This window comes from Opisthorchis viverrini (assembly GCF_000715545.1).
Source record: "Opisthorchis viverrini unplaced genomic scaffold opera_v5_154, whole genome shotgun sequence".
Classification (NCBI taxonomy): Eukaryota; Metazoa; Platyhelminthes; class Trematoda; order Opisthorchiida; family Opisthorchiidae; genus Opisthorchis; species Opisthorchis viverrini.
The window spans coordinates 1,115,801-1,174,361 of record NW_008751809.1 but is presented as its reverse complement, the minus strand read 5'-3'; the positions used below and the strand labels follow the sequence as shown (position 1 = coordinate 1,174,361).

At 41.8% G+C, this 58,561-nt stretch overlaps 1 protein-coding gene across 1 annotated transcript; it reads left to right on the top strand.

The window, feature by feature from the left end:
- Positions 1-10,384: 10,384 nt before the first annotated feature.
- On the top strand, positions 10,385-43,388 carry T265_06973 (hypothetical protein; the record flags this gene model as incomplete). The annotated part of the gene is made up of 2 exons (XM_009172379.1): positions 10,385-10,599; positions 43,322-43,388. 2 exons carry the CDS (start codon positions 10,385-10,387, stop codon positions 43,386-43,388), a joined length of 282 nt encoding a protein of 93 aa, XP_009170643.1.
- Between the last annotated feature and the right edge of the window lie 15,173 nt (positions 43,389-58,561).

Sequence of the window (58,561 nt, the reverse complement as noted above, 5' to 3'; positions counted from 1 at the left end):
AACGGCAGTCTGGTTTGTAGAAGGTGCCAACGGGTGAGTGAGTATGCCTAATGACTTTTGAATGTTGATATGCAAGGCAAGCTTTTGCCCATGAACAGATGTCTTTGTTCATATATGGCCGTACGAAGCGTTGGGAGGTGAGTTTAGGCGTTGAATGTATACTTGGATGTGAACCGTTATGTAGCGACTCAAAAACTTGTCAGTGCATAGAAGGTGGCACCAGGAGTCTTGAGTGAGTTGTTCCAGTATCACAACCTATAGTTCTTGGTGCGGTTTGCAGCGGCATAGGCTATACATTCAGGGATGACTTAGAACTTAGTGATGTCGCGAATGGTGCCATTTTTGTGGTTCTGCCATGCGATTGAGATCAATGCCGGGCGTAGGATGTAGTGAGTCTATTGCCTGCCTTCACAAGGTATCAGCAACTATGTTATCCTGCCCTGAGAAGTGTCGAATGTCCTGCGAAATGTAATCCAGATGACGCGCTTTGTGTGGAGAATATTCCTCTGGTTTTCCTCTGAGTGCGAAGTTTAGAGGCTTATGGTCACTATACACACAGAATTCTCGGCTTTCTAACAAGTATCGGAAATAGCGAATGGATAAGTAAATAGCAGGCAGGATTCGTTAGGTGACAGTTTATGAGAGAAGGATGCAAATGGCTGAAGGGTAGTGTTAATAGTTCATTGTAAAACAGCACGCATGGCGCCGTTGGAAGCGTCCACGTCAAGTGACAAGACAGCGTTGGGTTTCAAATAAAATAACCTGAAAGAGTTTGCAAGGGAAGTTTTGACATGTTCACAGGCAGAAATAACAGAGTCAGTCAACTGAAACGTTTTTGGGTGTTCGGATAAGAGGTTGATGAGTAGTACTAACAATGACGCAGCCTTGGGAATGAGTCGTTTGTAAAAATTAAGCATATCCAAAAAAGTTCAAGTTGTTTGAGTGAAGTGGGCAGAGAAAAACTTCGGATGGCATCGAACTTAACGCCAGTAGGTGACACACCGTCCTGGTAAACCGTATGGCCAAGAAACTTTAAGGTAGACACGCCAGAAATACATTTTGTGCATTGATAACAACTCCATAGTCGAGAAATCTAGTGAATAAAAGGCGTAAATGTTCCAAATGTTGCTTCAGATAGTACTGACAGCTAGAATGTCATCTTAATGAGCAAAAACAAACGACAAACCGGAAAGTGATTGGTCAATAAAAGGCTGAAATGCCTGAGCTGCATTTCTCAAACCAAAGGGCATATGTAAAACTCGAACAAAACAAATGGCGTAGTAATTGAACTTTTATGAATGTCCTCGGGGTGAATTACAATACGATGATAGGCGCAAAGGATATCGACGTGGGAAAATATGGTACGGCCCGCCAGATTAGATGCGACAACATGAATGTGCGGGATGAGGTAATGACCTGGAATAGCGATGTTATTTAGTGCGCGGTAGCCGCCACTGGGTCTCCAGTTCGTAGTTGCTTTTTTTCGGTACCATCTAGAGTGGTGATGCTCAAGTGCTACTGGAAGGGCGAATGATTTCAAGTTGTAGCAGATGTTGAGACCATTCCTAGCAATTTTTAGTCCTTCCGGATGAAGTCGTGGTGGACGTGCGTGGATTTAATTCTTCCTCTGACCTACTTATAGGTTGTTGGTATTGTAAAGAAACTATGGAATTTTGATACGAATTTTGTTTTGCAAGTGAATCCAATCTGCACAACAGCCAAGAAGTACTGTACGGTACTGTGCAGCACCGAGAAGTCGTGGCCGAAAGAACCAATCAACATGTGTGACTAGGTGATATGGATTGCGTGACTGAACCATGAGCTGCGTTAAATGCTGTCTAGCAGCGAGTTGATTAGACAGTCTATCAGCCACTCGTGACCGAAAGTTTAAGTGTCAAAACCACTATTCGGGTGGTCGTCAGCTAGAGACTTTATTATTTACCAGCCGACTGGTCGGCACCGGTCACTCGTTTACTAGACAGATACATGCAGAAAAATCCGCCTTAGGATTAGTCACAAACGTCCATCTAGACAACAGACACGACGAGCCATCCAGCCCGTACAAAACCAGCTTAATTCATGGGACAGCCGCGGCTCTTTTTATGAAAGTGCGAAAGTGCTGGCCCCCAGTTCCACTTCGTCAGAAGTGATTAGGCTAACTGAGGGTATAGTCGTTAACTCGAGCGCCGTGGTCGTGAAACGGACAACAACGTACTTCGAAACCCGACGTTCATCCAGTGTCCAAAACTGGGAACGGGAAAGCATGCAGCCTCAAGGCAAAAGTGACCATGTCTGCATAAACCAGGGATATTCATCAAATCAGAATAAAGTCATCCACGTAAACGAGGCCCTTGAGTTTGATACTTTCGGCTAATACCTTCGATTTTCAAGTGTAGCAACCAGGGTGAACGTCCTAATATCAAGCTCTAATGATTAAGTAGCGCTCGGAAGCTGGAGGAAAAAATGGAGTGTAAAACGGGAAATTTTAAGGGCCTAAAATATGGCGCTTTAAGCTCTGCAGGAGGGATAGGTCGAACGTTTTGTCTGCGAAAGTCCAATTTGTCCTCAGGGTCAAGCCACTGACGCGAGAAACGCATCAAAGTGGTACATTTACAGTAATCATTAGGGAAGGAAGTATTTGTTTGCGATGCGAAAACCCCTTCCAAACCCTGGAGTCAAACTCAGTATGCGGCTTCTAATTCTGATAATTCCTCTGTTGGCTCAACATCCTCCTACTAAAAGCTGCACCGTTCAGCAGACGTAGCTTTGAAGTGATTGTCCATAAACTGCTGTACTCGCTGTAGTAAACTGTTCAATGTTCAACAGTCAACCTCCGTGGAGGGACCCTCAGTCACCTAACTTTCTTAGGCGTGGTCAATACCAGATGTCTCTGATGCTGAAATCTCGGTTGTCCGTCAATGCTTTTTTCGTGTTGGTTCGGACCGCATTAGGGTGGACGGTATTTATTGCATGTGAAAACAACTATGCCTACTTCAGTGATCCTTCTCGACAACCCTCATGCACCGTTTTTATGGCCCGTGGTTTCAAATAGCACGCTCCTTTGCATGAGCGCTTACTCAAGTCGTGAAACAGAGCACTTGAATTTAACAATTCGGTGCACCCACCATATATCGCACATACCAATGGCCATCCGTAAGAATTTCTATTATCCATGAAAAACGCTGTTGTAAACTAGGTGATTGGGGCTACGCTGGGACAAATCTAACCACCATGCTCCAGCCTTAAACTTTGTCTACTTCTGGGTCGGAAACCATGAAATTGAAACCCTCACTCCAAATGCCTGCCATGCGGAATGCAGTGCGTTTTCTTGACAAACTGGAAATTTTATTTTACTGCACATACAATATTTTGGTTTTTATACAAATTTATTATTTCGGTAGTGTGCAGAGCTTATCTTTTTCTGCGCATAGCCTTAGCGTAACTGGCGGATATATTCGTAACTTAACCCAACGACTAAGTAGGCAATTGCTCAGTGTATGAAAGAATAAAATTGCTCAGGCATGTTATCTTAAACGGAAGTGGAATGTTGCCATTAATTGTTAATATTGAGGTTTCTGCTAGTAAGACAGAACACTATAGATGCAATTCTGATTTCCGATGCTCATCGAAGTGGATGCGAACTCGCACTGAGCCAATAAGCTAATAAGTGTAAGCCCATGGAGACCTTCACCACATATCTGTTATATTTACGCAATGCCTTACTAGAATATGCTTCCCCACTTTTGGACAAGCCCTGAGCCTTTAGATGGCTCGCGAACCGCCCAATAATGTCCAGTGAAGTCATGAGGACGTGCGGCTAGAATATAAATCCGATTTTCGCAGTTAAGCTAACTCAGAGAAAGATAGTGTTACAGTGCCAACGACTAAACTAAGAGATTGACTCACCGAAGATTTGCTAACTGCGACAGGGACTGGTATCATAACTAAAAGTGCACACACTTAGGGTGCTGTCAGGCTTAATGGTTATGCCGTAGTGTGTAACTTTTAGTTTTTCTGGGTTAGCGGCATTTGATCCATTGTCGGGCTTCCTGCCTCAGGTGGTTGTTTTGACGCTAGGTAGAGTAATCTTCACTATTCATGTGCAAGTCTGTCCACAAGCAAGGAAAGCATAAAGAGCCCACCCATGTGGTAGCCCATCTGTCCTGTGAACCTCATGTAGCCGAGTGTATCATGTGTGAGCACGTCTGTTCACGATCTGACCGTACTAGCTGAGGTCACTTCAATTTTCTGGGGAAGATACCAGCAATTGAAGTGTCTGCAGTGATAATATTGACCTGGGCTACCCCACTGAGGGTTACTCCCCCTGTCTATCATGTGGGACAGCGTAAAAGGGGCCACGTATGATTAATGATTTCTGCGTAGTGTGTAGTATTAGCGCACAGTTGATTATATTTGATGGTCATCATATAACTCAGGTTTATGTGTTAATAACAGTTTTTACTATGGTAGATAGTAGTTTACAGTTACTAGCAGGAGACACACTGGTTGGTTGAGAACAGATCCAAAGCGGGCAATCGCAATATCATCAGCACTAGAAAATGTTTCTTTGCCGGAGACTCTGACGCACCATATCAGTGGGTTCCACCATGATGCTGATTCCGGATTAACTTTCGAATCTTGGTTCCATAAACATGAAGATATGTTTCATACCGATTTGGTTAATGTGCCAAAGGAAAGAAAATTTCGCTCATTCTTCAAAAATTGGTGCTGCTGGGTACGAAAATTTTATGAGCTTTATGCCCCCGAAGAAGAGTACGTATCTAAAGCTTGGTGGAGTGTTCGCAGTGTTATCTCAGATATCTGGAGAATCCTCCTCTATTCTCAATATTCGTTACAAAGATCGCACGATGTGAAGAAAAGAAGACAAGGACTGGGTTAGCTGTTCAGGTCCTGTGAACACAGGATGTAAACGGTCAAATCTTCACAAAACGACAAGTGACCAATACAAGTGCCTCATTCACGTATGTGGTCTACAATCAGCAAATGATGCAGTTTTTGGACTACGTTGCTCAATAAAATCAAGCAGAACCCTGAAGTCCCATCGCCGCAGGTGACTGCGGAATGCCTACGAATGGTGAATCTGAGGCATGACATCGATGATTCAACGATTCTCCAACGAGGGCAGCCATAGTTTAATCTGTGCGCTCAACCGAACGAGAAACGATCCAGAGCAGGTTAGTCCTTCACGCTCTGTACCTTTCAGCATGTTGGTTTTGCAAGGAATGACATTTCGCACGGAGTTGCCCTTTTAGGAATCATATTTGTAACCAGTGTGACAGAAAGGGCCACAAGGAAATCCGCTGCTTGGCGACTACCTCAATCAGAAGAAGAAACAACCACAAGAATACGAAACCGCTCAGACGTATCACTCAGACCGGAACTATCACACCTACCTTCAAAGTTGATGTTGCCAGCTGACATAAATATATAAGGGCGAAAAGCAATGGCAGACGAATTACGTTGAAGTTGGACATGGCGTCAAACATCACTATAATCTCAAGGAGCATGTGGCACAAACTGGGCCAACGAAGCTTCCCAGATCACTCATTTGGCATGAAATGCCTCCGGAGATATTTTGGAATGGTTTGGCAAATTGGACTGTCAGGTCACTTATGGTAACCCATCAGTTCACACAAGGTGCTTCATGAAGGATCACCCTAGATTGGGTTTACTGGGGATCGATCGGATGGGGAAATTAAGTCTACTGGACGAGTCGATCAATCACATATGCAGCAAAGTGCATGTCAAGCGACTTAGTCATCTCCATCAACTACAAAGCTTCCTGATGAAATTCCAGATTGAAGACGCAATGAAGAATTGTTCAAACCAGGTGCAATATAGCCCATGCAGAATTGAATCTCAAGGCCAGTTTCCACGCCCAGACGTCCAGTTCCATACGCAACTCAGTCGGTATCAGAAGCTGAGCTCAATTGGTTACAATCCGAAGGCATAAATGGTCGTGTAAACGATTCAAAATAGGATGCACCCACGGTGGTTGTGAAGAAGATAAACGACAAGGTAGGTATTTGTGCTGATTTTTCAACAGGTCTAGAATCCATACTATAAAACCATGGGTATCCATTACCAGTGCCTGGAGATTTGTTTACAAATTTGAATGGTTGAAAGTGCTCCGCCAATCTAGATCTCGTGAATGCATATCTGCAATTTCCAGTGACTGAAAATTCCAGAGGATACCTGACAATCAATACACACCTAGGACTTTTCAAGCATAACCAGCTGCAGTTCGGAGTAGAAACTGCACCAGCCGCTTTCCAACAAATCATGGACACGCTTCTCCACGAAATTCCTGGTATCGCAGTATATTTGGATGATGCCTTAATTATGGGCTTAGACCCATCTTATTCGTTATGTATATTGGAGAACTTTTTCTTACGTCTGAAAGAAGCTGGATTTCATTTGAGGGTAGAGAAGTGCAATTTTTCAATAGAAAGTGTTGAGTTTCTTGGTTTCATCTCTAAAAACTTGACCGAAGTCCTGATCCTGACAATATTGAAGATATCAGACAGATGGTGCCTCCAAAAGTTGTTGTACAACTTCGCTTATTTCTTGGCCTCATCGGTCACCATTGGGTTTTTCTGCCAAGCCTTGATCGAACAAGAGGTCCGCTGAACCAGGTTGTTAATGAAAGAAAAAGAGTGGCAATGGACAAAAGGATGACAACAGTCATTTGGTGCAATAAAGACAGCCCTTACCTCTGATCTCTGATCTACCAAGACTAGAAATTATTGTGACACCGGACGTCTCCAATTATGGCATTAAAGATGCGATTTCCCATATTTTACTCAGAGGACAACAGAAAGCTATCGCCGACGCACCGGGGTCATTGTCAGCAGCTGAGAAAAATTATAGCCAGGTTGAAAAGGAGGTTCTGGCAATCGTTTCTGCTGTGAAACGTTTTCGGAAAATACTCAACGGAAGACACTTCGCGCTGCTTACTGATCACAAACCACCGCCATCATTGTTCTGGACAAAGAAGAGGATTACTGTTTTAACTGCTAATCGCCGCAAAGAAAGCTACCATACTGTTATCCTATGATTTCACTGTTCATTACCAGTCAGCGCAACAAATCGGCAAAGCAGATGCTTTGTCTTACCTCGACAAATCATATCCAAAGAAAATTGATAACTGTAATTCCAACCGTTAAGTTCGAGTCCGAAGTTCATCAGATCCCAAATGAATGCGTCAGAAGATCACCAGTCACTACGGAGACAATTCGTATAACTACCAGAAATGAGGAAATCTTATTGGAAGTAATGGATTATATACAGACAAAGTGGCCAAATGGTGAAATCTCCCCAAAGCCACGACCATTTCCCAATCGACGTGAATTGCTTTCAATTGTTGGTACCTGTTTAATGACCGGAGACCGAGTTGCAGTACCAACGGAGTTAAGAAAACAGGTAATGCAACAGTTTCACTGACGATATCCATGTACAGCTCGAATGAAAGCCCCAGCGAGAACCTTTGTTTATTGAACTCAGACGAACGCAGAAATAGAACAGTGTTGTCAGGAATGTGAACTTTGTCTAATGGCGGCAAAGGCATCTCCCAAATGTCCGGAACAACCATGGCCGAAAAGCGAGAAACCATGAAGAAGAATTCATTCAGATTATGTAGGCCCAACCAATGGTCAGTCTTAACTCATTTTGGTGGATGCATTCACTAAATGGCCAGATGTGTTTTTTTGGCGCATTACTACCGGACAATCTGCCATCAGTGAACTGGATAGATTATTCCAATATTTCGATGATTCGGAGCCGATTGTGACCAATAATGGGACATAATTTACCTCAACTCGTTTCAGACAGTTCTGCAGAAAATGTTATTGAGCAGAACTTTTCACCAGTGGGCAGCTTGAGCGATTCATGGACACCTTTAAACGTGCTCTGCCTAAAATGGGTGGAAGAAGGATGTCGGGCAATACTATTCAACCTTTTCTGACAATGTACCGAAATTTCCCACACCCATTCCATCCATTTTCCAGTAGGAAATCGCCCACAAAATGCATGTTTGGACAGAAATTTGGAACGAATTAGGATAATCTTTTACCCACGAGTAAGGACACAAGAAGTGCAGCAGATGATACAAACAAACAGATTGCGAAAATTTCATACCGGTGACACGGTTTACTCAACAAACTTTCCAGGTCCAGAAAAAGTGTCCAGTGACACTGTCCTGGGTGAGAAAGGAAATGTGATCTACGAGATCAACGTTGGTAATGAAAATTGGACAACGACTATCAGCCAACTACGACCAGACCACATGCAAACTCAATACCGACAAGAAGCAGAAAATTCCGGTGGGACATCTTGTTGGACACGTTCGGTTTCAACGATGAAAATGTTCAATCCCTTAAATCATCCTAGAACATGAGAGCATCACATAGTTGACAGATAAGACCAAATCGAAAACGGAAACGATCAAGATGGCTCTAAGTTAACCCAAATAGGGAGAAAGTACGATCAGATTCAAGCGGTCCGAAAACATTTTCAGAGTGGAAAGGATGGTAATATGACCGCACGTCAGCCTGCTGCGCAGCGGAGCATTCGTGTAACGAAACCGTGCCGTACGAGTACGCCCACGTGTTCGAATCATATCTGATTACGTCATGTCCCGGAGCAAGGTCAAAAAAGTACACATGCATTTCATGCCCACCTGATAACCAAGGCAACATGTGCATTCAGCACTTAAGCGCACAGACGGCCATCCATGGCTAACTGTGTCAACCGCTCGAGAACCGGCGTGGGCGCGCAGGAGGTACACTGGTTGGTTTAGAACAGATCGATCACCAACTAGGGCCACAAGTGGATGTATTTGCATTAATACACCATTACATACATACATACATACATACATACATACAAACATACATACATACATACATACATACAAACATACATACATACATACATACATACAAACATACATACATACATACATACATACAAACATACATACATACATACATACATACAAACATACATACATACATACATACATACAAACATACATACATACATACATACATACAAACATACATACATACATACATACACATACATACTTACATACATACATACATACATACATACTTACATACATACATACATACATACATACATTAATTAATTAATTAATTAATACATTATTTCTGGAGGCCTTCTTGTCTTCTGACTGTCACCTGGTGGCATAACAACACTTGTTATGGTATAGAGGATAGTACGTTCACCATAATTTTTTTTCCTTTAAGAATTTAACTAATGCGCTGATCACAAAAATGATGGCGGCCTTAAACGGACTGCAAATGAGGAAGCTGCGTCGAAGTTTGGCAGAGATTTAACGCACATGCTGGCGGATAATAGGTTTTCAAGTACACCTGTTTCCCGTTAGGCCAAATGCAAACGTAGATCCCAGCAGATGTGAAAACAAGAACGGAGACGAAATCGGTATGATGAGAACAAGTCATCAATGTACATTTCGTCCATTTTCCCCAAAAAAATACGAAGTCTAGTAAATACAGTGGCCCAAAAGCGACCTAAAGCATCGAGAATAACACACAGAACTGCCTGGAAAAAAACACGAAATGAATGGCGGATTAAACGAATTGTACAACTTTGATCTTGAGCGGTCCAACCTTCGCACCAATATTTTTTTTTACCAAATTGCGATATGACCGGTCTAGCACTTTGATGAGTCTTTGACAAGATATGAAACTCAGTTCTCCCCTGCCTCAAATGGCGGTTTGTATTTTACTTATTGGAGTCTGGGAGGCAGATATTGGACAAGGAATTTTATGCAACAAGCGACTAACATGAGCTGAGTAAAGCTAAACTTGGTGACTTTTCGCTTGATCCTCTGAAACTTATCCTTGGTCTGCCTTCAGATTTCGAATCATAACTATGCTTTCTTCTGTGAAACTCCACGGTGTTGTTCAGACGGTTCAGCTTTCTTCAATATTACTCAGGGACATCTGTACATCTCTGTGTTCTTTGATCAAGAGATTTAGACTCATCTTGAAGTAAAAACAATTAGGGCACTGTCGCCAATCCTACTAAAAGTAGCAGTTTCAACCGTAGAGTTTTAAGCACTACACAGTCAACCACACAATACCAAAGTTTGGAATGTTAGATTTAATTTCGAGAGCACCAAGCAGGGTTCCGACCAGTTAGTGGGCGTATTAAGCGCTACTGTGCCTCTACAACCTCTGGTCATGTTCGACTTTACAGTGAACCGTCTGGAAGTTCCCTAATAAATACTGCGGGTGTTAAGACAAGACTGAGCTGGTCACGCTACCAAGCCTGACGATCTTTAGCCTTTTTCACCAACTTGCCTCCAGCCTAAATGCAGTCAGGAATCGTGCCTCGCTACACACTAGCTTCTGGTCGAATTCGCGAGTTTTTATCGGCATTCAGTGTAGATGCAATCTTCGGAATTGACATCATCAGTAGACACTTGGCATGCCATGAAGACCCTATCGCCATGGGCGACCAAACTGTCTACGTGTACAAGGACTGTTTTGAGGAGTGCGATGCTAGTTACATGACTGAGAAGAGCAGGTAAACAAAAGTGCGTAGAACACACAAGACATACATGCTCAATCCAAAGTTCATTGCAATCCCAAAAACGCGGAATGGCTTATCCATTACTCTGCACGCCCTAATAGAAAACGACAATGTTCTATTTGACGAGGCGCTCAAATGGCAATTCACACAAGGCCTACTTGCGTCAGTCGATGTGCACTGTGTGGCTAGGACATTTAAACACTAAGCCGATTTCATTGTCAACCAACATTGATGTGACCAACTGACCAATGAATGCTAGCTGTATGTCAGTAGTCAGTAGTGTGTGTGATTCCGACTAACTCGCTTCTGACGAAAGCCACCCATGGGGGCTGAAACACTGAGTTGTGAAGAATCATATCCCCGGCTTTGCGCTTTAGCGTTCGACCGTCAGTGGTTTACACAATCTACTCTAATTAGAACGGTTTGAGTGTTCTCTCGTTTTGGCATACATCGTACAATTTTGGGTTGCGATTTTCTCATAAGTGGTCATTCGCCCTATTCGGAGCTTCGTAATGAGGAGAATGAGAGTGTTATTAAGGCCACTTATCTTGGCGGCCACATAAGCCGTCACTGTATTGAGTCAGATGGAGCCAGGGTACACAATAACAAAGGTCGAAGCATAATTTTTGACTTATGTCACTCGAGTGAGCATGGAAAAATATCTACAGAAAATAGCTGTAAGAGAATCCTTAATTTACGTCTGTGAAATCAGCCCACGTAAGTCTAAAATTCTTTCGTGACCCCGGAACCTTGATCACTAGTGCATTTATGTCAGATAAACCCAACTGATGAAGCATACGAGTAGCGTTTGGTCTGGTGTCCAAACACCACACACCCACCCATCTAATGGAAGGTATAGGTTATTACAGAATGTATGGAACCTTTATACAGTGTTCGTTTGTTACTGTTTAACCTTGACGTAAAGTTCAGGACGGTTTCTGAGTATGCCTGACAATGCCCATTTTTAAAAACTCTGCATATGTGATGTGTACTTTGGCGTCTAATTGCTTGAAATCGCTCAGTTCGAGTTTGTTAGTAAAAACTTTGCAGTGAAGGGCGCTAATTGAGTGAAGACGGAGAGTCATTCATTCAAAACTGCCTAATGAGCAGTTTCGCTTTTCAATACTTTAACCCAGAGGGGCGCAAGCGAGTGCTTGGCAAGGGAGTGAAATCTTCAGGGCAGCATATTAAACATGCCAAGGTAGGGTGTCTCGGACCTCTACGAAGTCTACCTAGTAAATGCCTAACACAGAAAGCTAATGTACATCCCGAACTCCACAAGCAAAAGATTCGAATACGCCAGGACATCACAAGGCTACTATGTGTTGAGGGGTCTCCGCGCCATTGTGGCCGCAGTTTATGCGATTCATGTTTTACTTGTTTAGAAGCCCACAGGGTGTGACATCCCAGTGGCGTTCATGTCATCGCTTTCTGGTTGGAGTGCCAAGCGAGAGTTTGTTTTTTGTTTCGTGTCGAACTCTTGCTGGATGAGTTTTGGAAAGGATAGGGGTTCAGTAGCATATCTTACTGTGACATGATTCCTAGATGTGTTTATCTTGTTGTTGTGCTAGAATGTAGGCACCTTATTCTGGAACACCTTTTCGAAGTCTCCATACTGTTGTATGTTTTTCCAATGGCTGTGTGGTAGTTAAGCAACAGTATTTATTACTGGTGTATTTGCTGCCGAGAGCGGTCAACGTGCTATTTGGGTACCAGATGAATAATGCTAAATAGAACGCCTAACAGGATTTCGCCCAATGCGACGATAGCGCAATTTCAACACTTATGAAAACGAGTTCATGACTTTCACTGGAAAATATTGACTAGCAAATTCAACCGGCATCCCAACAGCTCCGATACCATCAGTCATTGTCTTGGATTATATTACACATCTTCAGATTCTGCACGTGATTCTTTAAACATTTTCCCCTGTATTTTCTGATGTATGTGATAGTTTACGATATTTCTTGGAAATGATCTTGTCAACCTTAAGATTACATCCAAGAATGTTTCGAGCCGTTTATGAGCAAGGCTATCTGGATTTGCGGAGATGTGAGAAACTGAAGGAAGCATCGCTGGTAGAATTTGAAAGGAACCCTTTCAGGCTCAGTCATTATAGCGCATTATTGCGTATACAGGATTTCAGTGTTGCACAGAGTGTTTACTTGGTGACTGTACACAGTTTAATAAGATGTGGTGGAGTTAAATGGGCTTACGCAAGCATAATGAGTTTTGGTTTACTCAGCACGCGTGTTAAAACTGTTACAAAGAACCAGAATATCACACTGTGAAATATTTTGCACTTGACGTGCCAGTCCATAGCTGCATGAATGAGATTGAGTTTGGTGTTGTTTCATGCGGAATATCTAGCGAACCGACGTGATTCCTCAGGTGCTTGAGAAGCCCAATAATTGAATTTCAATGTACCACCCAAATATTTTCACCTAGACGTGATTTAGGAATACGTTTGTAATAAACTGAGTAAATAAAACGCATCATTTCCGTAGCTGACTATTTGAGAGGTGGCAACTACTGAAGGTTTTCAACCCAATCCTGGAATCGATACACAATCAGCCGGATTGTTTAGAAGTCACTGGGCGTGGTTAAAACAGATGTTATCACAAGTCTGGGTGAAACTAGCAATAGACCATAACTGAGTAAGAATGGCGGTCGGAAAATAAAAATTCGCGCAACTCGAATCAAATGTTGCCGCCTGCTTCCTCTAAAATAGCACTGCATCAATGTGTGATAAAATTTCTGAGCAAAAAGAGTTGATGAGGCAGCTATTTCGGTCAACAGCATTCATAGATTTAAGCTGGAATTTGTTTATGTCGCTATTATGGCTTGGTCATAAAATTATTGAATTCGTTTTTCAGATCTTCTGAGAATCGATCGAAACGTCTTCAGTGCCCAAAAATATCCCCCACTCGAGCACATATTTTGGCAATCACTCTTAATACATTGTTCCAACCAACAGCGCATCTCAGTTAAGAAATTTGAAGAGTGGTGTTTTGTTTGTATGGACAGTCCCGTCAAATCCGGTTTGCGATAATGTTGATTGAAGTGTGGTTTATTCTCGCAAGAGCCAGGTGATGTACTGTGCTTACTATTCAAGCCAGAAGGATGTGAGAAGAATTAATTTTAGGAGTAGTATCTTAATGAAACTACCCACAATCTTCTTGGAAACAAGTGTCAGTAGTTAAGTAACCGGGTCAAATACCGCAAACTCAGTCTTCGTATAGTGAAATTGGTAAATGATGCGCGAAATTAAAATCGATTCCTATATACTGACAGTGGTTTGCAGAATTTAGGGTTATTGTGATGTGAATTGAAAACTCCTGTTTCTGGTAAAAATGAACATAGCTTAGGCTAGTGTTGTTACCACCTATAAGAGTTTAAAAGCGGATATGATAAGCAACTTGCCACAGGCTCTCACTTAACAAACCGACAGGAATAGCAGGCGATTTTTCACATGCAAACCAACAATCTATAGATCCTTTGGATATTTTGCAGCACCACTTCATGCATACTTGTCACGAGTTTATGTGGGGATAATTGACCCTAAAATTATGTGTACAAACTTGCTATCCTGTATTGTTTGGGATTTGTTAATACTCGTCCTAAACGTAACAACATAACTCTCTCTTTTAACTACCGATCATGATCATAGAACTCCAGGTCAATGGTTATTTCGCGTTTTCTACAGGTTTTCAAACAAATGCTCGAAGATCCCAAGGGTGGTAGACGCTGAACGCTAAAAATTAGCCGTGTTTAGAGTACTGAATCCTGTTCGGTGCACACAAAACCGACCGACTGAGTTAACTCAATTGAACAAGGCGTTAGCTGGCCAAAATAGAGTGCACCAGACCATTATCCACTTTCTTAGCTGTCTGATAACTTATTCTGTACTTCTCTGACTTTTTATGCGGTTGCATAAGCCTGATGAGACTTGCTGAAAATAAATATGTTCGCCGAACTCCGTATCAGTAACTAGGTAATAATCTTCTCATCTCATTTAGTTGGGATCGTGATTTCAATCACTCTTTGAGAGAGACAAGTCTGTTCTGCCAACTGGTTAAAGCAGTTGCAAGTTGACTGACCGAAAACCTTAGCTGCCGAAATATCCGCTTCTCAAAATTGACTGGTTTAAACCGCAAGACTAAGATATGTCAAGTTGTTGTTGGTTTCACGGCCGGAAAAATATGGTATAAAATGTAAAACTTCCTTGAGATGTTGCTCCGTTTTTGGAGCTAACAAACGGACTTGTGCAATGTATTTTTTATTAAAAATTTTTGCGGAGAAAAGGCCATTTCCCAGTGAAGTCTACTTCACTTTGTACAGGTCGTCAGAAGAGAGCCGCATGTACCTGAAAGCTCTGCTCGGAACAGGGCAAAGACAAGTTGACACTGTTGGTATTGTTCATCTTTCGATTTCGAAAACCTACAACCCACTATTGTTGAGAGATTTTAGTACAATACCATTCCCGTAGACTAGCAGATATCGTGCTGCCGAAATTCTTAAGGTCACAAGGGATCAGCTGATCTGAATGCACAATTCTCAATCGTTTATCATCACTTCCATGAGAATTGGCCCAAAAAGTAAACTCCAATTTATCGCCTAAGTCGCGGTTATTCCCACCCTGTACCAGTAAGGCGTTCGACAACAACGCACAGTCGGTAGTTGGATGAATCAGATGTTTGTCCTAACTCGGCTAAACATCCAGAAATGCAAGCCGCACGTTGGCAAATGTGCCACAGGCTGCATAAAATCGGAACATCTACAGGGTTCGGAAATCCGAGTGGCTTTTTTGTTGACAAAAGTCAACCCGTCCAGCTCGCTGAGAGAATCGTAGAAAAATATAAAACCCTAAGACCGGTGTTTATGTTGTTAACATGCTTTTACCATGTATTGAAGGGACACTTATCTGTCTGTCGTTTATGCCATTCTGCAATTATATCTCCTGCACAAAGACCGCTCTGTGTTCCAACCGGCACGATCTTCGGGATATCGAAATATATTTTCTTGCTATTGTCACGCCATCCGCAAGTTTAGTGTCCAGATAGAACATGGAGTTGACAAAAACTTGACTACTGCGCCAAATGAAGGATATTCAAGAGGTCCGAAACTGGTGGCAGGCTATCGAAGATTTTCAGAAGCAGTATGTTATAATAAAAAAGATCGCAATATTTCTATTGAACTTCTGGACAGCGAAGCAAAGATGCCGCATTTGGAATATAATCAAAAGGATGTGGTTGATAAGGCAAGCCGAATCAAGGACCAGTGATGGAAAAAAGTGTTTACGACTTTTTAGAAATTCATTCGTGAATCGCCCATCAAGCCAACTTTGTAGCAGAGGTTAGCTGAGGATAATAATTCTATGGCTCAAGTGGCTTAACATCCTGTGCAGACTCATGATCCTTGACTGAGCTACAGCGGACAGGTTGCTTATGGTCAAAATGGAATGTCCACCGAACTGTCTCTCAACTACTTAAAAGCTACAATAAGAAAACTAGTAGCTGCACAACAGGAAAGTTACCAGAGAGGACGCCCCTCACCAGAGCCCTTTAAGTCTGGTTACCGTAACTTGGAAAGTCACTTATGCTGGCGAATGCATATTTGGCAGAAGCTAAAAGTTTTTATAGAATTCAGTACATGTACAGTAACTTTGCTATGAAATATGTGCTAGTCGTGTTAAAAAGGACATGATATTTGCCACATGCCAGCTTTCAGAAAACTCTCTGCGTATCTCCAATATCTGCAGGCTGGCTTCGTAATTTTTGGGCAACAAGTGCTGTGAACAGTTGTTGCGAGATCGACTATCCATAAAACACTTTTAACTTATTCGAAACCTGCGCGGTGAAGTAAAAGAAAATTTGATCTGTGGGTCAATTTCGGATTGCTTTGTAATTCTAGGGGAATTCAAGGCTGTGTTTTATCCGTTCCCATCTCCCGGTTATTGAATGAGCAACTCTTGTGAAAGATAACGCTGGGGTGCATTTAGGCCTAGTGGGGATTTCATCAGCGTCACACATTTTGTCACTTAGGTCCTGGCCCAGCGGACCAATGTTCGATTTCTGTGTGCGGATGGGGTAGTGTTAGCAGAAACACTGCCTAGTTGTCTAGCTGACGCGTGCAACTGCCGCTACACCGTTTGTCTGCTGCCCGAGGGTCAAGGGAACTCCCGTTGAGCAGCAACGTTCGACGTAGGAAATCCCTACGAAATTACTACATGGACCAGAGTTGCACATGTCGCCATTGACATGGACCCTTGAAAAACTAAGAATTGACGTCGGATTTTCTTTGGTTACTAAAAACTGTGAAAAATGGTGTCGTTCATTTTTGAGTTTTTGCGCTCAGCATGAGGCACCAAGAGTCACTCAATTCCTTCCAGAGTTTCACGAGTCCATCTGTGGCGCCATATCAAGAAAATAGCTTCGTCAGCAGATACGTCTCTGGTCAACTGATGTTCACTCTCAGGTTACGGGGGTAAACTGTGCTGCTAATCAGCCTTCCAAATGGCCTCTTTCTAATCAGTCACCGAACTCCGTTTGGTGCACTCAAATTGCGGGGTACAGTTTATGAGAATCAATTAAGGCAACAAAACAAGTTTGAGGAATACCGGCGCCTTCCAAATGGCCTCTTTCTAATCAGTCGCCGAACTCCATTTGGTGTACTCAAACTGCGGGGTACAGTTTATGAGAATTAATTAAGGAATACCGGTTTTGAGATGTCGAAAGAGTTCACAGCAAACTTACCAGTATTGTGTTTCACCGAGAAAACACTTCGAGACCCTGAATATCGTACCAAAAGAGATATGAAGCAACGTTTCGTAAGACACTCAGCTGAGAAAATACCATAAGCGAGAGATTCATTTAAGTCTATCCTTAACAATAGTATAGTTCGCAACAAGAATTTCGAATATGCTACAAATGCCTATTTCGTGATTAGTTTTTAGCTCTTACTAAGCCTCACTGGAAGCAATACATGGAACTCTTAAAAAAAAGTTAGATAATTTTTGATTTGGCATGACAGGAAATCGTAGTTAGTAAGAGTAAAAAATGGAGCAGTCCACTATGTTTTGAGAGGCATAAAGATACGTTCCTGTGGGATAGAGTTAAAACAACAAGAATCACAGGTTAACAGGTAGAGCAAAAATTAACCGGATAAAAATTCCAAATTTAGAGGAATACATTCAATGGCGAACAAGTTTGGTTTTTCAGGAGACTCATCTGAAACCCAAATGAATCTCTCCTTTATGATGTTTTCAAGTTTGTTCCGTCATAAGGGAATTTTTCTATTGGTTACTCTATTGCACTCATATTTCTACAATGGCAGCGTACACATACTGCCGGTACTCATCTGCCGACGCGTTATCCTCAATGAAGTTCAATAATCTGGTCTCTGGTGTCCAAGTGGCCGAGAGTAGAGCTAAAAACAATCTTGAATCCAATTTCGCAATGAGCTGAAATCAGTTCACACGTGTTGAAGTGCATAAATGCCTTTCTCGAAGCAGGTGACCAGCACAAAAATTGACGACTGCAAATACAAAATGTCAAGTTTTCGTCCTAGCCAAAATACGCTGGCAAATGTTTCCCAAGATCGGTGTTAGTGCGTATGTTTGCTGATCATCTAGCCTGTAATTTGAAAAAATACACACTTGGACATTATCTGGAAGATGATTTTTCCTACACTTATATCCGTCAAAATTTGATTTCTGTATGCAATAAAATTTTCGGCTACGGCATGACACTGAGTTTATAGCAGCAGTTGCCTGGACAAATATGCAGTTGAAAAAACTCAGAATTCTTGAAAGAAAGAAGAATACCTACCAACAGGGAGGACAGAGCAGTGTAGCCATTAAGATGGGGTTGCTCGGCTTTTCCTAGAGTAGAATCTCAGCTGCTTCTTCCTGAACGAAATTGGTTAATTTTTGCCAGCCAGCTATTTGACGGAAAAATCAAGACCATTGCTGTAAAGGTCTAAATAATCGTCTTCAGACACCATCTTCTAGGGAGATTTTTGTTATTAAAACTGTTTCTTTGCTAGCAAACAAATCTAGATAGGACTAGAATAACGCTACACCGGAAAAACCCTTCCTGTCTAAAAATACTTCAAAAAGTTCGCGAAACCAAGCACAGTTATCCTTCCTAAGAATAAATATTACCATGGCAAAGTACATTTTGAGTTTTAGCATGAATCTTTTTCTGGTTTTTACGCGTAAGAATTTCTTATATCTAAAGAATAGTTCTTGGGACTCAAATCCAGTAGGACACGTATATCTCGCCTCAGTGGCTTACCCAAGTTTCAGTACTGCAGAAAGATTTTACAACCTTTCCTCTTTGAGTTGCCATTGTTATCGAGAGCATAACACCGGCGTTTAAAAATACTGCCACGTTACCATAAAAGGTGTAAAATTGACGGTTGGGCGTAGGCTGGGATACTGCCAGGGCGCCCTCTTGTTACCGTAACACATCTAAATGGAGGTATAGTCATTTCTCAAGTCTCTATAGAACTTCCTAGTGAGATAAAGTTTTGTGATACTGAAAATACTAGTAAACAAAATTCATCAGATTAACCAATGCTTTTTAGATATAATACACCATCTGCAGTGTTGCTGAAAACTACACAAGAGCCCAATACCACTTTCTCCCCTCTGAACCTCATTGGGTGAGTGTTCGTCAAAAAGTTTCTCTTGTGGTTCTGAAATGCATTCATCTGGGGAGGCAGTGCAGTATACCAATTATATATACTTCGATACCTTGAAGATTGTGTCAACCGGAAGATGAAGCGACCTTAGTTCAGTACAATGAGTTGAAAAATGTCACAAGCCAGAGATCCATGTGAGTCTCTCGTTAACACCATCAAAACCTGTTAGTGTAATTCACTCACAACAACACTCTTGTATACTGGCTCCATTTTAAAGTCTACATCCTTTAATGAGACTATTGACTATACACGTAAAACTATTCGAATGAACATCGTTCGTGCTTGTTTCAACGACAACATTTAAAAGATTTTATGACGGCCAAAGGGGTTCAGCTATTTTTAGTGTCTTGCTGTATCAGCGAAAAACTGCCCCGGTATGAGAACACATCTCGCTGAGCCTCAGGGTGAGTTATTTATAATAAGACGGGTAGAGTGAAAGACAGATTTATATATTCATTCGTTAGACTGAGACATAGATATAAGACATATTGAAACCTATATTATGCGAAACACTTCGTGCTAAAACAATATTTAGTGCTAAAAGGTCAACTTATATTTGATCAGAAAATAAACGCGGGTATAGGAGTCACGTGTTGTCACAAACTGTCTAACTGACCACATGAACTCCAGCCCCTGTACTAACGGCCTCCGAATTTTAGACCGGTGAATTCCTGTACTAATGGCTTCCGCAATTCCTGGAGTCTTCGTTCTTACAGTCTTCGATAAGTTTTCAGGTACTTTGAAGATAAGTGTAAAAACTTCGCGACGTACACTAGGCGTTCTTTGTCTGCTAGATGCGGTAAAACAGAACTGGTAGCGACGCGCGCCTAGCTCCTTCTGAAAACCAGGTTGAAGATGGCTGAAAGTTCTTCTGGACATTTGTCTTGTTCGATCAATGTAACTATCTCCATGGGAGCAGACAAACAGTTATTTACAAGTTGAAAAGGCAGCAAATTTGTCACTTCCTTTCTAACTGTTGGACAGCTTTCAAGGGACACACGAAAACCAGCTACGAAGGAAGTTCATTCAAAGATCTTTACAGGTCTCTTCATCACTACTTCATTAGTTGAGTCATGTCTGATGTACGGGCAGAATTAAACATGTTGTTTCGGTCCCTCGGTGCACCGACTGTATATTGACGTTTTGGCTTCGTGTATCTTTATAAAAGATTATCTTCCAAAACATATTCCTCAGGTTTTCCATGTGCTTGACAGTCTTCTAGATTATTCACAGATACGCTGCACCAAGTTTCAACACAGTTCAAGTAGAGAAAAATTCTTTATGCAGTTGAAGAGTTCGACAAACTTTACGTTACGTAACGGTGTCATAAGGACGATGAAGGCTCCCTGCTAGCAGGATGATAGCTAATGCTGGAAATCTTGAAGGCAAACATAATCTGGAAAGTACCAGTATTTTCTCAAAATGCGGATTTCTCTGTATGACTGGTTGCTGTCAGGATCGCAGGTCATCCCATAAAGTGAAGAAACAAAGTTCTGGCCGTCCAGTGAGGGGCCCACAGAACCAACCTTGACTTTAGGCACTTGAGCCTCAATTTTAGTGGGTACAATCAAAGCGGATATATTAGTATCCGACCTTGCACTCAAACACCGAGGAATATGCTGTGTCAACTTGATCTCCTACCGCACCTGATGTGGGCCGATTCTTTACTATATATATCCTTTACTATATAAGGTGGAATGTTCCCGATTTACGCGAAGATCCCTGTGTGACTATGTAGCTACATCATTTAAAAATACACATTTTACACTTGACTTTTGCTATTTTCGTTCCGCTTTTTTTGGAAATGGGCTGGAATTCCTCTCAGCTGTTGTCCAAACTCTCATGATATTTTTGTAACCTCCATCTAGCTAGCTCCTGATTTTGTATTTTGACTTGAGTTTGAGTGGTTATCACTCAATGCACCGTCCGATGTCAAAGATATTATGTTTGTGAATGCTTTATGTTCTGCTGTAATAGTCAGCAGAGTGAAAATGTATTTTTTTCGGAAAAGCAGTTAAGTGCAACAACACAATGGTGTTTGGTGTCGAAATGTGTCGTACTTACGAGCGGTTTAACTATGGAAGGCAGTAGTAAAGAAGGGGCTGTGTTAAGGATGTGTTTACAACTCTCAGCACAGTTTGATCAATAGTTCACAAAATGTTCGTAGTATCTTTGCCAAGCTCAGACTGCACCCTTTCTAAGGATTATTCCATTCTCTGCAGCCGTAGATGGACCTTTTTGGTTGAACTTCTAGCTCTAACTGAGTGAATTATTTTGGACAAAATTACTGAAAGCCTGATTAGTATATACCACATCTGCAGAAGTGAACCACGAAGTAACTCTATAGGGAGTTGTAAACAAAAGGAATAGAAAAGTGTACAGTACCAACGAAATGCGAACCTTCTAAGTGCTAAGATATATGCCTAGACATCCTGTCTGTGGACATAGTTCCGAGTAGCCGCATGAAGTCACCGACTATAAAGGGTTTTAAAACTAGTCGCTGGTGTCACTGCGCTGTTTGCCAGTGGATGCGGGCCAAAGCGTTGCATTTCTGACCGAATTTGGTAGTCTGGTTACTCAGTCCGTTACTTTAGAAGATTGGTTGTTAACCTAAAACAAGTCGATATTGGGGATTTAACTTATCGTTCTGCCTGTCCACAAGTGATCCGAGGCGCGGCAGCTGAAAGAATGCACATACTTCTAAATGTGTACGGGAAAACCAGGGGTTCGAATCCCAGTTCAAGGCTCCTCGGGCGAAATCTTCAAGGGTATGTCGTAGGTTTGTTAGTCCGTTCAATCAAACCATCAACCCAGGAACCACTGGATGGGATACATTTTACCGACAACACTATTGGACCATCTCGCTTAGAGCAAATACAAATACAGTCAGTCCGATACACCCCAAAGGCAAACCCAATGCTCTACACTAGCACTTTTAATCAGTTGTCTACTTGTGTAAACCAGTGCAACAACTTCACCCTTCCTAGAGCAGTGGTCAGCCTAAACCAAAAAATAGGGATTTTACTAGGGAATTCACCTAAAGGCTTCTGATGATATCAGCCACATCATTTAATATGTAAAGATGAACTGTAGGTAGGTATAAGTGGGTGTGATCCGGACGAAAAAATAGTTAAAACAGCCTCATAAACAGAATTATAAGACACATGGCCGCTATATATCCTCCGCAAGTCAGCAGGAGTATTCAGTCTTTTGCCGTCTGAGCACTGATAATGCCCATGGTATCTCCAGTGTAGGTACAACAACTCATGCCAGGTGGTCTGGACCACTTTAAACTATCAGCTAATCGTGAATTGATCTCAAATATCCCAATACTCCTATAGGTTTATGTTATTCACTGGGAAGATTGTTCCCTATTTCTGCTCTTGACCTCCAGTTGAATATTTCCAGCATCGGAGTGATTGTCGCATACTGGCATGTGGTACCTCACTGCGGGCACATACATTCCGCAAGTTTGACAGCATATAAAATAAAACCACCTTGGTTCCCAGTGGGTCTTCCTGAAAATTCGTCTGCTCTGAGGTGACGGCCCTGTAATTTGCGTTTGTTCACATAATAAGGTACTTCTAACCCGTTCACAACACACACTGCTATCATGATGAACAGGAAACCAGTCTCTAACAGAGTGACGTTGATTTTTTTGGCGTGAATGGCTTCAAAGCCAATGTTGTCATTTTGGAAGTGTGGTACCTATGCCTCCGTCCAATATCCCGTTTCCGTAAGCGCTTGGTTTATTTCTAATTCAAGACTGCGCCGATGAATTTTTAATAGCGCTTCTCTCTAACATCAGAAATTCATCTCCAAGAATTAGATGGCCGGGCTAGCGACGATCGTAAAGCAACACATAGACGCCAAAGTGCATCACAGTGCTAGTCCATCTAATCAGAGATGACATTGTTCTGTACTGGTTTTGCTGATAGTTATATAAGCCAACGAAAATAACAAGAGGAGCTCAATAGACTCCTCAGTCCGAATCAGTTACTTTGGCTACATATCTCTGCCGTAAACGGCATATTTTCATTCCATCCATCAAGGTTATATGTCAGTGCGAATCTGCAAAGAGGAATAAAATGCAAATTTTGGGCTTAGTCCTGAGAACAGCAATTGAGACTCCCATTCACCACGGTGGATTTTTTCAGGCTTTTCTCTGATGCACCACAGTGCACTAGGATATCATCCGTTCATGTTTCATACAAATAGTGAATACAGTGACGTATGGAGTTCTTGACCGAAACGTAGCTGGGTTGGTTTTAAACCCAGGACCTCGTAGGAACCTGGTGGAATGTACAGTGTCTACCTTACCTGTCGCTGTCCTCCATCTGCGCAAATCGAGGGCCAAACAGCGTGCACCCCACTGCAGTTTACTAGACACATCAAGTAATACATCTGTTACTCGTATATCTACCTGGTGACAGAATTAACTAAGTGATGGTCTACGCATGGACGAAGCCTTCAAACCTCCCCTTCTTCAGCAAGAACACAAGGGTGGAATGGTCTCCTCCTCTAACTTTTACTTGACCAAATTTACATTCCAACCCTGAGGTGTGCTGAGCTGTTCTGTTTATGCTACTTTATCTGTGTTGACCTTCTGCCACGTTACTGGGTTTCCGATGCTTGTTTTTCCTTTGCAATTTCCTACTCAAACTAACAAAACGGAAGCTCTTTATAAAAATACAACGAAATAGGTTCTATTTTGAGCCATCCCAAACCTCCCTTTATCTTTTCCTTTTTTCGACTACCACGGCTTCAGGCGCATTCAGCAACACTTAGTTTTCCTGGGGTTCTACCTTGAAAAGCTAGATGATGAGTGCAGTAGGTTATCTGTGATGAGTTTGTGCTTTGGGCCTTCATCGTATACAGGCGCATGACAAACTTACAGTTTCACATGTCCTACTTTAGCTTTCTAATGTCATTTAGTCCTTAATTAACTAAAGTGGGATGCAAATTGCTCAATGATTTCACATAGTACCGAATAAGCTGAAACAAGTCAAATGTCTCAAGTGGATAATTAGAAGCTCAGAGGAATACTGGACTATTGCCCTCCTTCCGGGACTTGCAGATGCCATGGCTTTGGTCTGACCGCAGATTTTCACCACATCCGGCTGCGGTAACTACAGGGAATTTGTTGTGGTTTGCACACAAACTGCAAAATCACTTTCCCAGCTTACTGCTACTCAGAGTGTAACTGTTGGTGGTGTAATACTTGGTGCCTATGTCAAAAGAATACATCGAGCCTCTGCATAAAAATACTTGCGACTTATTAATTATTTTATCCTTCCGTCCAGAAAAAGACCTCTAAATGCCGCCATCACTTCCTCAGACAGAAGGTCTTAAGCAGTCCTCCAAAAGTTAGATTCTTGCCTAAAAGAAACTGCCCTGTTAACCCGATGAGAGGATTCACTTCTTCATCGGAAACCCACAATTTTCATGATTTTCAGCACCGCCGCCTGAAGGAAACGAGCTATGCCAGTTGGTGAATGATATAGAATCGTGTTATAAACTGGAAGTGAAGTGTTTCGAGGTGAACAAAAATGAATAAGGAAAACCTCTAGCTTAGCGGACAGGTGCTGTACCAAGCTGCCAAGGACATTACCACTACATCGCGATTATGCATTCGTAATGTCTATGGAACTCACCGACGTTTACTGGGTTAATAATTGACATTTGTAAGCGAATTCCACAGTGGTCTTGACGTTCACTTACTCAGGTCTCGATCTAAGACCTCGTCTACATATTGACAATCTATAGCAAAGCTTTTGCACACTCTAGATGAAATCAACGTCTGTTTTGTTGTGGATGTCATAAGAGGGGCTAAATAACGGCTTTGACGAATGTATATCATTCAACTTGCACGGCTATTGTGCATCGCATGTGGTTATTGAGAAGTTTGATAGAGTACTTACTCATATTTCATATTGATACAATCATAGTTTCGGCCTCCCGAGGGTACTTTAAGACTTCCAGGCCTGTCAGTCCCTGCTTCAAATAGTTGACTAAACTGGCAGAAGATGCAGGCATATCCGATAGTCTATGTATCAGTGGTAATTGCATTTTCAGCCAACTAAAATTTCAAGCTTATCTACAGGAACAGTAGCGCTCTGGATAGTGCTCACAATAATATACAAAGGCTATTTTCACTCCGCATTGTACACGCCTACCTTTCAATAGAATATCAGAAGATGGTGACAGGCAGGCTTTGGAAGGATTGCATTTCTATAAACAGGACCAATACGCTAATGCAGATGCGGAAACAATTTTGTAACATACAGTTGCTGTCACCGATACGTTGAGAATACGACAGGCTTTCCACTGCAATCCTTTTTTGCGAATACTCGGGCCCTAACTTTCGAATAATGTGGTGATAAACCTTAATTATGCTGAGGCAAAATTTGGTTCGCGCCTGATCTAGAGAGCTCAAATCATTGTTGAATGGAGCCAATGAAGCGAATATCAAGTGGACTGACGAAGGCCTTGTAAAAGTAGCCAAAGTGACTACGCTACTCGGTCACCTTAAATTCAACAGAACAAAATGAATCTGCGGACTTCTCTGAATATTCAAACTCTGAAAAAACGAGTTTTGCTTTCAACTAGCACATCTCACATTATAATTTCCAGAAACGGAAAATTCTATTCCGTACTTGCGTAGATCCAGTTTGTGCTCAAGTGTGAGTACGCAAGCAACCCATTCAGTACATCATGCAAATGCGCTAGTAAGGGCGATAAAACTGGAGTCATGAATAATCACAAATACTTTCGAAGACACTGAGGCAAGCTGGTCTGTTTTCGTTCATAATATTCATTAAGAACTGAGAGTCTCTGGACCATGAAACCCAAATGAATCCACTTGCATCTCTCTTTTCTGCTGATTCGCTTTAACTGAATGTGCTGAATCAGGACCCTTCATCTTTCAGTTGGTACGAGATTAGAGATGTTGCGTAAAAAACCGAATTAGACTACCATAAATGAGGGGTTCAGTTGGATTTACTTTAGTTTCCCTTAAAAATCAAATTCTTATGCAAATGAGAGTAATTGTCGAAATCCATCCAACTTCGATCCAAGTAGGACATAAGGTTGAGGTAGGTTTGGGGACTGCATCTACCTGATGAACCCTAAGAAAGGCGAAACTCATCTTGAGCTTTCGGTGAGTTTTAAGCAACCTTGTGTGTAGTTTCCTTTGTGCAAATATACCGATAACGATATCTAGAATGTTGTACCAACTGAATTATGAGGTAGCCTTTGTGTGGCATATTTAGTTGAAGAATACAACAAACGGGACGTTTGGTGGGGTCTTGCATGAAAATCCAAATCACTGTGAAAATAAAATCATATGTCAAAATCTGTTCAATTTGGATTCAAACAAAACGTAACGTTACCGGGAAACCGGGGGCGGCGCCTACCTAATGAGCCCCAAGGATGGAAAAACTGGTTGTGAGCTGTCGAAGAGTCCCCAGCAGCGTTATGTGTATGTGTTATGTCTAAACAGCTGTGCATAATACTGGACTAGTGTTGAAAACCAGTACGCATATAAAGTCTAGTGAAATCTGAATGTCATTATGTGTTACCACGCGTCCATAGAATTCACTCATCAACAAACGTGTGAAAGCTGTTAGTACTGGAATACATATGGAGGTGTTTGGAACTTTCCGGCAGAACTGTTATATTGATGCATATTTTAACTGGTCTTTTCACTGATATCCTGCTGCTATTTTGTATGACAGGTGACGCTTTCTTATATGTTACGCGCCTCGCTTCATTCCAAATAAGTTCCCATACGGTTTGTTCGATCATTCTCAGTAGGGTTTTTTACTAGCATGAGGCACTATTCACACAACCAGTGGCTTTTAACGAGACAATGTCACCGCTTTTGGAGCGTTCTTTAAGGTCGGATGTCTAAAGCTGTATGAAGAAAGCTCCTAATTAAGCATAAGGTGGCAGGTACATCGTATCAAAATTTATTTGAATCCTTTTCGAAGGCGACTTGCGGTGTGTGGTTTCCGCAACGCATGGATTCGGATAAATCCAGATCATCGTTGCCCAGTTTTTGGTTAAGAATTGAATTAGAATAAGCGAAAAGGGCCGCCGGAATTTCCATGAAGTCGTAGCTTTTCACCTCGATGGGAGGGATCGTTCACCACGAATACCTTACTCAGAAAGTGCGGTGCCTATACGATGCAGGTACAGGTTCGAACACCGTGAAGATATAGGACACACTTATTCCGATATGTGAATCTTCCCTGAAAATCCAAACTAGCAACTTAGTAAAAGCTGTGCTGTTTCAAGCCCGCTGGAACAATTCAAAAATGGAAATCGGTCTTATGTCTCCCGGTCGAACTAGTTCCCCCAATGCCGTAAGCGAGGAGATACCCATTTTGGTAAACCGCTCATCACAGAAAATGTAACAGGTGCTTTCTACAGGGATCCAGCAGAATTCTGAAGAACATCTGAGCCTGAAGCCGAGGATCAAACGGAAACTCCAACTTTGGGGAGAATATCGGTAGCTTAGGTTGCAAAATTAAATTTTGTTAGTTTCCCTTCACGCTATGCTGCACGATGCGTAAGAGCATTTTGAGCATTTATTAAAATTTCTAGCCTACAGGCATATGGGAGCTGAGGAAGAAAGCTTTCTCCTTTGTTGGAAGATTGCCCTTTCAGTAACAAGAAGCATGGAAGTCTCACGCGAAATATACCAAATCAATGCAATTGCCTTAATTTTGAATTGTTGGCTTCGCTAATATCTTTCGCAGACATAAGGTTTACTCGATATTTAATAAGCAAATGCAGTTTTGTAACAGCTGATTTTCTCTTATGTGTGTTGCGTGAGAGGAGAGGGACCAACATGTTCTGTACGGTAACCACCAAAGCAGTAGTAACACAAGTTGCTTGCCTTAAAAATCGACTTCAACAGTAGCCACGTGTTAAATATTCATGAATGAGCTGATGTTACCCATTAAGAAACTCCTTATAAAACTGATTGCTCACATCCACAGATCAGATCTCAGTTTGAGAAATATTTTCCTCACTACTTGAAACTTGTTACGTACTTTTAAATACTTTACCTTCGTTCACAGAACATATTGTTTTACTTGAGAGAAAACGAGACAATTGTCTTAATCTGCGGAACTGTGGACAATCGTATTGCATAAGGCATATGACTTCGAGAGCCAGGATATGCACCCACCCATGTGCCATAAAGGTGTCAGCGCTGCATTCATTCTGTTGTTAAAAAACACTGCCAATATATGTCACGCATGAGGTTGCCGAGAGCTCTTCCTTCCAGCAGCCTTATGAGTAGTGTCACAAGAGTAAAAAATATTGTGGTAACCCGAATATCACACCCAACGAAACTTAAGGCAGACTTTGTGTAATAATAACAGCTGACTGTTATCGTGGACGAGAGACATTTTTTGAATCCCTTGTTAACATACATGCAGTGTAAAATGAGGGCATTTCACGAAATGCATCTCTATGCCTTCAGCGTGAAGAGTATTTTGGGTGCACGTGACATGACCGTTAAATGTAAGGTTTCAAGCCATTCGATTATTAGAGTCTTCCTTGAACGAGCCACATATACGGACATCGGTTCCTTTGAGGCAACTTTGTTCACTCTGGTCTGTCAATTTGTCAGTGGGAGATTCATGAATCTTTTATTTATTTGGAACCGGTTGGCTGCAACAACGTTTACAGATCTAGAAACTCCTCGGGACATATCTTGGCTGCTTGATTCACTGCTAGTTTAGAACCGACTTTTTATAACGGATCATCATCATCATCGTCATTATCGGCTGTAATAACCGCGTACTCGTCGTACGGTGTTTGTTACTGCCATAGTTTCGTTCACCGATGATTTGAGGGGGGATGGTAGCTGCACATTACAGGCGGGAGATGATAAATTGGTGCATAAATCCAGCAGTGTCAGTGGGCTGTCAAGTAAGGTGGGGGGTTGGAAAAGGAGCTATGCATTGAAGGCAATAGATCGGATGCGCCATTGACGGCGCGACTGTGTCATGTCTGACAATGCCTCTAACCATTCATGTGACCCGTCTCGGGGTCTTAATCAAGGAAGAGGGCAGTGACCAGCGCAGCTGAGTTTGCTGATAGTGGCTTTCATAATTCGCTGCCAAGTCATTTTCTGACCACCTCTGGCTCTCTTCCACCCTTCACGTGGTTGTTCGAAAAGAGCCATTCAAGGAAGTCGGTCGACTGGCATACGCAGCACGTGGCCAAGCCAGCGTAACCTAGGCAGTGTGATCAGTTCATCTATCGAGGGTGAGTTATTTCTCCCGAATACCATTCGACGTACTTCAGAATTGCTGATCCGGTGTTCCCATCAGATTCGGGCAATGCTTCAAAGACATCGATGGTCAAATACTGAAAACTTTTGACGTGCTCGGATCCATATAGTAATATGGATCGCACCACAGCATTGTAAACTCGACCCTTGACAGAGAAGCTGACCTCACGTCTACGCCACATGTGACGTAGGTTCGCAAAAGCTGCTCCGGCCTCCCCGATCCGGATGTTAATATCATCTTTCGCGAGACCACCGGGATTCATACAGCTCCTCAAGTAAACAAATCTGTCTATTACCTCAATCGGTTCATCCGTAAGCATGAGGCTCAAGCCCACCCAGTCTTGAAGTAGCACTTTACATTTTGCAGGTGTGGAGCGTATGCCGAACCGCGAGGCAGAAGTATTTAGATTACTTAATATTGTTTGCATTACCACGGGGGTTCAGTTCAGCGTCCACCGATGTCCCCACCTTTATGACGCAACACAGATGTTGTGTGGGTGCACTAGAATACTTATTCGATACAGGTTGATTACAGTGAATAAAAGCTACGATGCACGCACGCATGCAGTGGATAGAATTATTTTGAATTTCGCGTCCTGCTTCAAGATGGAAATGGGGTTGTCGTTTAAGATAAGGCAAAAATGTTCATAGAATCATCTACTACCACACACATACTCACAACCAAGTGCGTCTTAAATTGAGCAAATTAGGCATTCTGTAAATTAAATTGTATTTTATCGATCTCTCTGCGGATGATAAGGTAGCTCATATGTTACTTGACCCATTAGAAAAATTTTCTGCGATTAAAATTTAGAAGTTTATTCAAAGCTCAATTATTCAGGGGTTCATCAAATCCCGTAGTTGAGGTTCTACCTAATATAAAATACTAGCATTTCAAAGTTGACAACAGTGGTATTATTATGAGCACAACAGCAATTCGATAACGTATACTCTACAAGCTGCATTTTAATAGCGGTGAGAATATTTTGTCATACTTGGATTTAATTTCGGAAGAGGCGGAAAAATGGCCGTGGTCGAAGATTTTTTGTTGTCACACGCAACTGTTCATGGGTAAGAAAGAGGAGTGAATTTATGCTGTACACATGAGTAGGCTCTAAAAGCACCAACAGCATCGCACAATTCAGTGCAGAGTCCAAGGAACCGAGACTTACTTTTGCGTACATTTGACAACACAACTGAAATTCGTGCTCATGCAACAGCCAGGAGTAAAAACAATATAATCAGTAGATTCATGTTTACTTTTGGGACACTTACGACAGGTTACAAGCAAAAACCTCATGCTGCTTATAAAGCGTGTTTTTCAGTAAGGGCACCCATTTGGTGTCCAACAGTTGCTCTCCTATTTCGCGAAGCAGATATTCATCGTACTTGAAGCCTGACTGTCAAACCGGTGAGGCACAAGCCGTCCGAGTTTCGGAAGCCAGGACAATGAGACGGAGTATTCTCACGTTGGGGAGGAAGTGGAAGACGCACTAGATGCACCACCTACTGAAAGACTCAGTCATAAGTTTGGAAAATTGGTGCTGAATTTGATGCCAAAATTATTGGAAGTCTGGTCTACTATAAATGTTACACCATACACATTGGCATCCAGTATATACAAATGCATTCTCCGCAGTTCGACAAGTCCCCGTTCACCCAATGTGGATTCGAAAGTAATAGGTCAGTGAGCTCCTGGTGAATCCCTTTTAACAACAGTGGCGGGATTACTATCAGATTTCTTTTACCACAAAATACTATGGAAAACATTTCGTTTTGTAGGGCAAAGCTATCGCAAGGAGCCTATTGTTCAAATCCAATTTATCACAACTGTCGTCTTACCCCCAGCAAGAAATAATCCCATTTCTCTACGGATACATTGTAGCCGGTTTCGGTTGCAATCAAATATCTGGACTACGGTGATGTACCTTCAAGTTACTGTAAGCTAGGTTCATTGGCTTGTTAAATTTGTCACAGCAAGCTGGTTAATAAAATTGGGTTTAAACCGTTTCACGAGCTCAGTGATTACCTGCTTGCCGTTGCTAGCAAATGTTCAGAACACCTGCACGCGCCAGCTGACCGAAGTTTGTTTTAAAAAAGTAATGAAACAAATAAAGCTAGGTAATGTGCTGTACACACCTGCGTTATTTGGTCGTTGTTTATGGACGATCTGCTAATGCAGCATGTGACACTCGGACACGCTCGATGTCGACATTCCTTAACGGAGGTAGACATAAAATACCTATGGAAATCTTGTGGATTAAAAAAATTCATTAGAGTAGAATATGACGTCACGGTTTGAAAAGTTTCGGCTATCGCTGGTAGGGTGGTCAAGGTTAGTCTTATAAATAAAGTCGTATAACTAACTAAAGTCTTATAACTAAAGTGGTTCAATCGTGGAACTAGGGCCACTCTATAGCACTTTATTTTAGCGCTCGTTTAGTCTGTCTAACCACGACTCTACTGAAGTGCGAGATTTGTTCTAGGCGTTCGGACTGGTTACCAGGTTATTTTTCAGAGAAACTTTGGAACTCTCACTGAAGCCAGCATAGATTGTACCAACGTCTTAGCTCCATAATTTTTGGCTCAACATAGCCTTTTCTGGCTATCGGGAGTTAGCTCAAATATGTATGTTTCTGACAGAAACTGTTTACTCCGGCACATATGGCAACTCGCCTTGCGCTTGGTTAGACCGTTGGTGTCTATGCGTCAAGCGGAATGTTATCAAGGTGTGAACGCCACTGACAAATGGGAAAACAGATTTTGCTTCCAAATATTGGTGACCAAACTAGAGTAGAAACCGAAATGTTATTATAGAAAGAAGTTTCAAACTACTACGTGAGATTATTTTTCTTATGTAGTAGCTTCAAAATGGAACGAAGTAAATCCACTAGGACAAAGCAGTCCAGCACGATAAAATGGTCCAGGCCGTCAGTTAGCAGAAGAGAGGAGGAAGCAAAAACCTGGTAAAAGGCTCAAATATTCCCATATTTGCCATATACATCTATTTATTAGGTTAGCGCAGTATCATCTGTGGACATACAGTAGAAGCTGTCCTTTACAGGTAATATACCTTATTAACGTTTGAAGTGCCGGGTGCCCCGAACCGTCTAGTATCCATGATGATCGTGATGTTTGTGGACAAAAGAACTGAAATACTATAGTATATGCACCACTTATCTGCACTTTATGGTTTGGTTGGACGGCATTATGCAAAATCGGTGGCATTATTGTCGGCGGTGCACTCAAAAATCCCGCCATATGGCAAACTACTTAGGAGATCCCCAAGAAACAGTCTTATCGCTTTTTTTCATTTGTTGTCGAGCTTTTATTGTGCCGTCCTTTTTTATAACATCATGGAGCCTTCAAACCTTCTTCTCTTTCAGACAGTGTGTCTAATTAATGATAACATTTATTGTGAGGTGAAACCACTGCGGGTTCGGTGCACTGCAAGGGACTATCACGTCACGTCAAGAGCGGATGAGGAACGTACATTAAACTGATCCAAGCACTGATAACTCTACTTCTTTCGGACCCGAGAAACTTCAAAATCACTCAGTTGTCCCTTTGGCACAATATTATACACCGTGAACTGGTTCCGAATGGTGTGTATCGCATTAAGTTTATAGTTAAGATTGACAGGATAGATTGGTAATCCGATTCGGGTGCTCCCATTCTCTCAGGTATGTTGTCTACTGAAAAAATATTTGGTGGGTGAACTGCAACTTCAGCAATGGATCCGCTTTGTGAATAGGAGTCCACGACTTTGGCCTGGAGTACCGAGGGCAGTTTTCGGTGTAGCTTCAGAATTAGATTCTCCTCCACTGGTAACCGTTAGCATAGCTTTATTGTGCTTTATTATAATTATAGTTTTCCTGAAAGTCCCAGTTATAGTCGTTGGTTTGTTCACTGAGCTTGGCGATTTGACTATATGCTGCTTGAGCTACCAACATTCTTCTCTCCTCTAACTTTCTAGTTATTGCTAGTGGCTGGCTTTAGTTTCGGACGATAGGGCTACTTGTAGACAAAAAGAGCACAAAAATTTGGGACTCTGGTGCTGGAACTGTGAATATTTGCCTCAGATACCAGCTATTGTCCAAAAGTTCCCAGTGCATTTCTAGTGGGAATGAGGCACGTTTAATTTCTCATCCCAATTCGTGCACGTATACGGTGCTATTCCAGGCCGCCAACAGTGCTCTGAGAGCGGTTGACCAGCATAAGATGGATTCTTCAAATAACATTTTACTTGTGACTTTAATTAGACTATTCTTTAATCAACCGTTTTGAAACCATTTTCAGCCAGTTAGTTTTATACCTAAACGCGTTCGCAATATTCCACACCCACTCGAGCACCAACAAAATACAAGAAGCAATCTATCTGAAGTGATTTGAGGCTGATATTTTTTGGGGGCACGTGATGCGTCAACTCCAAATGTTAGTGCACATGCCTTGGTTTAAGAAGGTATCACTGGAATATTGGTGTTAGAGACGTTCGAAGTAGTTTTAAGGACTCACACGTTAATCATTTCCTTATGGGGATCATCCCTATCATCCAAGTAAATCACCAGAATCAAGAATCGGTCTAAAATCACGACAGTATTACTTGTAAATACAGGTGCTGGTGATTTGCCCGTCAGTGTTATGCTTTTAGAAATGGTATTCCTAGGTCACTACACATATCTTGATGATGTTTTTTTATAATACACGTGTTCTCCTGGCGAGACCCGTGTGGACTGATGTGATAGTCTCCAAAAAAGACTTTGATGTAATTCATTTAAGCAGCGCTTTGCTTAGTTAATGTATTTCATGCCTATACTGGCCATGAGTTCGGACGTCAAGGTGCCATTTCTAAGGTTGCCAAAAATAATTGGCGAATTTGTTGTACTTGACTAAATTCACTAACGTGACCCATTAATCTGCAATCAAAGTCCTTCAATCGTATTTTCATCCGATAAATTATTCAAATAGTCTAAGGCAGTCGGAAGTGAATGAGGTTCACAGCAACTGGAAAACTGAATCGCTTAGGTTGGAAAGAGAGCGGACCTGCAGATTTTGTTTACTGAAGGGAGACACTGTTCGGTTTTGTGGTTCCATGAAATTCCAATTAATAACAGTGATGTGATAATTGTGATATCAGGCTTGACTTTTGTAAACGAATCTTTATTGCTGTCAAACGCGTTTGTTTGGTTGTATACATGTTCGTGTTCAATGAGTTAGTGATATTTTTAGTCTCGTCCGGAAGAAGGCCTGAAAGGCGATGGATTTGTGTATCATATGAGATCAAGTCTAATTTTGCGAAGTTTAGTGAGATCAAATAAGCGGAAGATTGAGAATGATTAGGGCCTCCAGTGGTTGCGAATCTCTGGTTAGGCAAAACCACTGTTCATATTTTTAAAATGGAAAAAATATGTGGTAACCAGCTCAACAAGATTAGACTATAGTAGTTGACTCTCACTAGTACTTTTCGGTGAGGTATTTTGACCGAGCATTTCGTCTCGACGACGCGACAACAACAATACACGAACATGGATTATACCAATGAAAATCCATCCCATATCGGATGGAGCATCGTGATCCTGGGTGTCCAATTTACGGCTTAACCACACCCGGACGCATGAACGTGACTGTGCTGCAGCCAACGCCTGAAGTGGTCATCCGTTGGGACCCTTTCTAATGATCACTTTTGTGTATGAGAGTTTTCCCGGCTAACTGCTGTTGGCGTGATGCAATCCATACTGAAGAAAAGAGTGTGGAGGCCGTGCCGACATGCTACAATACATTTGGATAGGATTTGAAATTTACCGCTAACCTCCTTTCTAGAGGCAGTGAAGCATCGGTGTTGAACACTGATGTCATGCTGTCGATGATGATGATGACGATAAATCCCATCATTTCCGTTAGACACCAAGCTCAGGCACACTCAAGGCCGGATTACCCAATTTACACCCTCATATTTGCTTAGCTATGATACTAAGCACCTATTAAAGGATTACGAAGTGGTTAACTTCTGTGGTGGTTTAGTAATAGGCCAATGTAGGACAGTCGGTCACGTCACGTCGCGTCCGTTGCGTCCAGAAGAACTCTGTGCACCTGTAGCGTACAGCGTTACAAAGGAGTTGAAAGAGCGTATAAAATCTTGTGGATGGGAACGAAAACTGATACATCTAGTAACACATATATTATTAGGTTTCCTTAGGAAGGTACTGTTATCTGGGTGTCAGCCTAAGGAAGGGACACCGGAGCTGTGTATGTTAAAGTGCAAGTGAAGATGAGCTTGAATTTTAACCGAGCACTGGAAATTGAAACGGTCTTCCATGGGCAATGGGGTTGATAAGTATCCGAAGTGGACTCTAACAACCTCTAATAAGGGCTACTGTTCTTGGTGAAAATACATCCTTTATTATGTCATTGCACCTTGATGCATGCTTCATGGATTTGTCAGTGAGGTGGAAGGCTCAAGCAGTTGAAAGGGTACAATGAAAGAACAGAAAATCCAGTACAGCGGGACGCAGGAAGCCAAAACCTTCAAGGTGAGATTGTAGAATACGTTTAGCCTCTTGGGTTGTAGGTCGTAAAATTTCAGTCTTCGGGCTATTGTAAGAGCGAACGCAAACCACGCAAACCTGAAACATCTAGCCTCAAATATTTCAACGTGGATGATCATTGAATGCAAACCGCAATAACAATGGGGAAAGGAGAGTTGCTAAACAAGGCATTCTATAGCCTTCTTTGGTAAAGGTGTATTTCATCATTCAGCGATAGGGAACGCATCTGGGACTATTTTGTGAGTATACTAAACCCGGCCCGTAGATCTGCGCCGTATTCCAGTATGTTGCACGTACAGCCGAGCACCACCCTAACGGGCGACTTGCATTGGGTAAAAAATCGAGGATAGACACGTTTTAACACACACAGTGAAGCTACCCGAAGCGACAACAAGCTGTTGGAATACAACAATGAATATTAAGAAATTTGTTGCTCTAATCCGTAAATTAAGTTCGATTTTCGAATGAATACCGAACTAGTAACTTCAGAGAGGAGCAGCGATAACATTTTTATCGATGGTGTCAGAAGCATTAATGTAGACTAAGAAAACTGCCCAAACCTCTTTGTTGCTACAATTAAATAAGAGATTAATCGAATGTAGTACATAAGCAGCAGCATTCAACGTCAGACACGACTTCGGCATGCAGACTGTTAGGCATAACTAGGTGGTGGTGTGGTCATTCTTTCATTTGGCCGATTTCTGTCAAGCGATTGCAAAGATGAGGAGCTAAAAGCAGCTAGGGGACGTAAAAATATTAGATACTGCAGTGGTCCTTGCACTCTTCGACGGCCAACAGCTTTTTCATAATTGACACTCGCGTTGTATGAGTCAGATAGTTATTGGCTTATTGAAAATGTCGGCGCAACACAATTAACAGAAGATAAGGGCCACTCAAGTTTCTGTCGTTGGTTTTGGTAAGTTGATTGTACACAGCATTGCTCGTGCTTATACCGGTGATTTTCCCGATCAATATGCTTAAATCGCTGTCGGATTAAACATAGCCGCCTCAAGGTACTCCATACCGCACGAAAACTTTCGTCACTACTTGGATGTAAGTTTAGGTGTACATTTAGGTGTACATTATTCAGCCGTCAATCTTCGTTTTGCTCCCTGAACACTGTCTACCCTGTGGTCCTGTAGCACTTTTGTTCGCCCTCCAAAACTGTTTAAGAAGCGGTGGCGGAAATATAGACCTCCAAATATTAATTGTCTACCGGACAGCATAAATCAGAACAAAGGCTGAAATGATCAGTCAAATTTGCAGACAGTGTGTAGATGGGGCCTTGGGTCCTTTTTCAGACAAACTGTCAACGATCTAATGACAGTAAACAAACAATCGGAGCAGTTGTGACCATTATCACCATATTCTTCATTCAACAATCAGGTTGGAGATTCGCTATTCCAAAGGAATGAAGGAACTATATGCTGTGCAGCTCGAACAACCAAGTTTTCGTTCTGAAAACATTGGTCATCCACTAGGTGGTACCTGAGGGACCTGGTATTAGGGGTTCTCTATGAGGGAAGGGGCCAGCCAAAGCCGTTGTTTTGTTTGACGACCAGATAATCGTTAACTGAAACGTTCGTCTTTAGGAAACCCGTTGTCTGCTTACACTTCATATTAATTGTATGATCCCGTACACTGTAAAAAGAGCCGCAATACGCATCTCAGGACTTGAGTACCCGGAGCTGTTTGCGAAATCTCATCAGCTGTAGGTGCTATGAAATTTCTTCTTGATCATACTGTCAGTCTGATGTTACATATCATCCATTATTCCATCTTTCTCTGAGCTGCTTTGTTGGTTGCCTTCCGATTTGGCTACCAAGGTACACAAAGTGTAGGTCCAGTGGTGGAATATTGGTTAATTTTCACTTCTTTCCAGTAATAAAACGATTGCTTTTATCTGGATGCAAATCACATGCACAGGTGATATTCAAGAGATGTAAATAGACTGATTAATCGATATTGTGGTTTTCTTAACATTCGGACCAGCAGAATAATCACTTTTCATTCGCCTTGAATACAACATCTGTTCTGTAGTTTTTCTGAAATCGGGAGAAATATCATTTTCCTGAGTTCTATTGTGAACATTGGAAGGGAATTTAGCAGCGGGATAGGTCAGTTTTCGTTCACCGCTGCAACTCAAATTTGTGCTGAATGAGGCGCACCTAGTTTACGAAAGCACGATCAAAAGGTGACACGAGCAAAGTCCCTTGGACTCGTTTATCTTGATAAAACCGTAGATTTTCCCCTGATTATTGCCTACGTAAGCTGAGATTTATCCCGTGATGGCTTTCTGATTGAGCTGAACAGTCTCGAGATTGATTGGTGGTGAAAAAACAGTGATTATGGTGGGTGCCGTTTGTCATGAGCGAAGTAACCAGAATCACAAAGGACAAAAGAAACAAGTGTTGAGTTGACCAAAGATGTCACATAAATTGTACAGTCCACTTGATTACGTTCGAACTGATTGCTGCGCGGATATCCTAAACGATAATTATTCCACTTCATGACGTGACCATCCAGGGACCTGAGTTCCTCAGCTGGGTTAGCAACCACAAAACTGGGTGTTCACCTTGCCGTTGAGCTCAAAAGACTTAGAAAGTTTTATAGAGCTAACAAGAAAAACTAGACTAAACTTCGTCAAGCCCAAACTCCACGCTACTTCTGATGGCTTACTATACTATAAAGTAGCCAGCAGACCACCCATTTTTATAAAAGCCCAAGGTGGTGATGTACAGTATCATGAAGGAGCACTGAGGATGACCATCGTTGGGAAACATGCTATATGAACCTTCCGGCTTTCTCCAATTAAACTGAATTTATTCTCCGTTGGTGAATATTGTCACGCTTCTTGACAATGGGGCCAAACACACCATATTTTCAAGGTTCGCTAATTGAGTTGTGGGTTGGCTTTTTCACAATAGGTATTGATGAGATTTTCGGGATCGACACACTATGATCATTCTAGTTAATGGGATGATAGAGGTTGCGGGCAACAACCAGACTAATCATGCGAGCACTTATGGTGACCTACCAGCCGAAAAGATGAGCTGGGACCTTACTTCAACCGGCGTGAAGCAGTATTATTAGGTGTTGGGTGCCTTTTTATTTTTAGAATGCATCGTCATTCAAGAGAAGTTATAATCACTCGTACTGAATCAGTTGCATTAGGTTCACCATGGAAACAAACAAGATGAAGACCCTTGCTCGGAGTTACGTCTACTGGCTTTCAATGGGCTCTTAGATGAACAAATCTCCAAGTCTTGGCTGCGATGTGGCGGAGCATCCAAGTCGCCGGTGAAAACCTATCTACGGTCGCGGCCGCAGCCGACCGAAAATAGCCCCCTTCTTCAAATCGACTACGTAGGTTCATTTAGTCGCGGTCGACGTTTACAGCAGGCGACCAGACATTCCACCGGTGAATAGCCACATAACTGCTACTAAGGTTCTGGGACTACGGCGATTGTTCGGTTGCTCTGGAGCTCCAGAGACTATTGTATTGGGCAACAGCATTTAGTACACATCGTCGGCGTGGCATAACTCATGTCCGCTTGCCACCGCTTCATCCACAGACAAACAGTCAAGCGCAACGCTCCGTTGAAACTGTGAAGCGTGAACTCTGGAGGTCCACAGGGAAGAGGTCAACGGAATAAATTTTGCAAACGTCCCTGCTAGCAGATGGAAGGACACCAAGCACCAACTCATCTGATATAGTTCACCAGGAGATGCCCTGTTCCGAAGGAAGCTTTGAACACCGCATAACTCGGTCCGGCTGCAGAAAACGTATTTGAGTCACCATAACAAGAGAACTAAGTTCAAGCACAACTGACATCATGGCACCACCGCGCGCTCTTTCTGTGAGGGGCTAGAGAGTGTTGGCTTGGGACCACAGCGGCAAACACCCTACGTGGATTTCAGGACACATCCTTCGCTGGCGTGGTGAATACTCTTCGAGATTCAAGTTGGAGCTGCCAGGCTAAGACGGCATATAAACCAAATCCGGCCGGCAAATGCGAGGATTTCGTCCACTGGACCAAGTGAGTCTAGCCTAGAGATGCTTCTGGGCACCACTGCAGAAATTCTATGGGCTGGTCTGTCGGAAGCCTAGCGTGAGCACCCATTACGAATAAGACGTTGGACATTTTCCCGCTCACAGTCAGGCTTGGTACGCCCAAGAAACCTATCACGCATGTGATTAGCGAGTCCGGAAAGAACAATTAATTATGATCGAGTATCCGCCGAATGTAAGTTGCCCCTAATGCATTCAGAATGCGTCCAACTTCCAGGTTGTTGCCACCACATACGGTGCGTTGTACATAAGTTTTCGGCCTGGATTTGGGTGTTATTACAAGTTGTGCAACGTTTTTGTGGATGTTTCGAATGGAACGCCGATTTGAAGGACTAGCTGAGAAAATACCGTTATTACATAGGATTACTTGAAGTCATTTCTATCTTCCATAGTGAACCATTCACTATACAATGCAGATCATAGCTCCAGTAAAGTGCATCAGGCAACTCAAAGACAATTACACAGCACCAGTCGCGCATTTCGCGGAATTTCGGCGCTCAGGTCACAAGACTGCAGATTTGCCCACAGGTGTCTGGAACTTGTAGTCAAGGTGTGGAGAAAAGAGTCCCATTGGCTTCTCCTAAGATTTCATACAATACCGAGAAAAGGAGGCCCCTTTTAAACAATTTCGAATCTCACATACATTTTGTCTATTATAATGAGAGTTCTACACCTCGTTCGATCAAAAGGTCACCGATAATCTTGCAACTAAGTACTTCTAGCGATTCCCGCACCTAATAGCACGCAAGACTAGTTAATTGTTAAGCATCTCAAGTGGTTTTTTGTTCTCCGTTTGCTCTAGATTAAGTGCATCATGATCTTTTATCGTTTAACAGAGGTTTCATAATCGATGGGTAAATTTATTGCTGGGCGATACACAAGCTTTATGTCGAGCCAAGTTTCAAGGCGGACTGAATTCCGTCAGGCGAGGGATTTTCCTATATTTCACCAAACCTTTTGTGTTTGAGATTGTTTCATCGACTAAAAATCCATTCATTTATCAAAGTACACTCATTTGCAAATGACATCTGTGTCAGACGGTGATTCACCATGGCACCAAACGAATCTTTGGATTGTGGTATTCATCCGACAGTGCTACACAAAGGCCAACTCGTGTTTCATTTCATACGATAGTCGAGATGACATCAGCTTGATATGCATGAGTGTATTTTTTCAAATGTACACACTTCGGGGTTCAAGTCTGATAGGAAACTGAGAATGTTCCCCAAGAATTGTGAAATCGATTGTGGGCTGTCCAACAGATTTCACCACCCTTTGAGATGTGTTCTGCAGGGAAAATGTCCTATTTACTTTAAGCGTAATATCGGATTGCGAATTTTTTCATCCCTGGAAGTCAAGTTCATAAAGGACTGTACAATTACGCTGGTCTTCCCAGTATGCCGTGTTGCCTGATTTCGAGACAACAATTAGATTTCCATTTATCTTATACCAGACACTCACGGTATGCACCTCCTTATGTTCCTGCACAAGCAGAGCCGAATAGAAAATCATAGTTGAAGAATACATACCTTAGGATTATACACATATATTACACATTACACAGCTGGTACTTGGTATTAGGATTGGAATTGGTTGGACCACTAATTAACATCATTATAGAAATATCCGGATCACACTTAAGTTTAACTGACGGCAGAAAATGCCGTTACATCCTGATACAAAAATGTTTTTTACTACAGAGTTTCAGTAGTGCCTACTTAGTAATCCATGATACTGTACAATCCATCAGCTGCCTGAATTCACAAGCATAAAATGCATGATGTAGAAGAAAAAACAAACGACCTTGAGACCTTGACCTTGAGACTTGAAATCCTTCAAGGAGTGGAGGTAAGTAACTCCATTAGACCGTGTTTCATTTGTCTTTGTTGGCTTCAAAGTGATAATTATCAGACGCTCTGGATTTTTTCCTTGATGTGTGCTGCAGCTTTTTTGCTAGTACTTTGCGATGAATGACGTCCTCACAGGAAGCGTTCAGTCATGTATCCCACGTTTATTCGACTGAGCAATTTCTTAACCACACTAGAATAAATATACCTTAAATGTTGGCCTGTCCGAAGATCGCCTCATCAAACCAAATTTATTTGAGTATAAAAATAGTACTTTAAGGCCAATAACACGTGGAAATTACGAGGGGAGGTGGTCTAAACAGTTAAGAATAACACTGCTCAGGTTCTAATAGTTCTATGGGTCAAACGCTAGTGCTCCTCCCAGTGTCAAACTCAGCCATAACGGAAGATGAATGTAACATTCCATATTTTTTATATTAGCCTGAGGGACATAGAAATTTCCCACATATTCTCAGTTAAAACACCAGGGCATTTCTCGCTGAGGAAAAACGCCTCTTGTCCTGAGAGGACCTTGCCCAAAGTATTTAGGTTACGGTAGGGATGCATACGATCGCTAAATTCTTCCCTTCATGAGCATAACTGTATATTAGGTACTTGGTTATGTGCATGGGACTTTTGCAGATATTTTCTTCGTGACTGCTATCAGTTAGTTATGTGAAATATTCGTTACGTGGTACTAAATTGTTTTCAGCATTTGGTGACGATGGAATGCTTTGGCTTGAATATGAACCTATGAACCTATATTTAGAAACTACCAATTGTGCTCCTATGACGTATATTAAAAATTACGTAGATACCACAAGATACCACCATAAATTAATTTAAAAGCTCAGTGTTTCTTCTTTCGTCATGAGGTTTTAAGTGATTTTGGCTTGTCAACCTCAGGTGCTACACATTGAATTTAAAGAGAAAGACGAGTGCAGTACTGCTTGGGACTCATTCCAACACACATTAACTTCGCATTTAATTCCGCGACACAGCTCTTTCAGCCGGTAGAATTTCCAACGAATGTGTGTGCTTTTACGCAGTTATAGATTCCATTCCATAGGCTGGGTTAAAATGAAGATGTATGAATGCACAAGTTGGACATCTACAAACAAAACAAAATCGATCAGATGTGTTCAATTCAATATTTGTCTTGCGATTAAGAGTGACTGTGTTGTAGAAGCTTTTCTGTGTATATCGGAAAAAAGTCATTTCTACTTTTTGGTTACAGGGATGGCATAAGCAACCGTGATCCTTGTGTCACTCCGGCCTGTACAACACAAACACTGGTGCTGTAATTTTCAGGTGCGGTGGTTACGCCAATTGGACCTTCCTTGCATCTAGGTAGTTGGACAGTCTAAGATGAACCAATCATCAATCCAGGTCTGATCGAATGAGTAGCACATGTGAATAGCATTCTAGTGTCAAAAGAAAACGTATTGTGTACCTGTAACGGGGAAGGATAGGTTTTGTCGTCTAGTTCGTAGATGCGATCGGATCACATTATTCGGATTTATTGCATTCGAAACACATTTGATATTGTGAAGGTCCATACACACGTAGTATTGATTAGTCTGAACAATTGGTGAGGCCAGTAAGCAACCATCATGTCAATCACCTACGTGGACGACATATCTGATGGTCAAGGGATATTCATCTTTGCAAAAATTCTTGGACGGTAAGTGGTAAAACACTGCTTGCTCTATTTCTGCGAATTAAAGATGAGTGCATACATTTTATTAGATCCAAAGTTTGACTGATTGTATGCTAATCCTTTAGAAGGTGAAAAAACTGTCAAACGACGGACAAACTCTTTATTGTGAGGTACTACTTAAAAAGTTATTGACAACTCTCCGACAGTTCAATATTTGTTTTTTCCTTTGGAGGACTCATTGGATTCCGGCAGTGCCACAGTTCTGATCAAAGTCATTTTGGACTTGAGCACGTTGTTTCCAGTTTTTTCCCTGCAGTTTCGCAACTCGCAAACTTCATATATATACATATATATTCAGTGGTCAGACTACTGAAAGCCCGTGCATAGTAGAATAACCGTAAACCTTTTTGACTTTGGCCGGATACGGTACTGTATGGCACCGCTATATGCCCCGAGGGGTACTATCGTTGAACAGAGATTTATTGCCAGCCGATGCCAGCTTAGGCATAGTAGTGTGACAATGCACACCAGCACCAGCGACTTCTTTGTGATCGAGGTACAAGAGATCCTTCAGTCTCTTCGGGATTAAGTGTGCTACCACACGTTTTTCAGTACGGCGCTAAGTAAATGTCTCAGAAAGCTGCCTACTGACGCACCTTTAAGGTAGCCATGCATTTCCTGAGGGCGTTCAATTAGTCGTGCTCTCATCCTTCAGGTGAAAAAATCGGAAGGGTGTTGGTTGAAAAGTGGAACACATGCACAGAGGAACCCCTTGTTTACATTCAACGTGTGATTGAGAACGTTGGTGATCCGCAAGACGGACCCTACCAAGGTATGTGCGCAAGCACGTCTGAAAATCCCGTGCTGTCGGGGACCCACTGGTAACCGTGAGCCGCTTCGGAACAGCTAGCTTGTTTTACAGCATTTGCACACCTCGCTTATCACAACTTCCCATCCCGTTCTTCCGGCGGCTGAATTGCGTACCTGGTCTTTCAACGATTCAAGATGGAGGATATTTTTCACACTCACCTGAGGTTACCCTAACCGCAAAATTATGTTCACTCTCCTCTTCAAACGGTTTTTCACTGCATCCTTGATATTTGTGGGTTCAAAGCTGATAAGGTAGTAGAGTGCGGGCAAAAGAAAATGATTTGTAGTTTTTTAAGTGTCGCTAGGATTTCCTAAACTTTGTTCCGTTTTTCCTGGCTAAGCGCTACAATTAAAGTACCACAGAAAAAGTCTTTTCACAGGTAGGATTTTTGAAACCAAAACAAGATTTATCAATCAATCGAATACAATCGCATCTAGCACGTCTCGTGGGGGCTATAATAGTTTTTTGTGGAGCCCTCTTGTCAAACATCGATTCAAACACTGGTGTATCGGATCGGGAAAACAGCTTCACATTTTTGGAGTTGCCCTGAAATAGCGACGTAGACACATGGTCCTCCTTCAGCTACTATGACAACGTCCAAATTTGTTCGAAGCTGAGTCGTACTTCGTTTTCTGCTCCAGATACAGACAAAACCAACGACGAACCTTGCATTTCGAATGATTTCACTGGGGATTAAACAAGACAGAGCATACCGTAAGTAAAGACACAGCACCACCAAAAGAGTAGTAGGATCATTAAAATCTATATCTCGTCTGTAACGGGAAAAATCATAGGTAACAAGTAAACTACTTACTACTCTTCGAGAGCTCATTGCTCATCTTGGAGATCGTTAGGCGTACGTAGGCGTACTCCCCGAGGTTCCGTCAGTCCTATGTTCTACTTGAACACGAATTGGACTGATTTTGATAAAAACAACCGAAAATACACAGCGACAGACCGAATATCGTGCCAACTGTGGCGGCCTTTTCGCAGCACATTTATTTAAAAATATCATAAACGTGAGATACATTTGAGTCACTCGTGAAAACCAAACTGACTTGCAAATGAGTGTATTTATCGATAGGAGTAACAATAATTCAAATGTGACTCTTAGGATAAAGAACGCAACTCTTAAGCTGTTCTATGGAAATGATCCCTGAAGAATGTCATTCACTGATTCGTGATACTGTCCCGCAACCCAAGTTATATCCCGGTAGGTCTTAAGGTATGTCTAGCAAAAATAGCTTCATCCGCGGTTATAATTAAGCTGTGCGAGGCAGATCATTAAAGCCAGTAAGCACCGTAAGGGTAAATGGCTAATCATGCCAATGTTTTTTCACAGCAAACTCTTTCACGGTCCATTTTTGCATCGTTAGCTTACATTTGTGTTTGTCCTGCACAGGTGCGTATATTCACTACTAGTTGCGGCTGTGTTTTTGCTTATTGGCGAATGATCATTAAAAAGTCATCAAGCGCGTGTCTCAATATAAACTGTTGATGCGCGCTTAAATAAAATTATCGCTTCGTTTATTGAGAAGAAACGGTAGAAGTATCTAAAGAAACCGGGGAAATTTGATATTCCCGCATAAACTGAACTTACAGATGATCAGTTATCCCCACGAACATATTTACAGCTAACTGATTTTGTTGGATTATTCAAATCAGTTGGCAGGAATTGTCGCCTGTTCGCTAATTAGTGGCTTAATGTCTTGCTTCTGCACACATGGCTGAGTTTGACATCTAGGCCGCAAAGCAATTGTGAAATTTACGCCCTAGCTGATACATGGGCCCACAAAAGCAAGGAGTTTATCTCAAATTTGTTCATTCTCCTCCTAGAACGGGTTTGAATAAATAGAAGTGCGAATAACGAATTTAAATGAGTTAGAAGTGTATTTTCAAGGACGTTTTGTTATTAGGAACCTAAGAATGGGAAATGTTGTAACTGGAGCTCTCGGCTGTACTCTAGTGACTTGTGTAACAATCCATATATGTAACATGTTTGAAACTTTTGGTATTCCCGATTTGTTTGTTTGGATTAGTTAGGATAGGCAGGAAAGTATATCCGAGTTAATTACCTAGTGGATTATTTGGCAGCAAATTATGCTGTATCTGTTGCTATTGTTAATGTAATTTGTAATTATTTTATGAACAGTTCATCACAAATAGTCTTGGTAAATGTGGTTTAACGTTGACTGTCATCTAGCCTTTGACCACTGAAATCTATCCGCGCTGTGGGCGACCCTGTCAACATTTTTCAAAACTGTAATAAAATTTCGTTTCCGCCTGGACCGATCACGTAGAATGGGAATCTGCGAAACTCGAAGATTTTCGTAACTATCATCGATACTTCTTCAGTGGTATATTAACACATATTTGGCATACCCTGCGGTTGGTTGTTTTTTAGGAAAGATTTCGACTTGGTGAGTTTTCACTTTGTACGAAGCACTGATGTAGTTTTAGCTCAAAATGAAAGGACATTTTGTAGGTCTAGTTGTCTACCTCCGAAAGACATTCTTGTCAAAACTATTCACCACCAAGTGAAGTGGTAGCGCAATACTCCTTGGTGGCTTGACACACAACTTATCAAAAAGTTAGCGTATATGGTCAGAAATTTTGTGAAGTCGCAAGTTAGTAACGATTTTAATGAGTAAATGTAGACGTATTGAGGGCTTTCACCACCATGCCTGATTTTCGCGATCAAATTACGTAAACGTTTTTCTGTGGGTCTTGACTAGATAAGTTCCACATGTTGCAGGAGGGTGTCGGGCTGCATGAGATCTATAAACTTCAAAGGACGCTATGGCGAACACTTCAACTTTTCGTTTCACTTAAATATTTTGTGTTCATCAGCACTGTAACGACCGACCAAGATCCTATCATTTCTTGAATCGTAGTCTAACAACTAAACATGTCTCTAAGGTTTTCACTACTGCTACTGATGTCTACCTGTTGACCAGCGGAGAATCAGACCCACCAGTCTACACACATTTTTTCTTCACAGACTAGCATGTATGGTTCAGTCAGACTAAAGTTTTAATCACATTTGCTTTACCAGTGTTGCAAAAATACAAACAAGGATTATTTCGCACTAAAGAGTTGAGTTGTAAAAAGACGTAGATATACATATAAAAAGCACTGAATTATGGTGCCTCAGGAACTCGACTTTTTCAGGAGAAACAATAAAAGGGATCTATTGGCATTTGTAACATTAAGACCTATTAAATCAAGTGATTTTGGCCCACCTTCCCCACAGGGGTATTTATTGGACTGAAGCTGATTCCCATGATTAGTTTTACAGGCTCTCGGTGATGTGCGATTTTATTCCGTGATTAACCAAAGAATGGTAGCGATTCTAAGTATTTTTTAAAATATGTGTGGGGAAGTCGAAGTTTTCAAAAGTAGATCATAGCGACGTGAGCAATATGACACGAGATTTTCAAATCCCTTTAGTCCTATCTGTCGACGCGGAACAATTTTCTTGGAACAAAAGGTAAAAAATGGCAGTACTCCTAAACGTTTACAGAGTTTTACCTCACCTTACACTCAAAAGCTACAAGAAGGGCTAGGATAAATTTCCCATGTTCTGATCCTTCTTCGCGGGACTACTGCAGCAGGCTTTTCTTGTGTGCCTTATGATATCTCAGTAAACGTGATCTTCGTCCACATTCAGCATGGTCGTAAAAGATGACATAATATTTCTTTGGAGCATCGCTTGCTTCGGCAGTAATCATTTGTAGGAGGATTCATTTAAATGAGCCAAGACTTAAGTGGAAAGCCGGTGCAGTTCCACTAACAAAACTTTTGAGGCGAAACCTAGCTCGTTTATTTTAGGCTGTGAAAGCACACATGCCGACACAAGAAGGTATGCACAAAGTCAAAGGTAGCTATTGCATTTTACATTAGCTGAGGGTCCAAAAAAGAAGCTTAACAATACCAGTAAGAGGAAACTAATCTGCCGGAAGCGTGGCCAGTGTTAGCCGAACTTTCAAACATGTTTGCCCACAATATGACATTATGCCTTCAAGTTAGCATCACCCAGTCATCAAAAATTTCCAGTCCCAAAGTCAACTTCAGTGATGAGGGAATGACATTCTCTACGAGGCACTATTCTCGCCCTCTGTAGGAAGGGTTGGTTCTTCTGTGGCTGTATCTGGTGTCATTTTTCCGGCTCAAGGAGTTGTATATAATAATTAATAATATAATATAATAATAATATAATAATAATAATAATATAATATAAATAATAATAATATAAAATAATAATATAATAATAATAATATAATAATTAATAAGTACCAGTAGTAGTAATAACAGTCCGGATATCAGTCTGGGTGAGCTAAGATTCCAGCTGTTCTGGACGGGTTCCATTAACTTATTTTGCCTTAAGATATTGGTTACTTTCGTGAACAACACGATCCAATTGGCGTTTTTGCATCAGTTCTAACCAGTACACACAAGGGTATGTGAGGTTATGTGAGAGGACTGTAGCATGTGCTGCAAAACAAAGGCCATTTTGGTGGTCCACCGTCGAATTCACGTCTGCAGAAGTGTGGCAGCAACATAGCACGCAACCGACCTGCGCCGCCTGTCCCCATCAGTTTCTAACGAAGAATAATTCCGACAGTAATTCCGACAGGGGCACTTTACTCGGATTAAGTGGAGTGAGCTTGCCTGAGTAGGCATCAAAAAAAGCTGCAGTCACCCTGGCACCTGGCTGAGACATTAAAACAAACTAATTTCGTGAGTATCAATGTTTCAGCTGTGGATGAAACATTCTTAGTGATTCCTGCCGAAACGATGATCCACCGATTGTGTCCATCAGTTGTGTGTGGCCTGCTAATGAGTAATGTTTGGCTCAAATTCTTTTATATAAGGACTATTAAGTTTGGAGCTGCTTGGAACGTAGGGCGACAACATGCTTAACATTGCCGGGTGGGATGAAATGATTATTTTGTACCAGCAGCACCCATCTACACAGACTGGAACGTTAATAATTAGCATAAACTTAGTGACATCCGGAACAGCTCTAATAACAACTGAGACGAATCCAAAAAATTGGGAAGATTTTGTGTTTTAATAGTCTGTTAAACTAAATCAGTGAGGCTGATTATCATATATTAAAAATACATCTGACTGTTGCTAAAGTGTGCTAGTTAATTTTGTAAATATTTCGAAAAGCTGGATAGCAAACGAATAATCTATCCACAAGAAATGGACCTTAATTGTTCACAAACCGATACTTTTTATTTAGTTGTGGAAGTATACTCTATTTGTTGCACGTATGTCAGCTACTGAACAATAAACATCCTCAGGAAAGATAATACACCAAATTACTGGTTCAAAATCATTTGACATTTCCCCGGAAAAACGTGCACAGAATCCTTGCGATGTTGATACTTTTCTGACCTATTCATCACAACTTATGCATGCAAGGAAAAATTGTACTAAAAACCTAGTGGATATTGTACATGTATAACAAGTCACTTTGACCATCAGACGGAGACGTCCGTTTTCGCCGAAGATCTACATGTTCTTCGTTTAAATCAGACCTACCGTTATGCGCCAGTCATTCTTGCCGAAATCATCTTTTGAGGAAAGGGGTGATAAGAGGCTTTCTTAACTTCGGAGTTCATTGACTATCCCGACAACAGTACAATGCACTGTTCAACGACGCTAGCATTATTAAACAACCAACGTTTCATTCGCAGTAAAAGAACTAGTAACCAGCAGTCAAATTCTGATCCAGACAATGTGAACTAATTTTGACCCAGTTTCTAATGTGTTGATTCCAGTTGATCGTGCAGTCAAGCAGGGAATAGTTTTACGCATCCAAATGTAAACAAATGCCGTTTTCGGAATTCAGACAGCAAGGATAAGTCCACCAAGTACTCGGTGTATAAGACAAGCTTGCTGAAAATGCGTTTTTCCGGCCTTAATGTTGCCATTTAGATAAAGCTGGGTTATTTTAACGAAAGATTCCACGTAAACCATGTCACATAGCACTGACTAGTTTTTGATCAAACTCAATAGAACACTTTTTAAGTGTAACTATAATTCAACAGCCAACATCCAATTCACGGGGCGTTTTTTAATTAAACAGGGAGGCTAGGAAGGCTTCAGACTTTAGATCTTCATCAGCTCAGTTTCCGTCAGCCCAATTTTTGCCTCTATTCTAACATAACGCATATATAATTATTATGTTTCAAAGGATATCAGTGATTTGATAAAAAGAATATTATCAAAATAGAACTCCTTATTCAGTCTTCCACTATAAGAACTGAGTGAAATCTACTTGAAGAGGATCAAATTCACTAAGGGTACACTCAAAAAGTGGAACTTTTTGGATTGGCCAAGTGAAAGCAGCATTTTCATAAGATAATACACCTAAATGCTTCTTTCAAAGATCACCGTGGCCTATCGATTTCTGGGGTATCTTCTGGTATGCTGGCTATGCCAGTAGATTTCAAGTTGAACTCAAGCAAATCAACATTCCACAAACCGATTTGGGCATTGTTGCACATGATAAATGCCTTTTTGTGCACCTTGCGATTTGGGCATTGTTGCACATGACAAATGACTTTTTGGTGCACCTTGGTCGCCAAACAGCGCTGCCCATTAATGAGCAGGTTAGAGCACGTCCGCGTGAACGCGGTGTGCATCACTGGCGCATTCAGATGCACACGTGTGCACCGCTCATACGCGCGCGAATGGATGCGCACGGATTCGCGTGTATAACAGATTGCAGTACACTAGTGAGACGTAACTAAACATGCAAAATCCTGTTACGTGCTGAAGCAGATCACTGGTGGATTTATGAGAAGACAATTTCGGAATTATAGTATACTTCATATTACGTAATCGACTAAATGTTGACTATCTAACCAAGACTTAGCTACAGCTGCTTTCACTTGCTACGTTTGATTCAGTGGCACTGGCTGACTGCTTTGGATGTACGAGTTGCCACTAGCTGAACTAACTGCAAACAATCACAGTGCCTAGCTCCTCCAATGGCCGCATCGTACTTGATAGAAATTTCAAATGCACAAAATACTTTGGTGTTTATGAAAATTCTGAAGAGGTGAGTTCATGCTTGATGGATTTAGATTACGCTTTACCATGTACAGTTGATCGAAAGGTAACAGAACAGATGACCAGCTTCGATCATTCTAAAAGGATACTAAAGTGGCTATTTTTGGTCACACTGAAAAAACGCCACTTTTTAAGTGTAAAAGAACGAAGAAATTTAAGGCTCACTACTTCAACAGCCAACATTCACTTCACGGGGCGTTTTTTTGATCAAACAGGAAGGCTGGAGATACATCGAACTTTAGTAACACGCTTAGGTCCCATGCGGGAATGAATATGAAACGTTATCCGGGACTCCGAATCATGATACAGGCTGTACTCGGCGTTTACCATAAGAGGATTATGAGGGTTGGCGAAGGTTGGTATTTGAAAAGGGCTCTTCCGTAGACAAGTATTTTTCCACACGAACGGGTAAACACGGAACCATCCAACAGCATACTGATCGCTTACAAATACCCGTTTGCTATACATAGGTGGCTAAATACGTCAATTAAGTGTTTTCATGGTCGTTTTATAGAGCGGCTTCTTATCTATTCGCAGTCTGTCAACTGGTTTCATCAACTATCGAAGTACACAGATGAAAAACAAAATGAACAACAGCTAGTCAAAATACCTGCATCACCAACTTTTTGACTGAGCTCAACTCTATTATCTCACCGCATTTGCCCTCACTTTGTCTTGACTAAACAGCTGGGCGTTCTTACGTAACTCAAATCTTCTCAACGCATATACGTCCCAGAACTTCACACACATAAGTAGGATTGTGAGAAATGCCTCTTTTGACCGTCATATGAGTGAGCCCACACACAAGTTAGCCGCATAGTGTTCCGTAGCCAATTTCAACCTGAATTCCTATGCCTGGCTATTCATCTCTTTGTGCAAAATCCAGTTTCATCTATACGCTGTATGGTTTCCCACAGTAGGCCGAACGGTTTGCGTGTTAAGTCAAGCAGCTTTATTTTCATGCCATGTAATTCCAAACAGAGGGCTGGGTAATACAACGTGAGGGCCAGCAAACCATGTTAAGGATGACTGGCTTACGAGGAAAATGCATGCGGCCCTTTTAACATGGCCTGATCCTTGCATGACCAACCTTATCCTGTGCTCGCCTGTAGAAGAGAGCATACTGATCGACCGATCCGAAAGTTTGCTTACCTGCTATTGTGGTTTATTGATAGCGGGCTTCTAGGACCAGGTCCTGTATATGCGTTTTGTTTAACGGCGGTTACAAATGCGTACAGCCTATTGTGAAAATTCTAGAGCCTGGACTGGCGACATGGAAATTTTGACGCGTTTCAGGTTTCAGCTGATGAACACGCATCATCAGTAAGTGAAGAGGTCCATGACGTAAAACAACTTTCTTGGTGGGTGCACCTAAACCAATGAAGTTTTAATTAAACGATCGGTAGGATACTCGTGAGCTTGTTTTATTTCCTTCAGACTTGACAAATACCTGCCCCCGGAACACGCTGTTCCTCAGGCACCTTCACATGCTGATGACAACATTTGTTTCACTGTGTGCTTCAGTATACTATTGGTGATGCCATGCTAATGTCAATAGATCGGTTTATGGTCCTAATCGGCTTACGATGTGCATGTCGGCCTTACGGGGAGCGTTACTCTATTTTTGTGACGATTATTGCACATAATTGTCACGCTGAGTGATGACAGGAGGCGGAAATCCACGGACCCAGTAGCATTTTTGCAATATGTATACGTGTTTAGTTTGCGGACCAGTAAGACCTGTTTGCTCCTAGTTGCAAGCTGTTTGCCGAGCTGTTTGCTTACTTGACTCGTGTTTGAATACTGAAGATCACCTTAAAACATTGAGGGTCAGGCTGTCGGTTCATCGCCCTTGACAGAATGCCTTATTGTGTTCACGAGCTGTGTTCGATCCGGTCAGATAGAAATTGTTAGTACGTTTTTTAATGAATTTTTCGCTCTAAAGGCAAAGCTGATTAACAGCCACACAGCCCTTATATGCCTATGTATCAGCTCACTTTCCATCTCTGGTTAGTAAGGCACACTTCGAAAATTAATCTCAAGGCGAAGCTGGGCACAAACAGTGCAGCACTAGTTAACTTAATTTTGGGCGGACAGCATTTCTACTAAAATGCTGCTAACTAGACAAGCGACTTGTTTTCAACCCATGAGAGTCTCAATCAATTTACCATCAAGTTATGTGCGTCAGACAGCTCACCTGAGCCAGCTCAGAGGTCGATTACATGACTGGTCAGCAAGCAATCTATATTGATTTGTCGCTGTTGATCTCTAGCTGACCGAAATAAGTTATTCAGCTGTTTGGATTTCGATCGTTCTAGTTAGTTTACATTTCCATTCATCGGTATGAGAAGTCATTTGACAATAAATTCCCAGTCGGCCTGCCAGGTTTCTTTGGTTTAATCACTTAGAATTCACTAGTCCTGTTTTGCTCTAGTCATCGGGTTTTAACTTTGTCTCAGTTATTTCCTCACGTTCTCCCAGTCTTGAAGCCTGGAAAGGTGGACAAACCAAATCAGTTGTAGCTGCGAGCCCGCATAGACCAACCTAAGTTGAAATGGAAAACTGTTAGTTCACTGTCTGTTCTTTCGGAATCCTAGTCAACAAAAAGACTTACTACTGCTGCTTGCTTATACCATGAATTTTTGAAGAGTTGATTCTGATTGGGCTGTTAACCTTTTGTCTGTAATTTGGTACTCAGAAAGGGGAGTCAACTCCCTTAGTTAATGATGCAGGAACCAGAGATTACCACTCAAAACTGGCAGCCCTAATCAACCGAGGTTTTCAGTATTTTAACCTTTTACCATTATTCCAACCACCCTGCAAATAACCTGTTTGCGCAAAGCAGGCTCTTGAGGAATAAGTGCTCACGTGATATTGTTCTCCAAACTGGTCAGGGACTCAAGCTTCGCTTGAAAAACCATAACATGATAATTCAAAATGTTTTCGATGCCGTGATAAACAAATAGACAATCATAACCACTTAACCAAATCTTACAATGGTTACGCTGAGTCGTTCACAACAGTTTTCATCCAGAAAGCATTGGTGCCAAAGATGCCGTCGCCTTCCGCAACCACGTTGGAGCTGGTATACCTTTGGTGCCAGTCCAGATGTTTCAAATTGCTCCATGCGAATTCCTTGATGTGATGCAAGTGGCAAGTTACTGTTAGTCGCCTACGGCGCAACTTCCAAATTACGGATGAAGCCAATATATAATAAGCCGTTTCATGGGAGATAGCGCGGGTCACATTTTGCAAAAGCTGACTTTGGTGAGCACATTTGGCCCCATGTATGCAGTCAAATCAAGACAGGTGTTTCCAATGAACCATCTAAAATAGTGCGCAGGTATGCATTCGAGAGAAAATAATTCCAAGCAAACACACGAAGAGACATTCAAACCAACTGTGGGCTGCGGTAGTACAAAGTAACACATGCTAATAAGGTCTATTCGAAGGTCCGCGGAAGAAACATTGCCTACTAATACGCTCCACCTGTACCGCGTAAGCCACCATCGATGTGGCGCTCAGTAACAAATAAGCATTGTCAGCCGATACATTCCCCGAGATGTTTTCATCAGCACGGATAATAGTTGGTCAGTGGCCATTTTGTTGACGGCGTGAGAGTCGTCAATGAAGTTCATGTATGGGACATTTCTGAAACTGAGCTGAACTCACAGCAGAAGAGTTTAAACAAGCCCTTGTCGGAACATGTGGGGTAGTGGACTGGTTATCTATATGTAAGTCAACTGAAGCCATTTTTTGCGAATCAAACCTTCAGAGAGATGGTAGACGGCCTTTCTAAACGAACCACGCATAGTACCAGTATAACGGCTTGCTTGCTAGTAATGCTACTAACCAAGACAGACGAGAAAACCACTGATTTAATTCATCAAATGGCAAACCTTTTGAAACCGAAGGGTATCTTACAGTCGTAGTCAATTTATCACGCTTCTTTTGGTTTCATCATTCAGAAAACAAATAGTCCTGCGTTATTTCTCGTTTTTGGCTTTTGATTTGTGAAAGTCATCACGTTACTTAGTCTAAACACACGATTTCAGTTAAGTAATAGAAACGATGGGAAGAAACACTAATGCAGAAATAAGAGAACCATAAAAACAGCCGAGTCGCTTCAACACGTTTACAGAGCGCTTTAAGGTTACAGGAGAAACCAACATGTGTGAACTTAAGCTGCTTAGCATGGCTGAAGTCAACTACACCTGGAAACTTAGATAATCTTGACAGCCAACTCAGGTACGATTAAGATAAATTGTTCGTTTGTGATACCTCTATTTACACTGCACGAAAACCCAATATGTAAGGCATCGATTTTGCCTTAAATAATGTGATCATTGGCCCCAAGAATTTTATTGTAATAGGAAATGGAGATTAATTTTGTCCAAAACGACACGTTATATGGGACCGAATTCCACGGATGTCCTGTTTGCATTCAGTCTACACGATGATAGTTGAAATGAACCCCTGAAAAGTCTACGGACCATGTTGTCCGAAATGTGTGCGTAAGCAGCACTTCCATTACCGGGCAAAAAGCTCACTTCTGGAAGGCTGGTTTTCATACTATTGCGTGGTCTTACCTCCACAGACTGGGAATGCTTGACCATAGTCGAGCACAAAAATTCCTTCAAACGGCTCACCTTTTTCTAAAAATGATCTTGTCAGTTACCAGATACCATTAGCTAACTGTTGCGCCCTTGAATGTAACCGGCCAGAATAAGTCGGAAAAATTGAAGCGCTTAGCTACAATAGATTCATATTAAGAACAACATAAAAGTGGGACTCAGTTGGGTTCCAGGTGATTCTTCCGTCAAAACCAGTTGGTATGAAAGTGAACGTATTTCGATAATACATTTTATTTTTGGTACATTTGTACAGGTGTAAGATGAAGGAAGTTGTGATGGCTGTAACTGCTGTACGGCAAGTACACAATTTTACGGCTGATGATGATGACTTAGCTGGATTCAGTAGCGGTGCACTCACTTTTAAATGAACTGAAGACACGAGTGATCAGACAGTGTGTGGGCTCGCGGACGTTATCTGGCATTTTTTATGTAAAGATGATAAAGCATTCAGACAGTTCAAGTTTTCTGTCGAAACACGTTTACTGGTAAAATCGGTGGTGGGTTCTTGAAGGGTCATCTTCAGCTCTATAAGTAACCAGGAAAAGAATACTCCTGTACGTTCTAAATGGCAATAACAAAAAACAGAAGCCTGTTCATTTGTAGTACGCTCATTTGAAAATCTATAAAAGTGAGAGTTTTGGCTGAATTATAATGATCATGAATGTGAGCAATCGAAAGGTTCAAATACACCTTTATTTTGCGTCTACTAAATTGAGCAAATCCTTTCCCGCGACAATGGTAGTCTATTAGTATCATAGAACACGAGTTGAGTAGATCAGAGTGTTTCCATCTGGTCTATCTCAAAGTAATGAATATTCTTTATTTAAACAAAAAACTCGTTACCTGTATGCTCGTTCTCTGGTTCACTGCAGTTTTATCCATAATTCTAAGATTTTTTGTGTGACAAGAGACTCACTCGATATCAGGCACTTACTGAGATGGAAACAAATTGCTGCAGAGATTTCGCGTTCTATGGTCACGGAGTTTTAGATACTGAAATTCTAGTAACCCTTTCCAGTTTTATCTTGTTGCCCTGTTGCCCCGTTGACTGCATGCGCATCAAACCTGATGGACTTTCTTCTCGGGTGAACACAAAGAACCTTAAATATAAGGATGATTCCAGAAAGCGAGGCAATTAAGAAGTGACATGAAGGCGAAAATCAGTTGCCTAAACAGAACAACCTTCATGTAAAAAATCCGCTTCTAAATCAAAAGCCTTCTAGCAGCCATTAAGTAATCGGTGTTTGCCTCTTCTCCCAAAATACCACGATGTTTGAGGTTTCAGAAAATCCTTCGACAACTGATCATCTGTTTTGCCCATGCTGAGACCCATCAGGTAGGTGTAGAATTTCACCAACCAATTTTCACATATCTATCTGGTTGTACGTGGCGGCTGTAAGTGGTGGAGTACATCTATATACAAATTCAATCGGTGTAAACGGGAGACACGTGAATTTTGAGTGAATTTATCGTTTACACTGATCTTCAAATCCCGTTCAACCAGCGCTGAAGTTAGAAAGGTAAATAAATCAATGTAAATAAATCAAATGTTCCCGTAGCCCGTATAAGCGAGGTGATCACAGACAGTTTATGACTGCGGTGCAGCAGATACCCAAACGGGATTCAGTCAATTCACGAGGCTAGGGGCTGGAAGCTTCTTTAATGATCAAACTACATGAGGGTGTTTTCAGTTCGCCCGTCCCAATTTCGCTCACATTATTGTTCCGCCAGCCGCCTGTTTAATGGTATCCATGGTATCTATGGTGCCTAATCAGAGTTCTCTGAATTTTTGCCCGGTCACTCTTGTACCCAGTCTAAACCGCTTAAAAGTGCGGTGTTTGGCTGAGAGTAGCCAAATTGGCTACAATATGCCACGTCATACTCGATGACTCTCTGTTCTGTATGGTGGTCTCCTCAACGTGGAACAAGTCTCTTACTAGCCATTTATTATCCTCCAAACCCACTAATTCCAGTGGCTGTCAGTCTGGCTTTATTGTTGCAGCTTTGCTCCAAGATAAGCAACAAAGAATGTTCACAAAGTTTTATAGACCTTTATTTCAGCTAAACCCAGTTCATATCACTGGGTAGCCCATAGCCATCACCAAATCTGCACCACAGGAGGGATTTTCTGGCTCTAGCGGTTGTCTTGGTAGTTCTTCATTCGTGACTAGTTCTTGTGTAAGCTCGCTGATAACTTTATGATAGCCTGTGACCAGAACCACA